Source organism: Mauremys reevesii, linkage group 2 (genome assembly GCF_016161935.1).
Source record: "Mauremys reevesii isolate NIE-2019 linkage group 2, ASM1616193v1, whole genome shotgun sequence".
Taxonomy (NCBI): domain Eukaryota; kingdom Metazoa; phylum Chordata; order Testudines; family Geoemydidae; genus Mauremys; species Mauremys reevesii.
The window spans coordinates 27,004,471-27,065,418 of NC_052624.1; the positions used below are offsets into that span (position 1 = coordinate 27,004,471).

At 42.1% G+C, this 60,948-nt stretch overlaps 2 long non-coding RNA genes across 4 annotated transcripts; one reads left to right on the plus strand and one right to left on the minus strand.

The window, feature by feature from the left end:
* Positions 1-14,155: 14,155 nt before the first annotated feature.
* On the plus strand, positions 14,156-40,240 carry LOC120396892. Its single transcript, XR_005593510.1, has 3 exons — positions 14,156-14,187; positions 39,587-39,705; positions 40,111-40,240. It is a non-coding gene; the product is annotated as an uncharacterized LOC120396892 (long non-coding RNA).
* Positions 38,804-60,729, minus strand: LOC120398296. 3 transcript variants are annotated; one of them, XR_005594302.1, is made up of 5 exons: positions 60,424-60,729; positions 58,723-58,865; positions 40,180-40,331; positions 39,622-39,812; positions 38,804-38,987 (listed from the first exon to the last, which is right to left on the minus strand). It is a non-coding gene; the product is annotated as an uncharacterized LOC120398296 (long non-coding RNA). The 3 variants fall into 3 exon arrangements; XR_005594301.1 differs by lacking the exon at positions 40,180-40,331; XR_005594303.1 differs by lacking the exons at positions 40,180-40,331; positions 60,424-60,729 and adding an exon at positions 59,056-59,153.
* Positions 60,730-60,948: the final 219 nt, after the last annotated feature.

Genomic DNA, 60,948 nt, shown 5'->3' on the forward strand with positions numbered 1-60,948 from the left:
ATCAATCTAAAGTATTAATAAATCACTTCTCATTTGTTATCACCATAATAAAATGAGGGATGCCATAGTAGTATGAGCTGTTTCCTGGATATGTCCCAGATCAGAAGAGCATCTAGAAAGATTATGCAGGAGTTATTTTAGAGATAATGCCACCAAATCCTGATGACTGTTGTTTTGGGGCAATGCCCAGGTCACTGAGTTTAAACAAAGAAATCTGTGTATACCTCTTGACTGCAGCCAGGAAGTTGTATTTCACCCTAAGGCTGCATTCATGCAATTACATCTCTGTGTGGACCCTTATATGGCACACGAGGCCTCACTGACTTCAGGATCAAGACCTAGGGTGGGAAAAACCAATATCCATTACAGAAATGTGGATGACAAGAATAAGAGAAATGGAGTAATTTATTGCCTGTATTAGATTCACAGCTGAAGTCTTCAATGAAAGATTACCCAAGTAGAATGAACTGGTTAAAAATAAATTATGTATATAACCTCTATAAGAAAATCATGTATATTTTCTATAACCAATAATGTATGCTTCATCAGCTCTTCTGTATTCTGTTATCTTGTATCTGTCATCTCTTTACTACTTAGATAAGGGATAACTTCTAGTGTCAATAGTTCTGTTTATCTTTAATAAAAAAATATTAATGATTACATGCCAGTGGTCCATGAAATAACTGATGAGATAACAAAGACAGGGATTCCATTATTAAGCATGTTAGTTTTACTGGATTATTGATTTGTTCTTCATTACTATTGTTTCAGAAAATACTGCCTTTACTTCAGCTGTAAATAGCCCAGGAAAACAGCACATACCTTAAAGGGAAACTTTCAAAGAAGAGATTCTTTTCCTCCTATCTTAGGCCTTTCCCTAGGGAGCAGACCACTTTTGGGAGGTGTTATTGCTTCATGCTTGCAGCACTAAAAACAAGTATATAGAAATAATGGGTTGGCTGAGCATATTATGAAAGGATTCCCCCTATTATGGAATTCAGGGCAAATGAAAGTCAAGATGAAACATATTGATGGTGGGGAGCTTGGGGAATTTGTACTAGTTTGGGTCTATTAGCTTCCTAGTCTTAATCGCTGGCTGTCATATGTCAATCGCCATGTTGTTTAGGTTTATCTGATTACCCTGTACCCTTACTCCTGTTGTTGATAACTAACATCATGGGAATGTATTAGCTCAGTCCCAAAATCTATTCTCCTGTAGTTATGAAGATCATAATAATGAAAAAATAAAGACTTTGCTTTTCTTATTATGTACTATATACACACATACAATGAAACAAAAGAAACACTACGTTTGCTTCCTTACATGTCCAGACAGATTTTGTGCATGCACATTCATTAGAAGTTGCTGGCCACTCTTGTGCAGTTTTTAATGCTAGCTGTATGATGAAGCACACCAAATGAACCACAAGTTATTTAAGAAAATTAAATAAGGAAACTTTTGAGGTTGTAGCAGGAAGACAGACTGAAGAGAGCGCAGTCTGATGTAAATGAATAGACGGCTTCAATGAAAATGAAAGAAAAGAAAACTCCCTCCTGGGGTTCATTATGCCTCTTGAGCTGTTGGTAGTAAAGTTAATTTTTAAATGCTTTGAGGTGATTAAGAACTCAGGCATCACTCTAAATGTAAATAAGTCCTGTTTCATTTCCTCACAGTTAACTCTTGATTGCAGCAGTCACCAGCTACTTAGCCTGCTGATGTATTTAAGATCCATAGTCTAGTTCATAGTTAACCCTTTTCATATGAAGTGAAATTCTACCAAGCCCATTTTAAATTCAGACACTCAGATCTTGACAAGTTCACTCACTAATGAAAAAAAGTATTTATATTTGCAAATAATAAAAGGGCATAATAAGGAGGGCATCATAGAATTAATTGGTGGGTTTTGGTTTACTAGCTAAAAGAGAAGTCTTTTTCCACCTCACATTGAATACAGCTTAAAATCACAAACAGAACAGAAACTTTCAATTTAGTAAGGTAACTACTTTAAGTTACAGTTTGAAGAAGCATTACAATGAGTCAACTCCATCTACCCTCATGTGCATATTCAATAGAAAATTGCAAAATCTTCTGTATATACATTGCAAGAGGTCAGTCCCATTTCTCGTTGAAAAACCTTTTATGAATGTTCATTTTTGAGCTCCATAAATTTGTCCTTGAGGTATAACAGAGAGATATAACATGCTGGTTAAAGATATTGGACTGGGACCTCAGACACCTGGGTCCTAATCCCAGATCTGTTACTGACTTCTGTGGAAAGTCGTAAGTCACTTAGGCAGAAAGTTTCAAAAGTGGCAACTGATTTTGGGTGCTATGGTTTGTGGTTATCCAAGCTGAGCCAACTTAAAGTATAAACAATTAAGGTGCCTCAAGAAGGATACCCCAAAAATCAAGGCAGCCACAAAATCTGGCCAATTTTAAAATGTCAGTCTTAACTCTGTAGCTAAGTTCCCTATCTTTAAAATGAGGACAATGATACTTCCCTTCCTTAGAGTGTTCTGAGGGTAAATCCATTACTATTTGTGAGATACTCTAATGGAATCAAAGCTGCTATGTTCTCATCATGCACCATGTGAGTACCCTTCTGGGGAAACTAAAGCAGCAAACAGCAGACCGAATCTGGATAATCCAGATCCTGGTAATTTTTAGGTTCTTCACTTTATATTCTTCAATGCAGTGTGAAGGGGCTGTCATCTGAAAGCACTTAAGTACCAGAAAATTTTGCCACCTGTCATGGGGTTGACATTATCCGTCTCCAAGAAATGCAAGTAGCTTCTTTCTTTGCCAGTAGACTGACAATAAAAGGCTATGACATATTTAGCTATTATCTTCATGGGAAATATAGCAGAGCCATTTATGTGAAATCTTATATGGATGATGTGGAGGCCGTACCAGCTACTTCACCTCAGTGTGACACTGAGTAAGAGTCAATCAGCCATTCCAAATGTTTACAAACCTCCTGATGAAGCCTGGAACACACCACCTTTACCAGTATTTCAACAACCATCCATATATGTTGGGGACCTCAATAGCCTCCACAACTCATAAGGTGAAAGAGAATCTGACAAAAATGGGCTGGATCTCATTGATTGGGCTTCTATAATCACCAAGATCTCTTGCTTGATTCTACGCAGACAGCCACCTTTTTCTCTGCAAGGTGGAAGCAGGGTTACTATCCTTACCTTATTGGGTCACCTCAGGCAGAAGGAGACCAGCTATTACCAACCTTCTCAAAAGGTCTTGGAAACTTCCCTCACAGCCGGCACAGCCCCATTTTTACTAGGATAGGAGTGATAATCCCCTTAATAACCACTATTCTAGACTGCAGTGGAACTACAGAAGAGCAGACTGGAAACAAATACTCAGAAGTGAGCGATGAGTATATATTGTGTGCATGTCACTCAATATCTCAGTAGAAAATGCCTTCACTTGCTTCTCCAAAACAATTTTTAAAGCAGCCACTAAATCCATCCTATGTGGCTACTACAAGACTTATATCCCTGGCATAGATGTGGACTGAAGCAGTATGAAAAAATCTGGTGACTCAGAGATAGCAAACTACCTAATTCACAGCCTCAATGCCAATCATAGGGAACATTAGGAAGATGTTACATCAAATATGGACATGACAAGGTCTACCAGGAAAGCATGGTCACTCATGAGCAGCACAGAAGCCACCACATCAGTATAAAGTGTCCCAGAACAGCATCACCACATACGTAACAGAGCAAAAGCAAAAACGGATGAGTCCTTTGAGGAGTCTGTAAAGAGGGAATGGCACAGATACAGACAGACTCCACCTTGGAGTGAGGAAGACATTTTTCAACCTTTCTCCACTGAGGAACTGGAGAGAGAACTGAGCTGCAAGAAAACAGGAAAAGCAGGCAGCCTGGACAAGAATTCACCAGAAATGCTATTACACCTTGGTAAGAAGATCACAAAATGGCTGTCAATTTTCAGATGCCATGTCATCCAAGAGAACAAGATACCTAGGAGATGGCAGAAAGCTAGGCTAATAGCTATATCAAAACCAGGAAAGGACAATTCCCTTCCACCTAGCTACCATCCAGTGTACAGCTCAGCACTAGCTCTCTACTATTCAGTTGGAAAATACTGTGATCCTGTGTGGTAAAATTCTTCCCACACAAAACTAGTTGACGTATAACTGAATCAAAAAATGAGAATACCAGAGGCTCTGAGATCTGAGATCAACAAACACCAACTGTCTACCTGTCCTCTTTAATATCCTGCCTCCTAACATCAGGCATTATATTGCAGCAAAGAACCTCCTTGACAAAATTCAGGAGAACCCACAACTGCCACTTTTCAAAGACATATGGGAAGCACTTTTCTACTGACTCCTCAGCAGAAGATCAGTCTGGGCTATGTTACCGATCATCTCTATGATGGATGCTACCACATTGTGGTGAGCAGAATGGGAACAAGCTGCTCCCTCTGTAAGAAAGTCTTTCCTCATGACATAGCCTGATGACAGAATGCCTAGTTCGAGCTGCCATGCTATCTCTGGAGCAAGCTCAACTGTTTCATATAAGGGGCGGTGAGGTGCACACCTGGTGACTCAGGAACAGCCCTCTGCCTAGCTGTGGTGCAGCTGAGGATGTTGACAGACCAGCACAAGATAAGCCGCCATTCAGTAGTTGTACAAGAAGACTTTCCAAACTCTATACTGCTGTCCTTGAAGCTACTGAATGGCTAAAAAGTGGGATGCCTACCTAAGTTCTCTTGACACTTTTGACATTTTTTAACTTATATCTCTCATTTGATCTCCCTACTTCATATTTTGTATTTTGAATTTTTGCCATCTTTATTCTACCACTTGTGTGTTCACTAATAATAGATGCTCCAACACTTTATTTCAGCTTAGAATAAGTTTTTTAAAAACATGTCTCTCTCGGACTCTATGCGCTACTGATATGAGTTAAAGATACCATCACATAAGAGCTAAGCCAGAAGTTTCCATACCCCAAAACCAGAAAATAAACAATCAGAAATAAGACCACAGACCCTACCTTGCCCATAAATACCAGCCAATGTCACAGACCTCCTTCCCCAAAGAGATGGGCATTGCATTGTAGTCTGAAGGTTAGAGTCAGGTTATTTCAGCTCAAGGGTGGAGTTAGTTTCAAAGTTGAGGGGGACCCAGTGGAACAGTCCTGCTGGTAGCACCCTCTTGTAAACTAAGGGCTGTTCAGTTGAGTCCCTCCAATGTTTGTGGTTGTGATAGACATGGGAGAGATATGATCTCTAAGTAGGTTTCATGCCATCCAGGGCTTTATATATCAAAACCAACACTTTCAACCCCACTACAAAAGGAAGCCCATGCAGATCATGGAAAGCAAAGACTCCATATGCACCCAGTGAAATACACTGCTTAAGATGTAAGCCATCATATTCTGCATAAGGTTCAGTTTCCAAGTTGGTGTAACATGTAGGCCTATGTAAAACACACTGCAGTAATATAAATTTGAAATTACAAAGGCATGGATTACATTAGCAATGTCTGTAACCAGCAACCTCTGCTTTTGTGATTAAGATAATGGTCTGGGTTCAGTTCCTATTCTTCCACAGGCTTCTGTGTGATCTTCAAGTCACAATTTCTCTGTTTCACTTCCCCATCTGTAAAACTGGGATAATAATAACAATAAAACTACCTTACCTCAAAGGACTAATGTGAGAATAAATCCATAAATACTTGGGAGGCATTCAAATACTCTTATGATGGGGACATATAAGTAGAAAGAAAGAAATGGTTACAATATCCTGGCCTGATGGAGATGAAAAGAGGCTTTCTGAGACACTGCTAATCTCTGATCATCTAACAGCAGCTGGGGACCCAACAATACCCCAAGACTGTGAACTCTAGTAGCAAACCCTACCACATTTTCAAAGGGGAAGATATAATCCACGTCATATCTTCTGGTTTCCAATCACCACAAAGTTATCTACATAAACCTTCAGACAGCTAACCAGAATTTTGACTAACCACTGCCCAAAGCATCCAGCAACACTGACTGATTCTATAAAAGAGATATGGAGTTACTGGCACACATCAGCCAATACTGACCTCCCAATGGCCTCATATGCTCATTGAACAGAACAAGAGAAAAGATGAAACCTTGTTGAACATCTCATGACAGTGTCTTGGGGTTGGGGGGAAGGAATCACCCAACCACTCTCTGGGAATCCTCTCAAGTGAAGAAAAGAACCACTCAAAAGCAGTCCCATCCATTTTCATTGCATTATGCAAGCAAGTCAATAGCCTTACATGATCTATGGTATGAGAGGCAGCTGATAGATCTAACAATATCACCAGGAACACCTGACTAGCATCCATTACCAGAAGATGATCATCTACCATTGACTTCACCACCATTTTTGTGCCAAATCCAGAACCAGACTGACATGGGGCAAGGAAATCTGAGGTATCTAGGTTCTCAGAAATGTTCTCACCAAAATCTTCCCTATACTTGTAACCAGAAACAGGAAATTATATATTATATATTCATCATTTCTTGAGTAAAGATCACACAACAATTTCTTTAAGAAAAGCTAGCAACCTATTCTCCCTAAGAAAAATGTTGAAAATCTCCATAAGCAGAAGACTTAGAGTCTCCCTTCTGGTCTTCACCATCGAGGAAAGAGAAGGGCCTGAAAGGCAGGTTTGGAAAAAAGGGTTGACCCCCACAAAGTAACCAGAAATTTCCTCGCAATGGGAAGAACTTGAACCAGCTACCAAATGAAGGCAGTTTGGATTAAGAATGCTGTGCACCATTCAAACAAATCCAATTTTGCAGATGCAATGTTAGAAGCAAAGAATTTTTTTTTCCTACCATACAGCCCTGGCATTAAAATCCAAAATTCTTAAAGATGCAATCTGTCAGATTCAATATAAGACTTCCAACATTGGCTCTATAATCATCTCTCCCACTTCATCCATTGCAGGTCATCTGAAAACCCAAGTGATATGTGAGAACAAAGCCAGAATACAGGACACCTAGGGCACGCTATTTCAATGGTTGTGGAGAAAAGTTTGTAAAAAACCCTACCACACCTCAAGAAAGTGGTCCATCAAAGGAATAATCTCTTCCCTCACAGCCTTTTGGACATTCTCTGGTTCCATTAACTTCTGAGGGTGGACCACTGAAACTCTGTGCCATAGAAACACCTTAATGCATAAGAAATGTTAAAAAATACTGGGTTTGGTTACAGATTTTTTCCCCATTCTTGATCCCTGTTATGCAAATGCATGGTTTTCTTAAGTAGTTCGGTTTCCTCACAAACACTACTGAACAGCTTCATTTTCCCTGGTGACAATTTTAGGCACAAGAAAGGCAGATAATTTCTGAAGTCAGAGACTCTTCTAACCATAGAGTGGCTTTCCTCCATGGCATTCAGTCACGAAGCATTACCATCAGACTCCAGTTAGGAAATAAGTGGGAATCCTGGTGCCTGGCTAGTGTGTCAGGCATTATCTACTGATTCCAGAGATTTTACAAAAGACAAGAAGATGAATTATGGGTCTGGGCTGACAGTCTGGGGCCTCTTTGTGGGTTGCTGGCAGGGAAATCAAGTCCAGTTCCAGTAATCCATGGAGGCATAAGTGTTTGTAGCCTAGGCTGAGGGGTAGAGAAAAATGTTAAGGCGCGTAGGAGACCAGAGGGCAGAAAGATTGTGCTACTCCCGAGGAAAGGTCTAGCTGTAATGACTCACCAGTAAAACCTATTGCAGCACTAGTGTTACCAACTTAGAGCCAGCTCCAGATGACATGGGAATCCATGGGCTGGATGTTGGTGGTGAGAAAGGCTGTCCCTTTGAAACAACTCTCCTTGTGCTCGATGGTGGCCAAAGAATCCTTGCCATTCATGACACATGAAGTAATTGGCTGATTCTAAATCTCTGTTCATAGGGCCACAACCAGAATTGTCCAAAGAAGGGGGCCCAGAGCCCTCCCTCTCCTGCCCTGCACCCAGACCCACTCTCTCTCCCCTTCACTCAGCTCTACATAAGTTCTACCTCCTACAGCTCCGTTCCCAGCCCCACAGTCTTCACCCCACATTGCACCACTCCCAACACCAACATCCTGCACCCAGCACCACAATCTCCTTGCCCCATGTCAGGCTGAAGAGCACCCACCTGAACTGTAGCCAGGCAGTTCTGGGAGCCCCAGACTCCATCGTTCTCCTCCATCTCCACTTCACAAGGAAACACCAAAAGCCCAGATCCAATCTTTCCACTCTCCTGGGGAGTTCCTGGTGCTCCATGCTCCACTGGTACCAGAAGAGCTGCAAAGATGAGCAAAGCCAATCAGGTACCCAGGATCACAGCACCACTCAAATTTGGCCCAGCTGCCCCTCCGTCATGACAGAGATTGACAAGGTCACATGTCCAGCTCCAGAAAGAGGCCCCCATTGTATCCCTGTCTGTCCACTGTATTACAACTCCATGTGTCTGATCAGCCTTTCCTGATGGAGTAGAGAGTGACAGATATCTCATGTATTCTATGCATGTGCTCCTTATCTTAGGGCTCATTGCCTGCCCTGTAACCAGGCTGTCTGTCATCTGCTTTCAGAGATGAATACCACAATGGTTTCCTGAGTTGAAAACTGGTAAGTACATGGTAAGAAGGGGTTAGGCATTGCTGGTCACTTGCACCATGCAGTGTCCTGCTCTGCAGTGACAATCCTTGCTGGTTGTTACTACACAGATACAGGAAGCAGCCTCTTTTGTTTACATTTCATTTTCTACTTTCTTTTCAAAAGAGAACTGTAGATCTCAACCAGAAGAAGAAGGGCTAGGGTCCAATGGAGAGGCAATGAACAGACCTCAAGGCAGACAATATTCTTTAAGCATTTGAGACTCCAAAATCCCTAACAGCCGGTGATGGGACACTAGATGGGGAGAGATCTGAGTTACTATAGAGAATTCTTTCCCTGGTATCTGCCTAGTGGGTCTTGCTCACATGCTCAGAGTCTAACTGATGTCATATTTGGGGTCAGGAAGGAATTTTTCCCCAAGTCAGATCAGCAGAGACCTGGGGAGGGAGGGAGGGTTGTTTTCCTCTGCAGCATGGGGTATGAGTCACTTGCAGGTTTAAACTAATGTAAATAGTGAATTCTCTGTAACTTGAAGTTTTTAAACCATTATTTGAGGACTTGGGTAACTCAGGCTGACTTTAAGGGTCTATTAAGGAATAATACACCAACGCATGTGGTCAGACTAGATTATCATGATGGTCCCTTCTGACCTTAAAATCTGTGAGCCTACTTCTTACTTAGTATTTTGTACAGGACAATTTTTTCAGATTTTCATGTATGCCTAAATTGTGACATCAGCCAACTGGACAGCAGGCTGTTCCCTCAGACGCTCTGGAAGGGATTCCCTCCTGTCATAGCCCACCATTGCTTTCTAACTTTAGCTACTGAACATTGGGCAGCTGCTTTTTGATTTAACGTTTGTCGTATCTTGGCCCATCTAGCCCTGCATCTTGGGGGTCAGCTCCTTCCTGCAGGTGGGAAGACAAAATGTTCCTTGGACAGAATAAACACAGCGAGGAGCTCCATTAACAACATCAGCACATTTGGAGAGCCTCCTGCAACCAGCCATTGCCGCTCTCAGAGTTAGAACTCTCACATCACCGGTTGGGGGTGCATTTTTCACACTGCCCGGGGACAATCAGTTATGTCCAGCCCATTGCAATTCCCAGTTCACACCATGACTGCGCCTCTTTTCCTGCACTCATGTTTTGTGAATGTTCAAATGTCTTGTGCACTTATTTCCCCATATGAACATGCATGGGAGTCTGTGCCCATGGTTACACATGCACTGCTGAAATTTTAGCCCCTAAACTCTTGTAATGTGAAACTCACTTAGTTTCAGGTTTCTTTTTAAACTGAAAAGTCTTCCCAGGTCTATCCGTCTCCTGAGCTCTGTAAACCTTTTGAGGCACACTGCATCCAGCTGAACTGACCAGGACTGATTTACAAGTCTGCATGCAAAGCTTGTAGTTCCACATGATTGTGTAGCAAAACTGAGTTAAACTTTGTGATTTTTGACTTTGAGTTTTTGGATTCATTTGAATTCTTAGGGGATAGGAGGAGGCAAACGCACATAGACTGGACATGAAGGAAAGGCGGTCAGAGACTCCTCCAAACCCAAAGTACCAAGTGTCACACAGCTATCAAATATACCTTTCTCTTTCACAGAAGGAGAGCAAAGATATCCAAGTGACCAGACAAACCTGGAAATACCTGCAGGGAACAAAACAAGCTTGCCAGCTGAATTTCATCCACTACTCAAGTGTCAAAGAAATAGTAATTTACAGGCTAGTCACAAAGTGGTAAAATCATTATAAAATAAATCCCCCAAAGTTGTATTTGCTCTTCTGCCAGCATTAGTGTTTAACAATTTTAGCTCCAACTATGTGAAAAGGGTGAAAAGAGAGAAATTTCTTGAACTCAGAAGACAGTAAGGCCTCCAAAAACACCTGGCTATCTTAGGTTGGCTCAGCACATGCTAGAATCCTTTTACTGGTCCCAAAACATCTTAAATTGTTAATACCTTTGCTAGCATAAATTTCCCCCACCCATCTTGAACAAAGGCCTCTGCAGTTCTTCTATACACCCTTACCTCCATGGCCTTTGCCCCCAATTTCCATTCCCTCGCTGAAAAAACAGTTTCTCCTTAAAGTTGTCTCCAGTTTAAATATTTCATTATAGCTTTATCTCCCAAACATCTTACATACAAATGAACAGCTGGATTTCTAATGCTTTCCTTCCAGCAGAGAAAGGGTAGTACAATAATATTTGGTTAATGATAATATCTGGCTAATGAGTCGGTCTTCTGCCACATTTTAACTCTCAGCTTTTATGTAATTCAGCAAAGGAAGAATTTTTTTCCTGTTAGTTTGCAACTTTTCAAACAAATTACAGCAAATATTACTCATGTCTCATTTCCTAAACCTCACACTTGTAACTGGAAAAAGATATGAGGGTGAGAGAGGTTGATCTAGTCATTTATTAATGACAGGGAGGTTCAGGCTACATCTATTCAGTGGGGGAGTACATTGAAGCAGGTTCCCTCAATCCTGCAAACAAAAGTTCTCTGATTGTTCACATTTGCCAAGTAAAGGTTCCCTGGTCGGCTGCCTGCTGACAGCCATTGAAAGCCAGTAGCTGAGGATATTGTACTCTTCACAAGGCACATTGAGAAAAAACATTGTTACTCCACAGGAAAGATCATGACATCTGTAACTAGCAACTAAAAGGGCACAGCAGAATCAGTGGGAAGTGTGTATTCAGTCAGGTCTCTAATTTATACAGTTACATAAATATATGATTTATGAAGGGCTTTTTGAGTGCTTGCATCTCCTGCAAACATTAGTTTGATTCAGCAATAATGGTTCATTCTCAGGTCATTGTGCTTTGCTACATGCTAGATCTATTGTGCTAGAGATTTTGTAAAGGATGTTGTTAATATAACTTTGAATGTTAGGCACAAAATGTTCATGCAATTGCTGTGGTTGCATACATTGATCTGTGAGTGCAACTGGCCATTTGATCTTGCAATTACTGTATTTATATACAAAGCACAGTAACTGCCTGCACAAACAAGGGGTAACATTTAATATGCAAGTTTGCATTCATAAGTGCATATTTCTAGATTTGAAAATCAGGCCATCTGTATATTATTAGGTACATCATTTGGGAATTCTAAACTAACAATTATGGCTAGTATTTATTTGTACTATAGTAGTACCTCAGAGCCCCAGTCATGGACCAGGACCCCATTGTGCTAGGCGCTGTACAAAAAGCTAACAAAAAGGTGATCCCTACCCTGTTTATTTTAACTGCCCCCACAATATGAGGAGTTGGAAGTCATTCTATCAGGTACTACTGCGACAAACCCCATAGATTACCTATCAGTAAATGTGGCTTTAGAAAGGTAACTTCTGTTATATCATTCTGCATGGACCTGCATTCTCAATGTCTGCAGTATTAACAGTGTCCATACGGCTGTAGAGAGGCAAACAAGCATTCATTATTTTGTAGAGTTGCTCCCATGCTCTCCTGACCCCATACCTCACTGGCATGTGCAGGGTTGGCTGAACTTGCTTAGCAGTTCTCTTCCCCCACCCTTATCCCTCTACCCCGGTCCTTCACACATAGGGTATGTCCCCTTCATCTTTTTTTCCTCTCCATTTGGCTGCTCTGCACTCCCTTTCCTGGCATCCTCTTCCACAAGCTTCCCGAGTCTCTCATTGGATAGGAAAGGAGGAGCTAAGGGGAGACGCCTAAACAGTTGACAAAGGGAAGGAGCAGCAGGAACCCAAGCAACCCACATCTCCCACCCTGGCTAGACATCACAGATACAGCAGAGAAAGCCAGAGCCTCTGAGTCTAACAGAGGGATAATAGGAGGGACTTAGGCAGGGTGGTCAGGGGCTGGGAGAATGGGAGAGAAGCAAGAGAATGTCATAGCAGATGAGTAAACAGGGGAAGAATGACATCCCCCAGAGGGTGGAGAGAGCAAGTGGAGTACCAGGGAGGATGTCTGCATTAAATACACAAATAATGTTGAATTTCCAACATGAGATGGTCACATACAAATTGGCAGGAGGTTACTTTCCCTAATGGCTTAAAAACCAGATGGCATCCCTGAAAGCAATCCAGGACATCTATTTTAAATCTCAAGATTTGTAATGCAATCTCATTATTTTTGATGGGATGGGAGGAAGAGACGTCTAAACTGATTTCTAAAGGTGAGACATTAGCAGATAATATAAGCAAATAAAAAGACATCGACTGTTGGCACTTTGGTCTAGTGGACTGAGTTCAAGCCACGTGACAAGAACTTCAGGGTACCGTTCATGGCTCTCTTGTGAAAGCCATGACTTTCTGTGTCATTTCTTCCCCATCTTTAAAACAAGATAATAATAGTTACCTCACAGAAGGATGCATTTTAAAAAATTTGTACAGGATTTTGAAAAATTAAAGGACTGCACACAGTGAGTACAACTTCTTAACAACTGCTTGATACAAATGTCTGCAGTAATGTCCTGGTCTGGCCTCCACTGGGTCATATCCTGAGAGGTGCTGAGAGCTCTCAGTGAACTTAATAGGATTAACAGGTACTCAGCACCTCTCCATTTTTTACTAGAAGGGCCTAGTCCTAAAAGGCACTGGGCACCCCCCATCTTTCACTGGCACTAAGCCCTGGTCTACATTACGAGTTTAGGTAGAATTTAGCAGCATTAGATTGATTTAACCCTGCACCCATCCACATGACGAAGCCATTATTTTCAACTTAAAGGGATGTTAAAATCGATTTCTGTACTCCTCCCCCGACGAGGGGATTAGCACTGAAATCGACCTTGCCGGGTCTAATTTGGGGTAGTGTGGACACAATTCGACGGTATTGGCCTCTGGGAGCTATCCCAAAGTGCTCCATTGTGACCGCTCTGGATAGCGCTCTCAACTCAGATGCACTGGCCAGGTAGACAGGAAAAGGCCCACGAACTTTTGACTCTCATTTCCTGTTTGGCCAGTATGGCAAGGTGCAGGTGAGTGCAGATCTCATAAGCAAAGGTGACCATGATGGAGTCCCAGAATCGCAAAAGAGCCCCATCATGGACCGAACAGGAGGTACGGGATCTGATAGCTGTATGGGGAGATGAATCTGTGCTATCAGAACTCCATTCAAAAAGACAAAATGCCTAAACATTTGAAAAAATCTCCAAGGGCATGAAGGACAGAGGCTATAACAGGGACCTGCAGCAGTGCCGCGTGAAACTTAAGGAGCTGAGGCAAGCCTACCAAAAAAACAGAGAGGCAAACGGCCGCTCTGGGTCAGAGCCCCAGACATGCTGCTTCTATGATGAGCTGCGTGCCATTCTAGGTGGTGCAGCCACGACTACCCCACCCCTGTGCTTTAACTCCGTCAATGGAGTAGCACGCAACAGGGATGCGGGTTTTAGGGATGAGGAAAATGAGGAGGAGGAGGAGGAGGTTGAAGATAGCTCACAGCAAGGAAGCGGAGAAACTATTTTCCCTGACATCCAGGAACTTTTTCTCACCCTGGACCTGGAGTCAGTACCCCCCGAAACCACCCAACACTGCCTCCCAGACCCGCCAGGTGGAGAAGGGATCTCTGGTGAGTGTATCTTTGTAAATATTATACATGGTTTAAAAGCAAGTATGTTTAATGATTAATTTGCCCTGGCATTCAGCTACTGGAAAAGTCTGCTAATGTGTCTGGGGATGGAGCGGAAATCCTCCAGGGACATCTCCATAAAGCTTTCCTGGATGTACTCCCAAAGCCTTTGCAAAACATTTCTGAGGAGGGCAGCCTTATTCCGTCCTCCATGGTAGGACACTTACCACACCAGGCCAGTAGCATGTAGTCTGGAATCATTGCATAACAAAGTATGGCAGCGTATGGTCCCGATGTTTGCTGGCTTTCAAACAATATCCGTTCTTTATCTCTCTGTGTTATCCTCAGGAAAGTAATATCATTCCTGGTCACCTGGTTGAAATAGGGTGATTTTATTAAGGGGACATTCAGAAGTGCCTATCTCCCATTTATGTCCTCCAGGTGCCTCTGACCGACCTCACCGAAGCCGACCAGGAGCACACGTGTCTGCCCAGGCGCCCCTGACCGACCTCACTGAGGTTGGCTAAAAGAGCACCCTGGAGATGAAGATGATGGCTACCAGTTATAATGCACCATCTGCTGCCAAAAGGCAATGAGCTGCTGCTGTGTAGCAATGCAGTACCGCATCTGCCAGCAGCACCCAGGAGATGTATAGTGACAGTGAGCTGAGCGGGCTCCATGCTTGCCATGGTATGTCGCCAGGAAAAAAGGCGAGAAACTATTTATTGCCGTTGCTTTCATGGGGGGGGGGGGGCTGACGACATTTACCCAGAACCACCTGCGAGAATGTTTTTGCCCCATCAGGCATTGGGAGCTCAACCCAGAATTCCAATGGGCAGCAGAGACTGCGGGAACTGTGGGATAGCTACCCACAGTGCAATGCTCCAAAAATCAACGCTAGCCTTGGTACTGTGGATGCACTCCGCTGACTTAATGGTCTTAATGGTCTTAAATGGAGATATGTACAATTGACTATATAAAATCAATTTCTAAAAAATCAACAATTTCTATAAATTCAACCTAATTGCGTAGTGTAGACATACCCTTAGTGGGAGCCCAGGGTGGAAGATCTCGCAGAATCTCTCAGCACTTCGGCAGAATCAGGCCCTAGGTCAGGTCTGAAAAGGTTTTGGAATTTTTAATTTTCACACTTCTCAAGCTCAGTTTACATTGTCTGGTTTTCTGTCTTTCAAATCAAGTCAAAGTCTTACTTTTGGCTCATAGGGATTTAAGGAGAAACACGACCTTCTTTCATTAAAAGCTCCTCCTTATCACAGATCGTCTTGATTTGTGTTATTCTGGTAACAGGGGGATCATGTAACCAGGAGTGTTTATTTTCTATCAGGCAATTAAGGTTCAGAGATATAGCTGTAATTCTATGGGCTTACTTGCAAAACTATGTGCTCACTTACACCTGGACTCAGATGGGCCTGGGCAGTCTGGCACCAGTTACCAAAGCTATTTGTATATGAACTTATCAAGGGCTCTGTGAGGGCAAACAGAGACTATTCAATCAGGACCTGCAAACTTTGGCTGTATAAACAAAAATCTTATCATTTTTAGAAAAACTATTGATTTTTATATCATGGTCCTCTTTCCCCCGACAAATTAGAAAGATGCACTGAAGGCTCTGATTACAGAGAAAAGCAGCCCAAATGCAATTTCTAAAGCAGACTTTTATTTTCTTTTTCTTCTGCGATTTCTCTGTCTGCTTAATTTTTTCCGTATCAAACAACTGCTCACCTGAATTCACTTCTCTCTTGATCTTAGCACCTGTGCAGGATACTCAGATCTAATTGCATAGACATGAGACTGGGTGAATTCTCTTCTCTGAGGGTGTGTATAAACCTTCAGGGTAGGAATATCAGGATAGAACACAAGCCAGGCCACACAATGACCATCACACACTTGTTTGCTAGGCTAAACAAGCCAAACTCTTTCAGTCTCCTCTCATAAGAGAGGTCCTCCATTCCCCTGATCATGCCAGTAGCCCTTCTCTGAACCTGTTCCAGGCTTCTTGAAAATGGATGACCAGAATTGTACACAATATTCCAAATGTGGTTTTACCAGTGCCTTGAACAATGGTATTAATGCATCCATTATCTACTGGAAATACCTTGCCTGATACATGCTAGGATCACATTTGTTTCTTTGGGTTTTTTTGAACAGCCTCATTACATTGGCAGCTCATAGTCATTCTGCGATCGACTAATACACCCAGATCTTTCTTCCCCTCTGTCTTGACAAGCCTCTAGCTTATAGCAGAAATTTTTATTAGCCCCTAAAAGCATGACTGTGCACTTTGTACTATTACATTTCATCCCATTTCTATTACTCTTATCCTCTGGGTCATCCAGTTCTTGTATAATATTCCTGTCCTCTATATTGATGATGCCTCTCAATTTTGTGTCATCAGCAAGTTTCATTAGCACACTCCTACTTTTTGTGCCAAGATCATTAATGAAAATAAACTCCACTAGTAACCTCCCTCCAGCCCGATAGCTATCCTTTCAGCACAACCCATTGTCAACCACAGTTCTTTACCTACTTTGTAAAGCCTGTACTAATCCCTATCTTCTCCGGTTTAACTACTAATTTCCCATGTGGTACCGTGTCAAATGCTTTACTGAAGTCCAGATAGATTAGAACTACTTAATTTCCCTTGTCTAAGAAATCCATTATTTTTTCCAAAAAAATTCCCAGCTAGTGTGGTACAATCTAATTTTGGTAAACCTGCGTTGTGTTTTATGCCCTTTTCCATTTCCCTCCATTTCTTTAATCATTCTTTCAATCAAAATGTGTTCTAAAGTCTTGCATACTATTGAGATCAGCCTAATGAGTCTGTAGTTGCCCAGATCACTTTCCCCGCCTTTCTTATATAGGTGCTACATTTGCTAGTCTGCTCATCTCCACTCACACATACCATCCCCAGCTGATAGACTTAGAAATCCTTGCTACCAGACTTACAATGTCATGTGCCAGTTCATTCAACATTCTGGGATGGAGATTATTCGGTCCCCCTGATTTGAGCACATTAATCTCAGAGTTTTATTTTCCCTTTAGTATGTGTTCATTTCCATTTCTATACACTCATACCTATTAGCCATCCTGCTGTCCCCACCCACCATATTCTACACTAAACTTCCTTACTGAAAACTGAGGCAAAGTATTAATGTAATGTTTCGGTCATACCTAGATCATCTTTAGTGTCTACCCTGTTCTCACTGCATAGCGGACCCGCTTCTTCTCTTCTTGTTCACTTTTTATTTATGTAACTAAAGAACCTTTTATTATTTGTTTTAATTTCCCTTGCAAGCTCTAACTCAGCTTGACTTTTGGCAATTCACACTTTATCCCTAATTTTTTTTAACCTCCAAGATGTAGCTTTCTTTGCTGATCAGTCCCGTCTTCCATTCCTTGTAGGCTCTCTGCTTACTTGCAATATTCTTTTGAGGTGTTGATTCATCCATTTAGGCCTGCAGCCTTTCCCTACATGTTTTTCCCATTGCTTAGGATTTTTCCCATTCCAGGTAGTTTTTGAACCTTTGAATAAAGAAATTCCCAGCCTCCTAAACATTTAACTCCCTCAGCTCTTCAGTCCAGTTGACTGCACTTACTAGTTCCTTCATTTTCCTAACGTCTCTCCTTTTGAAATAAAAAACCTTAGTTACTAACCTGTTTTTTATTATCCTTTCATTTAATTTAAACTGAATCAACTCAATCATTTGATCCAAAGTTATTTTCAATGTCCTCACTACTTACTAAAACCAGATTTAGAATAGCATTACCTCTTGTTGGCGCAGTGACTATTTGGTGAAGACATCTATCAACTATTACATCCAGGACCCTATCATTATCAGCAACATGTGATCTGCAATCTATATGTGGTACGTTAAAGTCTCTCATAAGGACACAATTTCTGTTAGTATTTATCTCTTGAATAATACTAAAATGAGCCATATCCAAATCTAACCCTGGCAGTATTTAGCAGACCTCTAACACTCCCCAATATAATCTCTTATACTGTCCTTCCACATAGAGATGTTGACACAAATTGATTCTGTTTTATCAGTGCTTTCACTTATTTCTTTACAGCCTACCACATGATTGATGTACAATGCTACTCCACCACCTGTGTCTTAATTTCTCTCTTTCCTGAACAGTGCATACCGTTCAATACCTGTATTCCAGTCAGAAGTGCTATTGTTCAATGTTTCTGTTATGCCTATATCCAGTTTCATGTCCTGCATCAGTAATTATAGTTCCTCCAGTTTTGTTTCCCAGGCTCCTTGCTTTAGCATACAAACATCTCAGTTGTTTCTCTCTGAATTCACCCAATTTCCTAGCCAAATTAGGTATTGTCCTTTTGCTATCCATATGCCTAGCTTCTGCTGTTCCTTTATCCTTTAAGTATCAGAGGGGTAGCCGTGTTAGTCTGGATCTGTAAAAGCAGCAAAGAATGCATCCGACGAAGTGGGTATTCACCCACGAAAGCTCATGCTCCAAAACGTCTGTCAGTCTATAAGGTGCCACAAGACTGTTTGCTGCTTTATCCTTTACTATATCCTCATTTACTTCATTTTGATCTTCCTGTGAATTAAAACCAGACCTCTCCCAACTTTCCCCCTGCATTTCTTAGTTTAATGCTCTTCTTAGCAAACCCAGCAGCCTAGTCCCAGAAGGATCAATCCTTCAACAGTCTTTGGCAGTGAGGACTACCAGATACTAGAACGAAAGATTAGCAACCTGTCCCAACTGGAATCCAAAATCTAAACACCCCCTAACCTTGGAACTTTCAAAATCTGAAGTTGGCCCTGAATCCAAATGTTGTGATTAGGCCATTTCCCTGCAATGGGCCAAACAACATCCCTGTTCTGAACACCTGAAAGATTTGGATTTGGAAACTCAGTTTTAAATCAAGTTTTTGTGGCTCAGGCCTGCCTCATCTATCTATTTTTCTCACTGGGTTGCTGAGGTATGCGTCTCCTGAATGCACTAGCCTGTAACAGAAGGCTGAGATAGAGGGAAGCCTGTCTTAGATTCTGCTAGGTAAACAAAGCCTTGTGGGACAGGAGAGAGTTACTTAGAGAATTGGATGACTAACAGACTGTTTACAATGCAGTCTACTGATTGCAAGAATGTAGCATACCAGTGTGACTGCTACTGAGTGGAGCAAGTTCTTCCAGTAAAAACATGATGCCAATTAACATTTATCCTGGGCTGACAAGGCTGTTTCGCATGTAGTCGGCTTTACTCTCTGTGAGGCTGCAAGCGCTGGAGGTTGTCCAAGATGAGCGACTTGTCTGATACATAGTTACTCAGTCAATACAACCAGCCTCCTTGTTCTATATTCATCGAAGCACTCCTAATTACAAAAAGAACGAATTATACTACAAAACGTATTTTTAAAAACCTCTTGAAGAAAGTGATTTTTTTTCCTCTTGTCTTATCGCCCAAGAAAAGACTTAATAGAATAAATATCAATATATCCTCCTACACACTGGTTATTCTCAGCTACATCTAATCTCTCACACCTGTTCAGACTCATTAACCCTTAATGTCTGACAGCATTTTTACAATCTCTCGTGAAGGCAGACATTAATTAATTCAATTAACAGTGCAGAGCATGCAGCTGAAAATACAAAGCAGGGTACAATCTTATAGAAATGTATGGGTGCCAAATTATCCTGAGTTCAAACTACTCACTTTTCAAGGACAGATACAGAGTTGGCCAATGACCCCCTTTTCCCCAGGTTAACAGCCAACTCCTGCTTATCCAAGTTCTTCTACTGACATCAGACAGAGCTCATAGAGGAATAACAGCTGGTTGAAGCTGAACCCAAGCAAGATAGAAGTTATATTGGTGGACAGCAGAAAGCACTTTGAAGAGTTTTCAGCCAGGGGTAGTCTCCTTCGATTGAAGGCGCACACCCACAATTGGCCAGTTCAGTCCATAGCTTAGGAGTGCTGCTGGTTTCATCACTGGTGCTAAGTTCTCACATAGCAGCATCTGCATGTAATGCTTTCTACAATCTCCATTTGGCAAAGAGAATCTATCCCATCCTGGCAAATGACCACCTGGCCTTAGTTATTCACCCCTTTGTCATCTCTCGGCTGGACTACAGTGAAGCAACATACCTGGCCATGAAGCCTTAAGCATTTAGGAACATCTGGTACAGAACACCACAGCACGTCTCCTCAGCAACACTGGCTACCACAAACACATCAAACCTGCTCCCTACACTGTCTTCCCCTAGAATATGGAATCAAGTTCCAGGTCTTGGTCTTTATCTTCAACGTATTCCCTGGCCTGGGCCCAGGATAGCTAAAGATCATCAGGATGAAGACCGTGGTCAACAACCTTGCTTCTCTGGCACAATGCAACTTTCTGTAATAAGGGTAAAGCTCATCTGTGCAGGAGATAGAGCTTCTTTCAGGGGCCAATCTGAGACTGTGAAATTAACTCCCTCAGGAATGATGGACCATTGCAAACCTCACCACATTCTGCAGTAAGCGCAGGCCACATTTCTTTGACGTTGCCTTCTCTAACAAACATATAGCAACATGTGCATATATTTAAACTCCAAACCAATATGCTCCGCTGTACACACTTTTCTCCCTGGAGAGAGGATGAGAGAATGAACCAAATATCACAGTTACCTAATGCACTGCTGAAAGGCACTCTGAAATTACAGAGATGAGTGCAATATGAGGATCTAGATAGAAAAATAGAAGAGAAATGAGATTAGCGGGGTCTAGCCCTAAAGGTAAACTGCTTATCCAAAAAAGAAGCATCTCCTTTGAGGAGATGAGAAATGGAATTAGGTTCATCACAGGAATAATACGGATGTAGTTTGGATTGTGCATATTTTAACAAATAAATGGCCTGGAAGAGAGGCAGAGCCTAAACTACTAGTCACAGGAGCTTAAAGATATCACAGGGTTGGGCATGGTACAAGAAAATAGACAGACAGACACATCTAGAGAACTCAAGAAACTTCAGACACAAATGGAATGATAACTGCCATATCCAGATTGGTGGGGAGCAGTAGTGCATTGTTACTGATTCAATCAGAATCTTTTTGTAACGATCAAAAGACAATTTAACTGGGTTAGGGACGTGCGGGGAAGGAAGGGCTTTAAGATGAAACAGGATTACACAAGATTTAAGAGTTCAGGGGTTCCTATTTGCCAGTTCTCATAGTTCAGATATCGAGAATGGAAGTGTGGGGCATCTTATTAAAATAGATCAGCACACAAGCTTTTTATAAAAACATGACTGTCTCTGACGTTAAAGGCCATATGTCACTTTCAGCTGCCGGGATCAAAAAGCAAGACTCTAAAAGCCCCACTCCCTTAAACATAACGACATCATGCATTTCATTTGGGGGACGACCCTTTGGATCAGATTATCTAAGGAGCTGAGAACTGTTTCAGCAAGAATAGAAGAATTGCATGTTCTGCTGTGTGTGGGCAGGAACCCTTTTTTTTTGTGTTTTGTGTTTTGCCTAGCACAATGGGGGTTCTGGTCCTGACTGAGCCCCCCCAGCCCACACTATAAAAAACAAATAAAAAGTGTTTTCCCAGGTGAAAATCCCCGGAGAGCCCCCCATGTAAAAAAAAGCAGCAGGCGGGATGGAAACTGGGGCCTCTGGAGCTTAGAGCATGAGTCTCTACCGCATGAGCTAAAAGCCAACTGGCTATTAGCTAAGGCTGTAGAACAGACTCATTAATCTCTCTCTCTAAGTGGTCTCAATGCCACTAGATGGGACAGAACACCACACCCGGGAGGTGTGTGGGTTATACGTGTGCAAAATATCTCACTGGAAGGTAAAGCTAACATATAGGCCCAGATCCTCAAAGGTATTTAGGCTCCTAACTACCATAGATTTGCCAGAGCAAAACATTGAGAAATTTCATTAAAAGAAGCCTGAATTGCACAAACTCTCAGCAAAAACTGAGGAATGACTCTTCAAAATGCCACAATGATAGCAGATTTGTGCCACCTGATTACATTCTACAAAAGTAGAACTCAGTAGCTTTGCCTAGCCGGTATCTGCCGTACATTCAAAGATATTTAAATAGTAAATAGGGAAAAAAATCACTGCTACACCAAGAAAAAAAGAGCCTCATTTAATGCTACTTCCGCAGCAGATTTAAACAGGGAAGGGGCTACAGAGGGAATCTAACTAGAATGGAGTGCTCCAGCGGCTAGCCCTTAGTCCAGCACTAGGAAGCAGAATCCAAGCGGTCTTATTAAGGCTGTAACAAAATAAGTCTTGTTTTATTGCTTCGGTTAGTTCAGTCTGCTACATTACTGTTGTTCAGACACTGTAGTACAGTATAGTAAAGTAAGTTTGCAAAAGCCAGCCAGCTGTATTAATATAGACGGGGAAATATGCAAAACTCTTGATTTTGAGTCACAGTACTTTTTTTTATGTGACTCCTTTCCCACAACCCATTCTTATAGATCCTGTTCTCAGACATTATTCCCAACCAAAGCCAAGAGCCAAGCCTCACCCCTCAGCAGTATACCCACGCCCATAAGGGAACCCAGGGCTCCCTTTCCTTTGTGTAGGCACATTGGTGTCAGTGCCCCTCCACTCCCAGCATTTTTGGGTGTCATGTTGCCCCGCTCCTCACTCCTGTACCCAAACAGGGATATGTGCTGTGTTTATGTGACCTAGGAGTCAATGAAATACACAAAATAATTCCGCTAATACAGTCCACTTAGAAATGGAACTGGTACTAGTGGAATTTTTGCCAAAGGCAAAAAATAAACCACTCATTCTGTCCTCCCACTCTCTTCCTCCCTAACTGCATAAAGATAGTAATTCTGTCTCTGAAGACACATATTTATATAGACAGTTAGAGAGTGTTAGAGAGAGTTGGCACTAATATATATATATATATCAGTGGACTAATAAAATTAGGGACAAGTTCAAAGAATTGAGCACAAAGTATTCAGTCTAATTTGTTTGTTAATGACAAACAATCAGTAGCTTTGTCAATAACTAGGTCTTGTTTAAAGAAATGAAAATTATGGCTATTGCACTGAGGTTTGTGTTGGAAGCTGAAAACAGCCAGGTGAGGTTGGCATAACTTTGGCAAAACAGAAGAGGCACTGGCAACCTGACAAGGGGCAAGAGAAGACAAGTAGGGGGAGTGTTGAACGGCCTTACGCACAAGTACTTTAAACTTAAATTCAAACGAGCAGAAGACATTTTGCAGAAGTCACCCACCCATAATATACATTTTCTAAAAGCTCTGAAAATTGACCTTGGAAACCAAAAGAAATGTATATTTACAGGGACTTAAGGGCTCGCTGCTGTTAGATTAATTTTCATGTGCAACTTCAATGTCCTTTTTTCTTGCTGCGTAGACCTTCTATGAGTTTTCCAGATCCCATTTACAGTGATCTTCCTCATTTATAACCTTCACTGTAGGTAGTTAAATATGAACAATGACACACAAGAAAAACTAACTCCATATCACTCAGGGGGAAAACATCTCATGGCCCCCTAGCATGGGAGACACTTATAAGGAATCATTACTCTGTGGAAGGTATTGAATTTCATTTCCCCCTCCAGTGCTTTGGCAAATACAGTTTTCCATATTTTAAAGGAAAAATCTAAGAACTCCAAATTTTGCAGCCAGTAGATCCTGACAGCCTTCTGAAAGCTGAATAATGGATGCTGCTGCACTGTTTACATAGCATGGATGAGGGGAGAAAGGGGCCAGAAAAGCAAAAGGATTTCACATCCTTGTGTGGATGAATAGCAAGAGGGGAATGTCCTTTGTTTCAGCAGTCTGCAGAGTGTATTTGAAAACAGAACTTGGTGCCACATAAGATTTACAGTGGTCTGCTTTATTCCCCTCTAACAACTGCTGTTAATGCAATGACTGCATTCTGTATAAATGAGCCAGAGTAAAAGCATGATCCTGCCAGGCCTTGCTCCAGTACAGTCTTCACTCTCACAAATAGTCCCACTGACATTAGTGTGAGCATTCACATTAGTAAACTGTCCATGTGAATAAAGGTTTGCAGGATCAGGCCCTAAGACTGAGTCAGCTGTGGTTTAAGATGCCAGCAGGGGCGGCTCTAGGTATTTTTCCGCCCCAAGCACGACAGGCAGGCTGCCTTCGGTGGCTTGCCTGCAGGAGGTCCCCGGTCCCGCGAATTTGGTGGCAGCCTGCGGGAGGCCCGCCGAAGCCGCGGGACCAGCGGACCCTCTGCAGACATGCCGCCGAAGGCAACCTGCCTGCTGCCCTCGCGGCGACCGGCAGAGTGCCCCCCCGTGGCTTGCCACCCCAGGCACGCACTTGGCGTGCTGGGGCCTGGAGCCGCCCCTGGATGCCAGACACTGATTGATTACCCAGTCTATTGTTACTAACAAGCTCTGCTCTGTATGCCAACCATTCACTCTTCATTCCATTAGCTGGGCATTTAGTGAAATTTCATTGAAGCCTTGCAGAACTTTTCTACCTGTTCCCCCCCCCCCCCAAATCCTCTGATAAATAGCTGCAGGAACTCATTTCTTTGGCTCATTAAAAATCACCTGAGTACTTTGTTGTTGTCAATTTAAAATTCCATCTGGACTATTTGAAGGGAAACTAATTTCCTTTAGCTTTTCATTTCTGATAAACTCAGGTTTTCCCCAGTTACAGAAACTGAGGGTGTCGTCTGCATAAACAAGGATCCTTTTAGCTCATTTACTTTCAGATGCACAAAAGAGAGACAAACCTTGGCAATGGAAGTATGAAGCATATTTCATGGCAGCTGAAGCCGGGATGCACCCTCCCTATTCTACGCAGCACTTGGGTTATGTCCCCCCTGTTGTGGCCACGAAACATTCATTTAGCACAGGTGAGAAGGAACTATTTTTACATTAGACATTGACCCCTGTGCTCAACTGCTCCCCTTGGCTTGTTGGGAAAACCCTGCTCTGAATTTTAAATGAAGCGGGTTTGGTAGGATTCAGTGCATGAGCTGTTTGTTGCCCTCTCCACCCCATAGACTGCAGCAATGCAACAGGTTCTGTGTGTTTGATTTTTTCGGGGGAAGGGAGATAAAACCAGACCTTGTTTATTTTTAAATGGAAAAAATAAACAAAACATGTGGGAGCAGATTACTGCTGCTCACCCTGATGAAGTCCTAGAGATTTTCATACTAAATTAGAACTATTCCATAGCCTCTTTCGAAACATTTTGTAGAGTAGAATGCAGAATTATGTCCCTGATTGAGAATTCTATTAGGTGGTTTAAAAAATATCTTAGGAAAGTTAGCATTCTTTTTTCAATGCTATCGGTTATTAGAGTAATTAGACCCTATTCATTCGATCCCTATGAAATTCTAAAAGACTTTTCCATAAGCTGTGAAGAGTTTGGGTTAAAAATGCAAATCCCTTCACTTCCATACAAATCCAAGCCCCACCTCTCCCCATTCGGGCTCGCTATAGGACTTTCCCATAAGGAAATGCTTAAGAAGTGTGGTTTGAACCAAACTAACCTTTATAGGAAAGTCCTGTACCCAAAAGGGGAAAGATGCCTAGTCCCCATTCTGTGGGGATACTAGGCGGAAGAGTATACTGCACCCTCCTTAGGGGCACGGCAGCATTGCACCTTTCCACACAGGTGAAGTTTGGTTCACTGACTTTTGTGGCCAAGCTCTGAATTAGACCCTCTTCATATCTGCCCACCTATAGAGTGTTTGTATGGCACCCAGCACAATGGGATCCAAGTCCTTCGGGCACTCCTATAATATTAATAGGTACCACGAAGTATTATTATAATAGTATTATTGTTCCTGAGAATTGCTTCCTTTCTGTCTCCTCTCTACAGCTGAAGTCACGCTTTTGCACTGAACGCTCTCTCCCCTTTTCATCCTTCCTGCCTAACTTGTCTTAGTCTATGAGGGACTCTAAAACTATGCTCACTTTTCCCCTTCCTCGTTGCTCCATCCACTCTCCCTCACTGGAGTCCGTCTAGGAAAATACTTACTTGCAGCTTTATTGATTTCACTTTTCAGCTCTCATTACTTTTAACTCTGCTACAGCTTCATCTGTCATTCTCCCATTCTGCCTGTTTGAGTTTTGTATCAACCCAGATACCTACAACGATGAGTTTAGTTAAAAAATTAGACACAAGACAATAGAAACTTTGTAAGAGCATTCTTTGAATAAAACATTTTGTGATGAGCTTGCAAACTCAACAGGAATTTGGGGGCCCTACGCTGCCAAAAGCAGTGGAAGAATAAAAGCAGCAAAAGGCCTTTTCTGTTTCAATGCCTGTCACCCAAGTGCAGATCCCCTTCTCCAAACCCAGCCCCCAGGCGCCCCACCCCCCTGCTTTGCCCTACATCACCACCAAATAAGCAGCAGCACAGCTAAATAAAGGAAGAAAGCACTCTCTCCTGCAAAGTGCCTCACTTCCTGTGGGACAAGCATGAGACACTCCAAGAGATTTTTTTTGTCAGCCCCCATGCTGTATGCTCCAGAAACACAGAACATGAAGGACGATTTTGTTGCCTTTTATCGTGGTTTTAAAAGAAGAAAGTTACAAAAAATAAGGAGGGAATATCCAATTCCTCAGCACCAGCTGAGAGGGGGGTGGGTGTTTGTAGACCTGGCTTTCTTTTTTTTAAACAGGAAAAAAAAGCAGAAAATGATTATACCAACCCCAGCAGAGTTTACAGCAACGCATATACAGCAATCCAGCAGCCACTGACATTTGGAAAGAGCAAATTGGATTGGGGCCCTTAATTTTGTTTGCTCCTTTGCAGTGGCTACATTACTGCTGCATGGGTCAGTCAGTACCAAAGATCATGCATTTGGCATGTTTCTTTGGCCTGGCCTACAGTAGGGGATGGGGTCTATATAAGATACGCAACTTCAGCTACGGGAATAGCATAGCTGAAGTCGAAGTATCTTATTTCGACTTACCTCCCGTCCTCACGGCGCGGGATCGACGGACGGGACTCCCCCTGTCAACTCCGGTACCGCCACTCGCCCTGGTGGAGTTTCGGACTCGACAGGAGCACGTTCGGGGATCGATATAGCGCATCTAGATGAGACGCGATATATTGATCCCAGATAAACCGATCGATACCCTCCAATCCGGCAGATAGTGTAGACATACCCTTTATGCCTCCAGTAACAAGATGATCTGCTTATACTACTAGTGAATTGCAATAGTGTGGAAATAGTTATATTCACTAGATACTAGTATCTCCAGTACCTGATTTACTAAGGCAATCACATTAACAACTTTTATACCACCCATGAATATGGCCCATTGCTTTTTAAGTACAAATATTTATTGCTATAATTACACTCTTTACAACAATATCTGAAAACACAAATCTCAGGTATTAGTTGCATAATACAATAGGATAGAAATAAACTCATGGGGAAAATAATCAGAATTGACTCTTATACACGTGCAGAGTAATATTTTTAGGCCACATATAATAGACAGTAACCTTTGTCTGGAAGCCTACACACACCTCCCTAGTGAACTGCAGGATACATATAAATAATCTGGTCTGGAGAAAGGTCACCAGAGGAGCTAGGACTGGGGTTAGCAGCAGTAGTATGCAAGCCAATTGTTCAGAAAGCTTCAGGCAAAGCAAGTCTATCTAAGTATTACACAAATGCTTGTGCTGAACGCTGATAAGACTTAATCTTAGGGATGAGCCAACCTTGAACCCTATTGTTCAACAAATGTTATTAGGAATCGGCATGCTGTGAGAGCAGCTACACGGTTGAAGCTATAGCTCAAGGGAATAGAAGTATGAGCGCAGACTGCAGAGCATTTAATAAGGCCCATGGACCACCAGCTGAGCCAGCAGGAATCAATAATAGAGAACTTGGTCCCTCAGTCTCCTTGTTGCCGGTGCACAGATTTTATTAGTAGTGGATGTGGAGTAGTAATTAGGACTGGCCAAAACCTATTTTTCAACAACAAAAAAAGGGGGGGGGGGAGAGAGGAGGGTCAACAAGACAAAATATTTTCTGCAAAAAGTATCTGCTTTAAATGGAAAATTTCAAGTTTTTGTCAAAAAAACAGAATTCCCAGAAGCTGAAATATTTAATTTGAAATCTATTTTTAAAAAATTTGGATATACTGCTGCAGTGCCTCATGGGAGTTGTAGTTTAGTTGGCTCATGTCCCCATTCTCCTCTGTGGGCTAGGCTCTTCAACCAAACTACACTTCCCATGAAGCACTATAGCTAGGGACTGCCGTGGCTCACAGAACAATAGAGGGTTCCTGATGATGAGAACAGGCTAAGTTAACCAGGACAAAAATAGTTCATGAGAAATATCTGCATTCATGCAGTCTATGTAGTCATAATGACACCTGGGCCCACATTGAACAAGTCAAATGGAATCTTATGTTAAATTTTTGACTGTTCACTTATCCCCAGGACCCAAAAATGTTAACATCAATTGTTCTATGTTTAGGCCTGCATGAACAGTTGAAATCCACATGTGTATAGGAAGCAGCCTTGCTCATGTCTGGCAAATAGATCTGAAATTTTGCCAGTTCCAGTTTCGAGAACTTTGTCCCTACAAGTTCACATTTGTAGCAAGACATCTTTATATTATGGTGCTAGAAAAGACAGTTTATCCAGAACCAATTCCCTTGCTTATCATATCATTTAAAAAAATCTTTCATAAGAAAAATTTACAATCAACAGAAAACATATTAACTGATTAAATTTCCCACTTAATGGAACCATCTAAATGAAAATATTTAGATATCAGCATTAAGGTGACAAAAAATATACTAAAATAAACCCAAATTCCATGAGGCAGAATCCGGGTGGTTGTGTTGCGACAAAATGTAAATTTCTTTGTATTTGATAAGTATTAAGCCAGATCAGACCCTGCGGTGGTGTGTAAGTGAACATACGACCTCCACAGAAGTCAATAGAGCTACACCAGTTTACACCAGCAGAGGAGCTGACCCAGTCTGTTCATGTTTATTAGTGAGCAGTATAAGATTTAAAATATCAAGGATTTATTTCCTTCCTTGTTTATAAAACAAAGATTTTGAATTTTGGGGCAAAGTTTTAAAATTTGATAGCAAACTGGTCGCGGGATTCTCAGTCCAGGAGCAAATTTGGAACTGACATAAATAGCTAGCACCACCCATTTTGCCATGCACAGCATCCTGAAAGTTCACACTATATATAAGGCGTGTAAAGCTTTTGTAAATCAGGATTTATTTACAACTATCACTACATTCCAGGTCCTGGTGGTCGTGGGAGCCCAAAAAAGATCAGTCCTTATGTCAGAATCTGTCCAATCACTTTCCAACCCATTTTTTTAAAGCAGGCTAATGTCTGGAGGAAGCAGGGGGACCTTTGGGGTGTGGGAGATTGCAAGGCTACAGATGGGAGCATGGGGAAGAAAAGTCTGGAGGAGCTAATATGGGGATGGGCTGTGGCTCAGGCTCCTGCTGCTGCATAGCAGCATTGGCTGTGACTCAGCCCTGCAGGAGCAGCACAGCCCAGAGTCAGCTGCAGGGGAAGGAAGGAAAGGGGCTTCTTCAGATGAAAAATACCAGTGTTTTAATATTTAAACAAAAAATGTTACTATTTATATAGTAACATTGTCCTGGAGTTCAACTAGTATTACTGGCCTGATGACTCACACACTAGGTACAAGACAAAAACCATATGCCCAGTATGTTGTCTTATACAAAATGCCGATGCATAGGATAGCAATGGCATTTTCAGCCAGCTGTGCCAGCTGTGTAATACCCATTTTTGCCAAAAAAGGAATGTCATTTTCTACCCTGTACTACAGCCCTCAACCACCGTATTCACAAATGATCTCGCCTTTCAACAGGACTTCACAGCAAGCAGCAGCACCAAAAAATAACCTAATTTTAATTCCAATCAGTTTGTTTTTATCAATGTACCTTCCTATTGTTCTTTAGACCAAACTCAAAAGGTGCCTGGTATTTTGTGGAGACAATTACCAACCAGAAAAGGGGACAGAGCTTGGAAGGCAGGTGCGCTTGAAGTGCCAGGCCTAACTCTGCCACTGACTTGTTGTAAGACCCTGGGAAAGCACTTAGGGTTTTTCTAAGTGACTTAGGAACCCAAGGTCCATTTTTAAAAGTGGCTTAGTCTCAGACTATTAAAGCTGTTTAGGCAGCTAATATCCATTGATTTCAATACATTTAAATACACCTATACATTACATACACCAATACACCTAAAGACATTTAAAAATCTAGGCCCAAATCTTGTTGAAAGTCAGTGGGATTTAGGCTCCTTAAGGGCCAGATTTTCAAGGGTATTTAGGCATCTAATGATACACATAGATACATAATGGGGTTTTCAAAATCACCTAACTCCTATTGAAATCAATGGGAAATAAAGTCTGATCTCAGTTACACAGTCATAAATCTGGTGTTAACTGCATTGAAGTAAATACTCACTCCAGAATTACATTGGGGTAAATGATAGTCGACTCTACCCAGAGGATTTTAATATCCCTATTGGTATGCCATTTTAACCATACAGATTTTGGGGTGTCTGAGTGATATTGGTTGTTCAACAATCAATATATTTTATACTTTGAGACAAAGAAAAAGATAGAACTGTCCATGTTAAAACCAGCACTGGAAAACAGAACTTCCTTAGTAACGGTCAGTGTCGGGAATCAAAGCTCAAAGAAACTCCATAGGTTGTAACTAATCTTCCATTATAAGTTTGCATCCTGCTCTAATGTCCTCTTAAAAATCTGCTTCCCATCTGAAATTGCTCATGCATGTTCCATAACCAAAGAAATGTTTGTTTGGTTTGTTTTTTCTGCAAACTCTGATGTAAGTTGGACAAGATATCTTACTATAAATCCTGAAAATGTTTAAAATTAATTGGTATGTATTAATAACCTTAATCCTTTTTTAAGGGATTTATTTTGGTTTTGGTCTGAAAAGCTATAGTTTGTGGAAAGCCACTGTAAAAAAATACCTATTAATTGTAGTTAAAGTTTATAGAAATATTTCTTCGTATCCTTGAATGAAAGCTGTTACAGGAGTGCAAACAATTGTTATTTAATATTAAATATTATTGGGAGAATAAAATAGCAATAAAAGACCATCTGGTGGAAAGATCTGGTTAGTTATAGGGAAGGGTATAAAAAAAAACAGATCTGTAGAAATCTCAGCTGGAAAAATATACATTTGTAGCTTCTCTAAAAGAGCCATCGTGCTTCAATATTGTATGTTGGAGTCTGATCTTCCTTACACTAAAGTAACACTATTGACTTCAGTGGAGTTACTCCTGAGTTACACCAAGATAAGCAAGATCAAAATTAGATCCATACTTTCTACACCATGTAGGTTAGAGTAACTCCTCTGGGTATATTAAGGTTAGGAAGAGAAGGGAAGAGCTCCACGGCCAGTGCACAAAGTGGGTTTAACACGTGACAAACTCACTAGCCCAAGAGAGTACTTAGCTTGAACTAGATAGTGTATGACAGCTACCACTCCTCTGACAAAGCTGCTGCTTGATATTTAGGAATCCTTGCAGTTCAGGAATTAGCACATTTCTCTTCCACAAAGGAAATATAAAACCAGTGTTTAGGTCTGCATTAAAGTGTAGTTGTGGTCAGAAATGTATCCATGTAAAAATGGCACCTTCTTACTCATCATATTTGCTTCCTGCGTGTCTGAGTCATATCTGCTTACTCTACTGACAAAATCAAGTTTTCAGTAGTTGGTTGCAAGTTGTCAGGACCAAAAGTTGGATTTTATTCTGCCTCATACATCATCAACAATGTGCTCCATTAAGTTTAATGTGCAGGCTCTTTGTTACATGTGATGCCGCATGGAGCAGAAAGAACCTAACTTGATTTTCTGGTGCATCTGCAAAACCTTCCCATTAGAAAAATCATATGAGCATATATGGTATGGAAGTTATTGAAAAACAAATATGGAACTCTGCAATATCATTGTTAGAGTAACTTCAAAGTACAGTCAATGTCAGACAGCGCAGCAGCTACTCTTTAGCTGTGCAGGACAGCAAGTCAGTGTGAGGAGTAAGAGTAGGAAAGTTTAGAAGGACATTTACAGCACACCCAGATTCAGGGGTTTGCTGAAGCTACTATTGTCTGACACCTCTTGCATGTTAGCATTTAAGCTGCATTTTAAAAATATTAATTTACTTCTCATTATTAGCGATCATCTGTTTGAATTAAAGCAGCGTGTAAAGGCCCCAACAGAGATTGGCGCCCCGTGTGGTAGGCCTGAACACACAGTAAGAGGTAGCTCCTGCTCTGATATGTTCATAACTTGAAACAGACAAGACAAAGGGTGGGGAGAAGAAGGATTATTGCTCCAGTTTCACAGGTGGGAAATTGAGGCACAGATGTTAAGTGACTTGCCCAAAAATCACACATGAATCTGTGGCACTGACTCTAGATCACTTGAGTCCCAGTTCAGTGCTCTAATTTCATTCCTCACCAAAGACTGGCACTGGATTAACACACGTACTATTAAAGGCATCAATTTCTTTCCATGTTTCCTTATTTGTCAAAAAACCAGGAGATATTCTTTTGGCATCTTTACTTGATGCAGAAAAGCAGAATTTGGCAGACGATACTTTTACTCACTCGTCAGCTCTGCTCCCAAATTCTGCAACACTGACCCTAAGTCCTGTGCCAGTAAGACATGTCCACAAGGAATTCATTAGAACCAGTGAAATACCATCAATGGAGTCAGAGGGAGTGGAATAAACCCCAGACTAGGATTCTATTTTCATCACATAGTTTCCATTTACTCTAACTGGAATTAATCACCCACCCTGAGAAGGAAGCACACCCCTTTGTCTCCACATTTTTCTTTTGGTTGCAAATGTAATAAATTAAGTTGATTTGGGTCATGTGAAAAATACTCAGATGATTACCCCAGAAGATGGTAGTGCTCTCAATCCACTAGACAGAAACAGCACAGGCAGCAGCAGTGCAAGCTTCCCCACATGCCATCCAACCCCTGTCTCATGGCCATGGTCTGCAGGGACACATTTCAGGGCTTGTCTACACCGGCACTTTATAGCGCTGCAACTTTCTCGCTCAGGGGTATGAAAAAAAAAACCCTGAGCGCTGCAAGTTTTAGCGCTGTAAAGTGCCAGTATAGACAGTGCATCAGCTGGTAACTACGCCCCTCGTGGAGGTTAGTTTTTTTATAGCGACTACACAGCCACGTTAAAGCGCTGCCATGGCAGCGTATTAACACGGCTAGTGAAGACATGCCATCCGATTGAGGATAGTTTAGTTTCCATGCCTTTAGTCTGTCTACCAATGTTACTATTTAGTATGGACTCTGGTAGTGGTTTGTAATGTGGACATAGGCCATTAACAGGTCATCAGATGATTCATCAGTTCATAGATTATGGAACCCAAAGGTGACAATTGTGATCAAATAGTCGGACCTCTTGTATAACACAGGCCATCTGACTTCCCCGAATTAATTCCTGTTTGCACTAGAGCAGATCTTTTAGAAAACCCATCCTATCTTGATCCAATCCAATGCTCCAATACAACTGGTGTACAGGCAATTAAAGAACTTCTTCTCTTCCTGTTCCTTGGTGCCTTGATTAGATTTGTTCTCAACATATTGATTTTATTCTAAATGAGTGTCGTTTGTTCTCTCTTTTCACACTCCCTTTTGGCTGTTAAATGCACTTCTAACTACTCTAGCCAGCCTGACCCTAGAAGATTGTCTGCCCTTCTACTGAGATGGACATCATCCAAACTGGCCCCTCTCCATAGGCAGCAGGTGTCATAGGCTGGAGAAGGCTGTGCCTCCCCAAACAGCCACACATGGCCCTTCCCATGCTCTGCCCCCAGGCCTCCTCCTGCTTCCTCCTCTGGCTCTTCCCAGCTGCCCTGTGCTGTGGCCCCAACTCGGGCTGGGAGGGCTCGGGCCGCAACACCCGCCCTCCCGACACTTCGGGGGCTAGGGCCATGCCACCCGCCCTCCTGACACTCTGGGGCTGGGAGGGGATGGGGCGCGCAACCCACCCATCCACCCAGGGCAGGGGGCACTCTGGGGCTGGAGGCACTAGACTGGGACAGCCTGGAATAGGGTCCGGCAACCACGGTGGGGGGGGTCTAGGCTCCATCAGGGAAGTGGAAGGGGTAGGGCCTCCGGTGGAAGGGGCAGGGCTGGGGCTATTCTCCCCGAGCCAGGGGACCACACGCTGCCCATGCTCCTCTCCCCATAGACAGTGAACCAATGTTCCACAAAACCAAAACCTTACACTTCTTACCTAGCCATCTCTACGCTGCCTTCTGTCTTCCTTTGCTCACAGTATAGGATGGATCTCTGAGAAGATCACTTGGATGTTCTTCTTCAGCACCCTTCAGAGTTCCCTGCAGTTGTCTATAATCTGTGAGGTACCCCACAAAGCAGTCTCATTAGTACCAATATACACCATCACCAGTAGATCTTTGCCTTTAAACTTCAGAAGCCTGTCCGATCTTAGGGTCACATCTTGTATCTTGACTCTAGGGAGACAGCACACTATCCTATTGTCCACCTCTACATGGAAGGATGTTCTGTTCATTCTTTTCAGTATGGAGTTCCCAGCAAGGATCACCTGTCTTCCTTGGGTGGATGGATATCTCTTTGAGGGCACATTTGTGGAATCATTTTACAGGATGAGCTAAGCAGTCATCCACCGGCATGTCCCATACAGCTCTGCATTTCATTCAACCAGCTGAATCTTCAGAGATTTTTTTCCTGCCATTTCCACAATGAGATTATGATAATGATTGGATAACTCTAGCTGCACAGAATTTCTCCTGGTCCCCTTCTCTCTGGTAGTCAACAGCCTGCCCAACCTTGTATACTTGCAGCCATATAGAAGGCCACCTGTTCCTCTTGCTTCTTGTGGTTATGAACCACCAAGCCTTCTCTCTCTGGTTCCTTGGTGGCCAATTCTCTTCTTTCTTGAAGCTGGGGTGATGATTTCCTGAATCTGGTTGTCCAAGAACTCCTCAGCCTCTGATATTCTGTACTGTCTATACTTGTCCATTCATTTACTACTCCTCATTTCATGTGCCTGACTTTCATTCACTGCTCTCATACTCTACTGAGCCAGAACCATTATGGTGACCTTGAGAGGAAAACACTGTATCCCAGTCTCCTAATTCACCCAAATCTGTTGTAATTTCCATTTTGGGGGAATTTTTTCCTGTTGAAGCAAATTCTTATCCGCACCGAAATTCAAGTCAAACCAGACATCTTACTCACTATTAATAACTATGTTTCTCTTACTCCTAAAACTGTGATAGTGGGCCTGATTCTGACTACACTTACTTCATTGTAACTCCATTGATTTAAATGAGGTTACTCCTGATTTATGCTGATGTCAGAGCACAATCAGACCCACAGTTTCTTAGCACAGCTGCTCACCTTAGCTAAAAGTTTCTTTTATGTTGAAAGAGACAGACACTTTGGTTCTGACCTAGATAAGACTCTTTCTTCCCTCCCCCCACCCAGACAACTATGAAAGTGAGATTGTAAATCTCCTATAGTGAAGAGACTTGGACAAATCAATAATTTATGTAATGATTTTGAGAGACTTTCACCTTGAGGAAGTGCCAGCCCGATCATAATTCTGTAGATCTTGTTTGAAAATGTTTTCCATTACTAATCGAGAGAATTTTTTTCCTTATTATTTATACAAGACTCCTTTGATTTCCTGTGTGTGACACTTCAGAATAAAAATGGTGACTGCATTAATTAAAAGCAAAGATGAGAACTCTTACTTTCTCCCCCCCACCCTTCACTTAAAATCCAAGTAAAGTGCTGGCAGGCAGAGCTCAGCGTGTAGTGCTCCACTTCCAACTATGAACCCGTTTTATAGGTTTCTGTCATTCTCGCTGCTCCTGGCTAAAATCAGTGCTTAGAACAGTAAGTTGGAAAGAAAAATGAGCCGTTTCAGGCAGTTAAGAACAAAAGTGGGGGGGACAGGTACAAGTGGCATTTGAATAAGCCCTCCACAAATCTCAGACCAATACTATGCCTGTCAGTACTTTCTGAACGAGACCCTTGCAGTGCAAGATTCATGCCGAGGTCTTTGGGGAAAAGAAGCAAGTAGGTCTGGGATTAGTCATGCCCCCATCTACCTTCAGAATTTGTTTTACAACCCCCCCACATGCCTGCTGCCCACTTTTCCCAGTCTCCCATTTTGTCATGCAATCCTGATAATGACTAGTAGCAAGTGACTTGTAGCAGCATGTTAGAACTGCTTGTTTTCTCCTGCAGGACCTTTTGGAGATCAGAGCAGACTATTTACGAGCGGAGATTCCTGCCAGCTGCAGCAAAAAATACAAGAGACGCCATTGTTATACAACCATCAACTTACTACTCTCTGTCCATGTTTTTCCTCGCTCCAGAGATGGCCAATGATCTCTTGACCTCAGAGAATGGAGACAGAGGTGCTTGCTGCCCCCTCTCACTTCCCCAGGGAAAAAGATCACTAAGTCCTTGCATTGGTACTCCCATACACTTTCAGGGGGAACCTAGCTTGACATGTTCCAAAGGTCTGAGGGTCTGTCGGGGGGAAAAGTTACATCACTAATAAAGCCTGGGAAAGCATCCATCTGCAAACAATTCATCGAGGCTGGGTTTTTCAAAGGAGCCTAAGAGAATTAGGAAACCCAGAGTCCATTGACTTTCAATTACAGTCTTGATGAATTCAGCTCTGCTCTTGGTTTGGAATTATCCACCCACGCACTTTGGTGCTTACAGATTTGTTTTGTTATTTGAAATTATTCAGTGAATGGTTTATGCAAATATATGTCCCTGGCTTGCTCACAATGTGTTCACCACTACCACTTCAAGTATCCCCCATTCCTAATTCACTATTCCTGCTACGTGACTAGTCATCCACATTGCATCGTATTATTTCTGCTCCCTGAATGGCTGACTTTCAAGGAATAGCTTTCAAGGTGGCTGAGCAGACATCAACAATGCAAATTGACCCTCGTATTTGCCACACTTTATCATCTTCTGACCATTCTTGAAAACAGAAGTTTGCTTGTTCAAATGCTTGCCAAGCACAACTAAAAGCAGTAGTAAATACCATAGAAGGAATCATCCGGATTAAATCAAACAAATGTTTGCTAATCCTTTTTTGCCATCTTCACCCCTCGCTGGCCACTACCCAATGCAGCAAGCAAACTCCCCCACTTACATTCTAAAGACATAACCCCTTGTATCTTCCTCAAACTTCCCCAGGCTTAAATGTCATTGTGATAATGTTTTACATTCCTGACATATCAGGGCATGACAACAGGCATGACAGCTGAGCTAAGAAAATCCAGAAACGTTATGTTTGACCCTAAAAGCATGAGTTCACTTCAAAAAAATGTTCCATAACTATTGTAATATAAATAATGGGTGTAAGCAAAGGATCCCAAAGCACAATACAAACTGTATACTCTTTATCAGCCCCCAGTGAAATATGGTCACATCAGGGGCAGAACACAACAGGTGCTTAACATAGTACTGCAATGCTACCCAACAGTTTGGAATAGGAAGTCCAACCCTTTGTCCATGTGTTCTTAATAACAGTTAGCACAATTATCTTTGCCCTTACCTCAGACTCTCCTATTCACTGCTTTTCCTACCACAGCCTCATAAACCATCCGACTCTTTCAGCACATAGGATACACACCGACTGCGCATACGTCCCAGATGTCAAAACAGTGTAGATTACACTATTTGACCACTTTCACTCATCCTTTGATCAGGTCAAGAGTCTCTGAACCCTAACTTCAGGTTGAGGAAGTGTTTTGCCTAAGAATTCCCGTAAATTTTAAAATATGATCAAGAATTGACCAGGAGTCTCAGACTTTGCAAGCCCCACAGGGATGCTGACAGACACTGTTAGCCATGTTGAGATAGAACATGCACACTTTACAAGACATTCACGCACACTGTGTGACTCAAAATAGTGCCTGTGGATAACGTGCTCTGAAAGAATGCCTGTGTATTGCACACATGCATCAGTGTGAAAAACAAGGTCATCTGTGTTTCAGTATTTACGAAACACCTATAAGTAGCTAAATATTTGCAACATCAGCCATTTAAAAACCAGAGAAAGATGCTTCTGCCAGTAAAGGGCAGCAGAATAAATCATTTGAATTTTGAAAAATAAGCTGTTCTGGAGTTGTGACTAGACAAGAAAATTTAGGATTTTTTTCCCCAAAATTAATCAAAACAGTTAATCCAATCTGAAATCTCTATAACTGCAAATGCCTCCAAACCATTACTCTGGGATGGGATGTGGCATTTGAAATTTCAGGAGCACTGGTATGATTTTGGTGAAGCATGGCGAGTTGTTGAAAATCTGATATAAGACTGACGGTAGCTTTAATCTTAACAGGATAGAGACTAGACCCCCTTCTTAATATTCTATTAACTGTATGTGATTATTATTACAGTATTTCATTGATGGTTTCTGGAGCTGAATGAATATTGCAAATACTTAGAAGACGCTAAATTGCATGTTAGTTCACCTGTACTTGCATCACTTTCTAATTCACTTATCCACAAACTTTCATGCAAATGACTTTTGTTCACATGATTGCAGAAGAGCTTTTATTTGTGCCAATGAGGTGACAAATGAGTAATATCTGAATTGCTCACTCAGGGCTTGTCTTCACTACTGTGCTAAATTGACATCGATGCAGCAGTGCTGATTCAGCATATCTGGTGAAGACGTTCTATGTCGACAGGAGAGCGCTCTCCTGTTGATATAATTACTCCACCTAAACAAGAAGAGAAAACTGTTTTTCTTTCCCTCTGGGCCACATAGGGCTGTTAAAGTCAGCACACACAGTGTTGCTCTTTTTTAAAAAAAAAGCCTATTTAATATTTACCAGGTGTTGGATTCTACCTCAACAGCTGGGTTTGAGATTAAAAATATCCCACGTGGTGCCATATACAGATCCATAGATAGAAATCCAAACTATTGTACAGCACCACATTTCCTACAAAGTGAGGTAGAGACAAGGAGCTGTGATTCCCTATATATACACACAGACATGCTCTGAGCTGACGCCTGTCAAACCAACCCTTGGTTAAGTGGCAAACGTAATGCAGCTTCCTCTCCCTAGAGGTAACTGTCCTCATTATTGAGGAGAATGAACCCCTAGGTGTATAATAGAATCTTCTTTAAAATATTCCTCATATGACAGCTGATAGTTCAGCCATATTTGGCCTGAACACTTCCTTTGGGGGAATGCTGGGACTCTGTAGTTAATTAACTTGGTATTTTGCTCACCATATTTTTTTTTAAACACAGCTCATTAAACATTTATGATAGTACGTAATTTTTTACTATATCATATTTTTTATTCTCCTCTAGTAACAAGCAGGATGTGCAGACAAGGTTTCCTCTACCGTTGTAATGTCCAGTAGCACATCTGTGCTAGCAGGCTGAAACTTCCTGCTTTCACTCAGCAGGAAAATGCCGACTTCTCCAAGGTGAGTCACATCCCCCATCATGGTTCAGCTCCCTTCACAGGCTTCAGAATTAACATTACAATCTCCTACAGCCTCTCTGCCAAGAGGTCTTGGGCAGGTCACGTAGCCTGGGAAGAAACAGAGGCCAGAATATTTCATCGCTTCTTAGGAAAGAAAAGCTATGAAAAAAAAAAAAAGAGGGGAGGGAGGGACAGGCTCACACAGTGAGATGGATTTTTCTATCATAGGACAGTGTCTTTTTAGGCAGATTACATTTTATTTTAAAATGTTGCTGTCCACTTGAATTGATTTTTTTCTTCATTTCAAGTTTCCAGTGCAACACCCTTTAACTAATATGTCTTAAAAACAGATTCCTTTTAAAACAGATTTTACTAAGGGTTTTCCTGCCCTTTGTTTTCCTAACAGGGGTCTTCTAGAGAGCCACAACTCTAAACAGACTTGGCCTTCCCCTGCCCCAGCCTCCAATGCAAGTACCTGCTGCTGCTTCAGTTTCACTGCTGCTGTTACTGGCACACACCTTGACACAGAGCACATGGCGTTGTTCATGAGTGGTGTTGACATGCACAGCTCTCCAGGAAGCTTGCACAGTGCTTGCCCACACCCTGCAAACTTTCATGAGATCAAATCTGTCAACACCAAATTCAAATTCACCATCATTGAAGTTATTCCTCAGCTGAGTAAAATTTACTCTCATTTGCCATATTTCATTCAAACAGCAGTAGCACAAGTTTCACCATAATATCTGTCATCGCAGTCATTGTTTAGTTTTAGTCTTTCACTTGGGCTTAATCACCTGAAATACTCTGAATCTGCTGATCTCATTATCCAGCTTTAATTAAAATAGATTTTTAATCTACATCTGGCTAAATTAACACTGGCTTAGTCTTAGCCTTGTTATCAGCTTAACCATGCAATACTGATTGATGAGCTTTTAAAGATAGGAATTTCTTTCTTTAGGTCAGGAGCATAACGGGAAGAGCTGGGAATTTAGAATCTGATACATCAACAAGTATTACTGGAAGAAAGTCTGATACAATCTTACATATAGCAGGTCAAATTCAGCTCTGGAATAAAACTCCACTGAAAGCAAGGGAGTTTCACCGAAGATGAATTTGGCCCAGTCTGTTTAAGCAGCAGGAGCTAAACTTAGGTTCTTGATCTAAAATTCCTGATATAAGCAACATGTCTAGTTGTTTGACTTATTTGTTTACTTTTCTGGCATAAATTCAGTGTTTCTAGACTGCCAGTACTCCTAACGACAAAAATTAATTGCAAGATTCATCACCATATATGTCTAAATGATAGGGATGCTGGAGTGTTTTACAATGAAAACACATCCAATTTTAATGAAGTTCAAAAGAAGAAATGTTTATTTATGGATTAAAGTATACAAAGATCTGCTGCTCATAGTTGCTGAAATACTGACAGCTTTTAAAAAGAGAGCGAGAGAAAGCAAGAGAAGGAAAGACTTCACATCTTGTAGTCAGATATGGTGAGTGGTGCAATGTTTACCAGGCAGACAGGTAGAAAACTCCTGGGTCTTTTGACACCAGTTGTGAACAGATGATATATAGCTGAAGTCTGAAGAAGCTAGAGGTTGCCTCTGGTGAAAGGGTGGAGATTTTGTGTGTCAGCCCATCACAGCTGCAGGGGGAATGCTTCAACATGTCTTGGGAAAGATAGCATATTTCTCCCTTTGGGGCTCTGCTTTATTAGCTGTTCAAGTTCAATGACATCATTTTAAAACTCCTGAAGTTCCTGAGGAGCAGACTGTTGGGATCCAAGTTCTAAAAGCAGCCAGGAGAGAGTTTTCCCCTTTTTTCAGCATATTTAGGAGTTTCTTGGGATAAAAAGAGCACAAAGATTAAGGTCAACCTTTTCAAAACTAGATGCCTAAAATTAAGCCTGGAATCCCTATTTAAGCACCTAAATAGAACTGGCTTGATTTGTAGAGGTGTTGATCACCCACAGTGGCAAAAATAAAAGAAATATGAAACTAAACACTAAGGGAGAAAAGAATCTCTAGGATGCTCCCATAGTGCTGTCTCAGCACCATCCTCACTGCTAGCTTCAGGAATCCTCAAATGATGCTTTGAATTTAAACTAGCAACACATATTCAGGATGCTCCTACATCTGAGGGTGCTCAAGGTTACAATCAGTCCTTAATTTTAAAGCAAATCATTACCTAACAAAGGAGGAAAGCCACTCTCACAACCCCAACAACTTGAAGTAGGAAAGTAGAGGGGTGAGTTGACCCAGCTCAAGTCCCCATGAGAGGTCCAATTTGAGTTATCACTGTCCATACAGCTTGATGGATCTATGAATGTGACTACAGGACAGGGTTGCCTGTGATATCAGGGGTCTGGGTTTGATGACCCAGGAGGTCTGTCCCATCCTTCAAGGCCAGAAAGGACTGTTGTGATCGTCTAGTCCAGTAGTTCTCAAACTTTTTTTTCCAGGGACCATTTGAAAATTGCTGAGGGTCTCGGCACACCACTTAATGATCTTTCCAAATGTTGTTTGTACCGTTAGCTAACTATTGTAAAGAGCTTTGGATAAAAGCGCTATATTAAAAATAATTAATAATAATAAACAGCTTTTATAAAAGGATATCATGCCTCATCATCTATTCAAATTCCATGAGGGTATCAATATGCATGTGAACAAGAGTAATCCAGTTGATATAGTGTACTTGGATTTTCAGAAGGTCTTTGACAAGGTCCCACACCAAAGGCTCTTAAAAAAAGTAAGCTGTCATCAGATAAGAGGGAAGGTCCTCTCAGGAATAAGTAACTGGTTAAAAGATAGGAAACGAAGGGTAAGAATTGTGATGGGGCAAGGCCAGATGGCTACAGTAAAGTAGTGAAGAATAGGTATTTTAGCTCCAGGCTAAACAAATCCCTGGTACCATGGTAACCAAATGGCAGTTGCTCCAGGTTAATCAAGACACCTGAAGCCAATCAAGGGCTGGCTGGAACTAGTTAAAAGCCTCCCAGTTAGTCAGTGAGGTGTGGGTGTCAGGAGCAAGCTGTGCTGTTGGAGGAATGAAGCAGTACAAATCCACATCAGGTGTAAGGAAGGAGGCCCTGAGGTAACAGTGAAGGAGATATTGAGTGGGGGGCTGCTGTGGGGAAGTGGCCCAGGGAATTGTACACGTCCTAGTTCCAAATAGTCAGCTACCATAGCTGCTAATTTTAGGGTCCCTGGGCTGGAGCCCAGAGTAGAGGGTGGGCCTGGGCTTCCCCCTCCCCTCCCTGATTAATCACTGAGACTGGGAGACAACAGAGACTGTGCGAGGGAGGATTGCTTCTCCTCACCTCCATTGTTGGCTTATGATGAAAATGGCTCAGTAAGCTGTGACCCTTGCCTCTAGAGAGAGAAGGGCTACGTGGAGGGTCACAGGGAGCTTCTGAGGCTAGCAAAAATCTGCCAGGAAATGCAGGACCCAAGGAATCAAGGCCAGAATTTTGTCACAGAATAAATAATCAGTTTTCACAGTGGAGAGAGATAAATAGGGTGTCTCTCAAGGATCTGTACTGGGACCAGTACTGTTCAACATATTCATAAAATGATTTGGAAAATGGGGGGTGAGCTGATGCATCAATACAACAGTACCCCCTTTGGCCAGGCAGGGTGTTGTACCAGAGTTTGCTTGGTCCAGCAGGGCAGTCAGTCAATTCCCCTTGCTTGAGTCCCACTGAGGTGTGTGGGTTTCCCCCTTATTCTTAGAGAGGTCAGCTGGTACTAGTGCCCAAGGGGTCTGGAAACCCCCTCAATTCCTAACTCTCTGAGGAGAGTTCTTAAGTCTCTCAGTGAGTTCAGGGTCCTTAAGCCAGACAGTCAGGACTCAACTACTCCTGCTGTGCCCTAAGCTCCTTCCTACTTCCCTTGGTTTCTGTAGGTTTTTCAGCTTCTTGGTCCAGTCATCCCTTCTCAGGATGCTGTCTCTGCATGGCTTCTCAGCAGCTTGCTTTCAGGAGTTCCCTTCTCCAGCCTGCTTGCTCCTCTGGCAACTTCCCTGCCCCTCTACTTCCCAGCTCTTTTATTCTCCTAGCTGTTATGAGGCTGCCAATCAGCATTGGCTGGCAGTACCTGCATTAACCCTTGGTTGCTGGGCCATCATGAGGTATATACGTCCCATGACAGGGGGTAAACAGTGAGGTGGCAAAGTTTGAAGATAGAAAAATTCTCAAAATAGTTAAGTCCATCTTGGATAATTCACTTTTAAGGAGCTGTATGATCACAACACCACACTTCATTCTCCATCCACAGAGTTAAGGACAATATCAGCCCTTAGTTGTAGTGTTGAAAACATTGCTCTGGTCTTGGAGTACAAGTAGCTTTTCTTGGTTGAGAAAGTGCCCATTGTATCTATAAAAGCAGCAAAGAGTCCTGTGGCACCTTATAGACTAACAGACGCATTGGAGTTATATCTATGGTGTAGATGTAATTAGCTCCATGTTTACGAGTTAACTCAAAGGGTTAATGCAAGGTGCCCTTATGTGGATTGCTTTCTAAAATATTTACCTGATTTCAAAGTATATTTGACATCTATCACGTCAAACCTGCTTGTGCTAATGTACAGTGGATGGATTAATGACCTTTGCCTGCAAGGGTTTTATTACCACCTGCTTTCTGCTGCCACAGCTATTTCCTTTGACATCCCTGACGTAATCCCATCATCGCTCCTGGGAGAAATCATGGAGTGACACCCAAGAAAACTGAAAGGGGGAGTTCAAAAATGATAGCCATGGAAGTCAAAATTGTCACAGCAGCCAGAGAAGAACATAACTGTGGTGGCAATGGACAGAGCACTCATCAGAACTCTGCCTTCTTTGTTGTAATGGTGCAGGCACCTGTTGTTGCTCCATTCTCAGAACGAAAGTCATTGATTTTTCTTTTTTCTTGTCAGCCCACGGAAAGGTTCAAAGCTGCATGCTGTCGGTGACCTGCATCTCATCAACAGCAGAATGCGGTGGGTGGACACCCTCATACAGATGTCTGACCAAGGTGTCAAAAGTTAAAAAGCAGCTGAGAAATTATCTCCAACGATGGAATGGCTCAGAGCACTGGTTATAGGATACAGAGCTTTTCAGCTATACATTGCCAGTTCAAATTCACTGGTAATCAGCAGTCATTACTAGCAGATGGCTGCTTGACAGCCCATGGGAAATGATCTTGCAATTGCAGTCTACCTCTAGTGAGTATCCATCCCCTGCATAATTACCATCATGTTTGGCATCAATTGGCATTCATATTGGCTGTCTCATAAGACAGGCCAATGATCCAAAAGGAAAGAAGATTTAGTTGCCATTTCATCTCATCAGAAAAGGAGTAGGACTAAGGTATGTTGGCCAAGCAGTGTGGAAAGGCTTCCATGAACTGCCTCTGTGATGAGCAGAAACACAGGGGTTATGCAGAATCAAAGAATCATAGACTTTAAGGTCAGAAGGGACCTTTATGATCATCTAGTCTGACCTCCTGCACAATGCAGGCCACTGAATCCCACCCACTCCAGTATCAAACCTGTGTCTGAGCCATTGAAGTCCTCAAATCATGGTTTAAAGACTTCAAGGTGCAGAGAACCTTCCAGCAAGTGACCCGTGCCCCACGCTGCAGAGGAAGGTGAAAACCCCCCAGTCTGCCCTGGAGGAAAATTCCTTCCCGACCCCAAATATGTCAATCAGCTAAACCCTGAGCATGTGGGCAAGACTCACCAGCGAGACACCCAGGAAAGAATTCTCTGCAGTAACTCAGATCCCACCCCATCTAACATCCCATCACAAGCCACTGGGCATATTTACCACTAGTAGTCAAAGACGAATTAATTGCCAAAATTAGGCTATCCCATTATACCATCCCCTCCATAAACTTATCAAGCTTAGTCTTGAGGCCAGATATGTCTTTTGCCCTCACTACCTCCCTTGGAAGGCTCTTCCAGAACTTCATTCCTCTGGTGATTAGAAACCTTCATCTAATTTCAAGTCTAAACTTCCTGATGGCCAGTTTATATCCAGTTGTTCTGTGTCCACATTGGTACTGAGCTTAAATAATTCCCCTCTCTCCCTGGTATTTATTCCTCTGATATAGTTATAGAGAGCAATCATATCTCCCCTCAGCCTTCTTTTGGTTAGGCTAAACAAGCCAAGCTTTTTGAGTCTCCTTTCATATGACAGGTTTTCCATTCCTCGGATCATCCTAGTAGCCCTTCTCTGAACCTGTTCCAGTTTGAATTCATCCTTCTTAAACATGGGAGACCAGAACTGCACACAGTATTCCAGATGAGGTCTCACCAGTGCCTTGTATAACGGTACTAACACCTCCTTATCTCTACTGGAAATTCCTCACCTGATGCATCCCAAGACCGCATTAGCTTTTTTCACGACCATATCACATTGGCGGCTCATAGTCATCCTGTGATCAACCAATACTTCGAGGTCCTTCTCCTTCTCCTCTGTTACTTCCAACTGATGCCTCCCCAGTTTATAACAATAGTTCTTGTTATTAATCCCTAAATCCATGACCTTGCACTTTTCACTATTAAATTTCATCCTATTACTATGACTCCAGTTTACAAGATCATCCAGATCTTCCTGTATGATATCCAAGTCCTTCTCTGTATTGGCAATACCTCCCACTTTGTGTCATCCGCAAACTTTATTAGCACATTCTCACTTTTTGTGCCAAGGTCAGTAATAAAAAGATTAAATAAGATTGGTCCCAAAACAGATCCCTGAGGAACTCCACTAGTAACCTCCCTCCAGCCTAACAATTCACCTTTCATTACGACCCGTTGTAGTCTCTCCTTTAACCAGTTCCTTATCCACCTTTCAATTTTCATAATGATCCCCATCTTTTCAAATTTAGCTAATAATTCCCCATGTGGAACAGTATCAAATGCCTTACTGAAATCAAGGTAAATTAGACCCACTGCATTTCCTTTGTCTAAGAAATCTGTTACCTTCTCAAAGGAGATCAGGTTGGTTTGGCATGATCTACCTTTTGTAAAACCATGTTGTATTTTGTCCCAATTACCATTGACCTCAATGTCCTTGACTACTTTTTCCTTCAAAATTTTTTCCAAGACCTTGCATACTACAGATGTCAAACTGACAGGCCTGTAGTTGCCTGGATCACTTATTTTCCCTTTCTTAAAGATAGGAACTATGTTAGCAATTCTCCAGTCATATGGTACAACCCCTGAGTTTACAGATTCATTAACAATTCTTGCTAATGGGCTTGCAATTTCATGTGCCAGTTCCTTTAATATACTTGGCTGAAGATTATCTGGGCCCCCTGATTTCATCCCATTAAGCTGTTCAAGTTTGGCTTCTACCTCAAATGTGGTAATATCTGCCTCCATATCCTCATTCCTATTTGTCATCCTACCATTATCCCTAAGCTCCTCATTAGCCTTATTAAAGACTGAGGCAAAGTGTTTGTTTAGATATTGGGCCATACCTAGATTATCCTTAACCTCCACTCCATCCTCAGTGTTTAGCGGTCCCACTTCTTCTTTCTTTGTTTTCTTCTTATTTATATGGCTATAGAACCTTTTACTATTAGTTTTAATTCCCTTTGCAAGGGAAAACTCTACATGCTTTTGGCCTTTCTAACTTTATCCCTACATGTTCTGACCTCAATAAGGTGGCTTTCCTTGCTGATCACTCCCATCTTCCATTCCTTGTAGGCTTTCTGCTTTTTCTTAATCACCTCTCTGAGATGCTTGCTCATCCAGTTTGGTCTACAATTCCTGCCTATTAATTTTTTCCCCTTTCTGCAAGTCTGTCCCCTTCCACAAGCATAATATTCATGGAGGTGGTGGGGAGGGGAGTAGGGTTGCCAACAGTTCCTTATTACAAGGGATGCCCTTATTTTTCCATCTCTTACAACAAGATCAGGAGTTGCTGAATGCTGCAAAAAGCAGCAAGAAATCCCCCTGGTAAATGTAGGTGAGTACCGCTTATTATTATTTATATTTCTAATTAATGAATAATTATTAATTATAATGATGATAATAACATCAGGAGGAAGGGTGGGTGCTAAGAAAACAGTCCCTTGTTTTGGAAATACAATGTTGGCAGCCCTAGTGGGGAGAGGGACTAAAAGAAAGCTATCTCCACATTTCTCAGCATGCTGTGGGCCCCTTCACTTCTGTGATGTCCCGTCCCTTTAAATGTGGGAGCACTCCTCCTTCCCCGGTGAAAAGCCTCACTTCCCTGTTAGTTTCCGTTTTGCTGGGAAACAAAAAAGTCTGCAAGTCTGTGTTTCAATCAGCTCCCTCTGTGTCTGTCTATCTCATTCTCTTCTGGGTCCACATATATCATATTGGCAATGAGGGATTTAGATCAGACATGCCAAACCCGTGAAAAAAATACAGAAATTGGACTTGTTTTTGGCTTAATTGGCTTGTGAGTTACTTGTTGGCTAGTTTTTGGCTTGTTGCTTGTTGTAGCTTGTTGCTTATTTTCTTTGATCAGCTCCTGGCAAGCCGGGGCAAAGGGTGGGGGGGCAAAAGGGAGCAAGCGGGGGCAAGGCAGGGAGAGTCAGGGGTGCACAGCGGGTCCACCATAGTCCAGGACTGTATGCCAGGGGGGATCTAGTCTAGGGATCGGCAACCTGTGGCACACGGTATGTATACCAAAGTTTGCCGATCTAGTCACATGAAGTGTTGTGGTTCTTAGGGATTGGCTTGTTTTGAAATGGGATCAGCTTGATTTTTGCCTTATTGTGAAAATTGCTTATTTGCCATGTGAAAGTTGGCAACTGTGATTTTGATCCCACAAGCATCCAAGGCTCCCATTGCCTGAACAAGGAGAAGAAAAGGTAAGAAAATAGTTTTTTTAAAAGGGGGAGGGTTGCTGCATTTTGCTTCAAGTCAGCTAGCTAGCAAGAGAGGGGACGTGTGCAATAAAGATGGAACAAAGGGAAAGAGTTCTGCAATTACTATTGGAGCTGTTCATACAAAGCAGTGCAGGGGAAGCAAGCAGCCATCTTGGCTGATCACATGCCAGCAGGCAGGCAAACAGCCTGTAGCCTGCACTGAGGGTCTACACCCAGTAGGGGGAGTCCAAGTGCAGCCAAAAGAAGAATTCTGTAGAGTGCACTGTGAAGGGGAAAAAAATTCCCCTGTGGCAGAGATGATGTCCAGGAAGCATGAAGTCTGACAGGAGAGCAGTAAAATAGCAACTTTTTGGGGCAATGTTGGTGAATTCAACGACAACCACGAATCATGGGTGGTGTACCTCAACCATTTAGAGCAATTTCAATGTTGCCAACATTGATGAGTCTGAAGGCATATGTGGAACTGCCGCATACGCCACACTTACTACTACAGCAATGCAAGAACATTTTTCTCCTACCCCATCAATGATAGCAAAATGATATTGGCTCCATTAGTGACATCAGGAAAGTTGAGTGTCAGTAGCACAGTTTGTTGCTGTTCTAAGGAACTTGTCAAAGCATTAGCAGTTTGGACAAACATTATGTAATGCCTTGCTTGATCAATTTGTCTACACAATGACGAAATCTGGAAAAAGTTACTGACTGTGTCAGCACTCACATTCAAGAAGGCTGTTGAAATAGCTATCGTCATGGAGACCACAAAAAGGATTCCTTGGACTTTAATGTGAACCAAGAAGTTGACCTCCTGAATCAGCGAGACAGAGGACACTGGGAATGTAAGGAATTTCCATGTGGCTGTTGTGCACAAATCATGCAGAGAAGGACTGCTGGGCTTGCCATGTTATTTGTAGGAAGTGCCAGAAGAAAGGACACATCACCGTGATCTGTTACATAGTTCAATAACTAGCAACACAGAATAACTATGCGTCCAAGAAGACCCATAGATCCAAGACACCTATGAAGACTGAAGTCGGGAATTCATAATGTGGAAGAAAGCAAGAACTCCAGTGACACTGATCAAAACTTACCACTACACGTTATTGGAAGCTGGAGTAAGAAATTGCATCTGGGTAACATACTTGATCGGAGTACCTATAAGAATGGCGCTTGATACTGGAGGTGCAGTTTCACTGATTTCTGCATCTATATCACCAGACATTGTCTCAATTTCCTCTGGAAGAAATGTCCATGGTTTTGAAGACTTCTACCTGAGAAAAGTGAGTCCCAAAAGAGACTCCAGGTTCAACTAGATAGACAATTAGTTGCTTTATCCTTGTATGTGATTGAAAGAAAATATCCACCATTATTTGGCAGATCTTGGCTTGAGAAGCTCAAGGTGAATTTGACTGAGATCAAGGTGATCATGAAATCATCAAGAAATATTGCGCACACACATTTCAAAGTTTTTGAAAACAGACAAGCAATGTGTGAGTGAAGCTTACAGTCAAGTCTCATAGCCAGCCAAAATGTTGCAAGCCTAGGGCTCTGCCTTATGCTCTGAAGCCTCCGGTAGAAGCCGATTTGGACCTTTACTGAACACTGGAATCTTGTCACCAGTTTCACACAGTAAGTGGGCTACACCCATCATACCAGTTATCAAGAAGGATGCCTTCATCCAAATTTGTGCAGATTTCTAAGTGACACTTAATCCAGTTTTATGTATAAACCAGTATTCACTCCCTTGTATTGAAGATTTGTTTGCTTCTTTTAATAGAGGATAGTAAATTGGATTTGCTCAGTGCATACCTACAGATGGAGACTGATCTGGCATCTCACAAATATCTCAAAATCAACATGCACAAAGGCTTATTTTGTTACAACAGGTTGCATTTCAATAGCATATCAGCACCTGTCTTGTTCCAGAAAGCCATGAATGAAATTCTGAAGGGGTTGAATGGAGTTCCATTCTATTTGGATGACATTCTTGTTACAGGAAAGGATCAAAATGATCATCTTCAAAATTAGGACACCGTCTTGCAATGTTTAGAAGACCATGGACTGAAAGTATGTCGAGACAAATATGAGTTTTTCAAACCTTCAGTTGAATACCTTGGACATGTAATTGATGCCACAGGCTTAAGGAAATCACCAAAGAAAGAAAAGTGGTTGTTTAAGCATCCCTGCCAGAGAACATGTCACATTTACATTCATTCTTAGGACCGTTCAGCTACTCTGGTAAATTTCTGCCTAATTTGGTGGCAGTATTAGTACCTTTACATGGCCTGTTAAGAAAAAATGGAAATGGACTGTGACTGTCCATTTAAGGAAGCAAAGAAACTGTTGACATCAGCCAAAGTTCTTATGCACTTTGCTTGTGATGCTTCACCATATGTGGGTGCATTTTTCCTAATGACATGGAGAAACCAACTGCCATTGCATCACAAACACTCAACACTCCTGAGAAGAACTATGCACAAAATAGAACAAGAAACTCTCAGCATTATCTTCAGAATTTGCAAGCTCCATATCTATCTGTATGATGGATATTTTATCCTTGCTGATAGATCATCACATTTTACTTAATTTTTGGAACAAAAGATGGAATTCCATCATTAGCTGCTGCAACAATGGGCATTCCTACTTTCACTCCTTCCTATACTATTCAATTCCGTAAAGGGACTCAGTATGACAATGCTGATAGGCTGTCACACCTGCCATGCCCAAACTTCCTTCCACCAAAAGAAATTTCAGATGGAGTGTTTTATCTCAATTTGATGAATAGGTTACCCATTACTAGCACATACATCAACAAAGAAACGGCTAAGAATGATGTGCTTTCTCTTGCGAAGGGATTGGTACTACAAGGTCAGTGTTGGGTCAAAATAATCCTTAGTTCACATAATTCATGTCACATCAACATCAATTATCTGCGAATCACAGTTGTATCTTATGGGTGTGGAAGCAGGGAAAGAATTAATAAGGATTTGAAGGGAATCTTAATGCATGTCGGTCAGTTAGCAAGGGTTAGCCCAGCTGTAACCCTAATGACGTGAGACTTCTAGAAGCAAGGATAGTGTGAGGCAGAGGGAAAGAACTGTGTAAAAAGTTATTACGACCTTGTAACTGATAACCAAATATGCAGCCTGGTGTCTTTTAGGAGTGAGAAAACAAGATAGCAGAATGGCTTATGTATAAACAAAATGTAGTTGTTGCTCTTTATTGTCTGTATTATTATTTTATTGTCTGTAACAAAAGTATAAAGGCTTGCTGTAATTGTTTACCAGTTGAGAGACCTGTCCGGGACTGGGGCGACCCTGTGTCCTATGGCACTCTCTCCCTCCATTGTAATTACTGGAGAAATAATAAAGTATTTGATTTTGCTGCACCCAAACGAAAAAGCGAGAACTGAGTTTTTCTCCGACATGGGGAATATGAGTAATTATTCCAAAATAACTTCAGTCTCAGGTTTTGCAAGCTCTTCACAAAGGTCATTTTGGTATTGTATTGATGAAGGCCATACCCCAGAGTTATGTCTGGTGGCTGGAGACTGACAAAGACATTCAGAGGAAGGTGAAGTTCTGTGTCAGCAAATTCAGCATGATCCTGGCCCCTACACCCTTGGTCATGGCCTCAAAGCCCCTGGACACATATTCATGTGGACTTTGCCAGACCTTTAGAAAGTTACATGTTTGGTCATAGTCAATGCCCTTTTGATATGACTAGAAGTTTTCAGAATGACTTTTACTATAATTGCCAAAACCACTGGACATCTTTATACCTTCGTTAGCCAGTTTGGTTTACCATTACAGTCTGTGAGTGATAATGGACCTCAATTCTGTTCTGAAGAATTTCAGAGGTTCCTAGCTTTAAATGGAATTCAGCACGTACCTTCTGCTCCTTAGCATCCTGCTACAGACACTTAAGCATGTCCTAAGAGCTAACAAGTCTATTTTCACTCATCAGCAGAAACTGGACAATTTTTCTTGTTTGTCTGTAGGAATACACCATATGCCACTACCCAGGAATCACCTGCAACTCTTATCTTGAAGTGATTTTTGCATACCTGTTGGGACCTGCTATGTCCTGATATTGCCTCACATTGTGGCCAAATCCCAAGTTATGAAAATTGATCAATAACATGAGATTTGGCATTGTTCTTCTCAAGTGGAAGACTTAGTGTGGATTCACAGCTATAGTTATGGAGTTAAATGGGTACCTAGAGAACTTGTAAAATGCATGGGACCAGCTTCATTCACTGTAAAACTGTTTAATCATATTTTATGGAAACATATGGACCAGAGTTGTTCATATGACAAGTACCAGAGTCGGGGGATGTTTAACTAGAACTTTCTATTCCTCTGATCAAACCTCCTTCCGTTAAAATTTGTAATTTTGATGACTTTGTGGAAGAAACTTTGCTACCAAATCCAGTTGGTTCCTTAAGACTGGCTACTGCTGTTTAGGACACTGTCACACTGCCATCACCATGTTATCCCAAAAGAGTGCATAAATCAGTTGTGCGCCTGAACTTATAAATTGTTTAGTTAGTGAGTTGCTATTCCAGACCAGAATAATCCCTTGCAACCTGAGAATCTGGGGTAGTCCACCCACAATTTTTAGTTAGGTTATATACTGTTGTATGTTAGCCATGTAAACAATAATGCATATGTGTTTGGAAGCTATTTTAAAGCAGGGTGGAGGAATGTAATGTCCTGCCCCTTTAAATGAGCACACACTCCCCTCCCCAGTGAAAAGCCTCACTTTTTCTGAAGAACAATAAAGGCTGCACAACAGACAGCTGTGTTTCTATCAGCACCCTCTGGTCTATCTCCTTCTCTGCTGGGTACAGACATAACAATCTCCATGAGAGGAAGGCAGCCAAAAATGTGAATCTGGCTGGGGAAGTGAGCCAGGGCAATGCCAGCACTAAGTCATGTTCCGTCCTTTCCTGTCAGCCTCTAGGACAGGGGTCGGCAACCTTTCAGAAGCGGTGTGCCGAGTCTTCATTTATTCACTCTAATTTAAGGTTTTGCGTGCCAGTAATACATTTTAATGTTTTTAGAAGGTCTCTTTCTATAAGTCTATAATATATAACTAAACTATCGTTGTATGTAAAGTAAATAAGGTTTTTAAAATGTTTAAGACGCTTCATTTAAAATAAAATTAAAATGCAGAGGCCCCCCCAGACCGGTGGCCAGCACCTGGTCAGTGTGAGTGCCACTGAAAATCAGCTCGGGTGCCGCCTTCGGCACGCGTGCCACAGGTTGCCTACCCCTGCTCTAGGAAATCACTGTGTAGGATCTATATTTGGAGGTGTGGAGACAGTGGGGGGGTGACAACCACCCTCCACAATATGCTTGCTGTCCGCACTATTGCCAAAGGGTGAATCCAATCAAATCACTGCGAACGATGTCTGCAGTATTTTTGCAGAGGTCTCCCTTCCATGCACAGGAATAACACCACCCCACCCCCACCTGCTGTGTCTTTCATGGACAAATCTCTCTTCCTGACACAATCCCAGTTGAGGCAAGATCATGTCAGCATGGATCCTAAGTAAGAGCTACAGTCTCCAGAGCTTCAAGGAGACAAGAAGGTGGAAACAGGTAGCGGTGCAGAAGCAAGTGCCTTTAAACAGATGCCCCTTCCCTCCTGTGGATTTCCCCATGATCTGTGACTTTAAAGCTTGAACTTTCTGTCTCTTCCACATGCGCATGCACACACACACGCAGCATAACAACAGAATTCCAAGAAAATACCACTGATTTAAAATTCCATTTCCCTACCCAAGAATAACCTGTATAGTCAAAGAATGGCAATCCGTATTATTTTATCATTTTCCTCTCTTCTGCAGATTACGAAGGCACTGTGCATCATGTAGCAGTGTTCATACCAAAGAGAATACAACTAAAAACTACCTCAAAAAGCTATTCTCAATATAAGGTTACTAGAAATCTGAGTTCTTTAGAACTGGTCTGCCTAAGCATCCAACATGCTGAATGCCACACCTAAATGTATTTAATATTTAATTTACTAGGCTAAGCAAAGGGGGCCCATCTCCTCTGGCCTCAGTCACTGAAGCTACCCCTGCTTTTTATTTAGTTAGTTAACCTGCTACAGTCTTTACAAAATGTGAACCCCAGGCAGTTAGCCTCCCAGGGGTGAACGTTATCTCAGTAAAGTCTGAGGTTATTATTCTGGAGCCTTCTTCTGACTTTAGAATTTCAGATTAGTTTCAGAGAAGTCTATTCTCCTATCGATTTTGTGCACCCAAGAGTTATACATGCATGCTGAGGCTGAGACCAGAACAGCTTCTGACCAGTACATAGCCATTGCAACTGCAGCAGAGAGTGTAACAAAAGATAGACAGGTAGGGTTACCACCTGGCCAGTAATTGACCCACCTCAAAAAAATTTTTGTGGATTTGCCGGTTGTCAGGAAAATAATTTAATCTGCCAAGTTTTTTTTTACATGGGTCTAGAGATTTGCATTATTACCACAATACACTGGGAGATCTAATGTTAAAAGTTTCTGTGTCCAGCTAAAGATGCTGCAGTGTTCCCACTTCTGCAGTTTAAAAAACTGTTGAAAATACAGCAGCTGTCTGCCCATCAACACGCAAGTGCACTGCATGTGTGCACAAGAGAGGGCTTGAGTCACACAAGAGTAAGGAGACGTGCAATGTTCTCAGTCTTATCTCTATGTGTTCTCTCTCTAGATACTACAAATGGCTGTTCAAGGGGGGCGTTACAGAGTTGCCTTGGGGTTGCGGCAGGCATGCCGTGGGGGGGGAGGGTTGCCGATTTTTTTGCATTTCAAAGGTGGTAACCCTATATACAGGTTAAGTACAAAGCAAAGGGCAAAAATCGATTTCATCCACTAATGTTAGCTGCGTGCTGCTATTGAGGGCCTGGTTCTGCTGCCCTAACATACATCATTTGCCAATTTGTGTTAACAAATGCTATTCACTCTGAGTAAAGGTGGCTGGATCAGGCCTATAATAAGCATTTAAATTTAGGTTCTAAGCCTGCAACTTCTTGATGAGGGCAGAGTGCTGTACTGAAGTCATTGGGGCTACATGGTTGCAACAGTTAGTTCACATGCAAGAAGTTGCAAGATTGGGGGTGTCAGACTCTTCTGAGAGTACCCTGTGTCTCTGTGGAGCCACTCAGGGATGAAGCCAAATGCTACTTCTGCCTGGGGCAAACTATGCTCCTTTCCCCACACCCCAGTAGGATAATTTATAGCAAATGCTTGTCACCGTTGTAGGAGTAACCCATGCAGAAGATAAAAGAGTCCAGAGCCTAACGTCAATAACATCCTCTTATGCCTGTAAACTAAAATATGGCCCACAATGTGCCTCCAATATATATTGCAAATGGATTGTATGCTATTTGACGTTCATCTGATAGTATTAGGAATGTGATATTTGATTTGTTTGTTTTATAAAAAAATTAATCAAATTAAAGTTCTAAGAAGAAAATCCAAAGAGAAGAAAGAAACAAATCAATCAATGAGAAGGCAGGAAGGAAGGAACCATGGTACAAAGTACACTTCTTCCACCAGCACTAGAAATAAAGGGCTAATAATCAATGGTAAACTACTCATTTGAACTAGATATTTCAGGAGAGTTGTCAGTTTAGCCCTGAAATTAAACAGCACTGATAACGTGACTTTCAATTTTAGCACATGCACAGGCTTGACCTTTCCTGTTCTTTTTACCTTTGAAGTATATTAACGTTTATCATAAAATGAATCCTTCCATCACTGAGGAGAAATAAAAAATTTGATTCCTGCTAGCCAGTTTCAAACTATGGTTAACCTGGCTTACTAATGGAAGCCTGCCTTTTAGCCATCCACCATTTAAAATAAATTTTGTCATCTGAGGTTAGGCCAAAAATTAAAGGTTGGGTTTAGTTTTGTTTTCTTTTGTTTTTTGTAAAGGTTAGGAGTTTTAAGAAACTCAACAGGACAAAAGCTTGTGTGAATTATTTTCCAAAGGAAAGAATGTTTTTTGTTTTTGTTTTTGTATTAGTCTGATGGCAAGAAGCAGGAATTTGAAATCTCCTCCACTGTTGGAGCCCAAACACAGCTGCACAGTGTATGAGTACAGGCAATCGAAATAGATTGTTGCCACAAGGTTAGTCAAAGGCCAAGAAGAACACAAAAAATAAACCTGAGCAGCTCTAACAAAAAATTTGGAGAACAGGTGAATGGAAAAAAGCATGTGGAAGTTATGGTAAGAAGTGATACATGGTGAGAGAATCAGAGAGAGAAGATGAATACAGTATAAATGGTTATAGAACTGCCAGTGTCTGTGAACTGGATAAACCATAGCAGATAGTAGAAAACCACCAGAGAGCATGCAGATTACATTTTGTTGGTGAAATAGCCACAGCAGACCCAGTTACAAAGCTCCTAGCAGTGCTGGGAAGGAAGTTCTACCCCCATTGCTACCACATCCTAGGAAGGAGCAGCTCACTGAAAATTATCATAGCAGAGCTGGGAGACTTTTATGGATGAATAGTTTATTTGCTGAAAACTACCATTTCAGTCAACCCAAAACTATTCACGAATTTGACACAAATAGTTTCAGTCATCCATAAAATAGCCAAGATGGAGGTTGCGGTGGTGCTGCCTTCCCCCCATAACCTAACTCCAGTGATTAGTAAACTCATCTGGGATGTGAAAGATACAAGTTCAAATTCCCTCTCTGAAACAGACTTCAGTTGACTGAAAATTCAAAAGAAAGAGAGATTTTTGTTCAACCCAAACTAAATTTTCTTCAATTTTTCAGAACTGCCACCAGACCAAAACCTCAATTATTTGCCCAGCTCTAAATCATAGCTCAGTAGTGGTTTGGGGAGTGAATTTCAGACCTTCCATGACCACAAGGAGCATAAGAATGGTGGCAGACAGAAGCCAAGTTAGCTTGTTTAGGTGCAGATTGGCACTTCTCGTCAAATGATATTAGACATACGCTGCATTTCAAAAAGTCCAGCCCCATAGAATTGATGAAGTGAAAATGAAAAATGAACTTCCTTTCCATGCACCCAGCCCTCTCATAATTCATGGCCATGACTATATTGAAACCTTTAGAACTGCCACTGAGAAATTTTATGATGGAGCTGATGATACAGAAGAGGACAGGTCTGCCTAGTCACTTTAGTCAACAAACTGAATTGTGACTCTGCCACAGGGGACTTCTGAGTTAAAGGAAGTGAAAAACAACCCAAACAAAAAGAGAGAGAGAAGAAAGAGAGAAAAGGAAAAAAAGACCAGTCTATAATCACGGAGAAGAGAGGCAAGATTAGTATAAAGCTAAAGGGCTACTCTGGAAACGAAGGGAAGACAAAGGAAAAGCCTAAAGTCAAAGGAAAGGAATCTGCACAATAGAAAGCCAGTAGAATGTGAAACAGAATCATCTTTTCATCTTGTACTAGTGTTCAGGTGGTCTGTCCCTGTTCTAAGGCCTCAATGAAGTTCTCAGTATTAATAAATGTTTCTGAAGCTAAAAAGGGATATGCACCAGCCAGCACTTCAGGGGTTAGTACGGTAGGTCAAACTGCACTCAGAAGACTACTACCTGTGTCATTGCTGTGTTATCTGCTAACAAAACACTTCTGTAAGCAAAGTTGGTTCTCTGTGCTCCTTCCTCTTGCCTACACTAAGTGAGTCCTTTGCAAACTCACTCCCCACCTCCAGGAACCAAGAGACTGACACTTCTCAGGGCACCCAGGGCTGTAGAATCCCCTTTTTATCACCTACCTCCAGTGTCAGGGAATCTTGCTTGTACGAAGTCCCTAACACAACCAGCCTGTCAGCCATTCTGGTGCTCTCCCCTGGGCTACACCAGCCTTGCCTTTGCCCTGCAGGCTGACAACAGATCATCCTAGACAAGTCATTCCAAAGCATCCCCCAGAGGTATCCAGTCTGTAATGACTGGATGCCCACAAAAATCCCAGTTCTGTTCCCAAAGAAACTGTGTACCCCAGTTTGACCATAGACCCCTCCGCTCCTGTACTATGCACAGTGCTTGAGTTCAGTGATAGAACGAAAGGAAATTTATTTAAGAAAGATTAAAATAAAAGATACAGTGCGAGAAATGAGAACAAATAGTTACAAATAAAACAAATACATAGCATGCTTTTTAAAGCCTACATTTAACAAGTTACCTTCCTGGCCAAAGAAGCTTGTCTCACCCAAAGTTCTCTCCAGCTTCTTCAGCCAACCCTGCTTGAGAGCCTTTTTTCCATGAAGCAAACTTGCTGGCTGTGTACTTCCTAGGTGAAGGATGCCAGGGTGTTTCTTTGCATCCCTAAATATATCAGAACAGGCCTTTGAGGTGTACCTCAAGTCAGAGTCCCATTGTCGTCCCCCACCCCCATCCCAGCTGCTTGCCTCTTCTTGTTAGTTCCCTGCTCAAGACTCCACCAGCTCTGTATTAGCGTTTGTCTTAAAATGCTAATAGTGTGGACAGTGTGACAATACAATACACACTTTCTCACCCCCTATCTGGAGGAGTTTGTCTCAGGACATGTTACCTTTGAGTGACCTGCTTTTTAACAACAGACCATAATTTTTAGGATATATACACACACATAACTCATCACATATTCTCATCACCATGGTTATGAAGACCAGTGTGACAGGCTTTCATTAGCGACCTCACATAACATTCTTTTGGTGAACCCAAGGGATCGCTGCACTCACTATACCCCAGGGCTCTCTATCAGTTGGCATCCAGAGGTTCTTGAGTCACAGAGACAAAGCTCCCCTACCACCCTCCATGGAATTTTTCTAAGCTTTGTGTAGATGCTTCCCTCAGCTTCGGTTTCCTATTGCTGGCTTCAGAGCTGCCACAGTGAGTGGTGGGGTTCTGAGAGAAATCACTGTGGAAGGAAATACTGGTTCGTCACAAGGTCACAGAGAACTCACTACAGGCAGGAGTCCCTACCTAGCCCTGACTCCTGGTGCCCAGAAACATTCCTTCACCTGAGCATAACCCCCTCTGGCTCTCCAGAAATCTGTGTCTGATAGGAAACCAGCTTATCCCACCTGGTGACTAAGAATTTATGGTGCCATTTTATTGATCTTTAGCTGATGTAATGTTTGGGTGGGTTTTTGTTTTGGGGGGCTTTGTTTTTTCTACTATGAAGGACCTAATCCAGAAAAAAAAATTATCTAGGCAGAGGCACTGACTTTCTGATTTCTCAGGGGGTGCTCGACCCCTGCTCTGACCCAGGCTCCACCCCCACTCTACCCAAGGCCCCACCCTTACCCCGCCTCTTCCTGCCCCTTCCCTCTGCCTCTTCCTGACCCAGCTCCTCCCCCTGGCTCCCAGCACCTCCTGCACGCCGCTAAAGAGCTGATCGTGGTGGGCAGGAGACACTGGGAGGGAGGGAGAGGAGCTGATTGGCAGGACCTGTCAGTGGATGGAAGGTGCTGGGGAAAAGGGGGAGGAGCTGATCAGCGGGGCTGCCAGTGGGTGCTCAGCACCCACTATTTTTTTCCCATGGGTGCTCCAGCCCCAGAGCATCCACGGAGTCGGCACCTATGCATCTAGATTCCCGAGCACTGAAAATTATGTAAACTGATTTTTTTAATGGTTTCCACTGCCTTCCAATGGCACAAAACCCAGGAGGAAACTGGGCATAAAGTGAGGCCAAATTCTCTCTACCTGTGTGGTTAGAGTAAATGCACTACAGAGTTAACTCTTATTTTTTATAAACAAACATTCTTACATTCATTCTCATGTAAAAATTCTTCCTAGGTTCTAAGAGAAGAAGAGCCATGCATTATCTGTAGCAGCAGTTTTTATCCTAACTTCACTGAGATAACAAGGAAACAGCACACACTGAAGTGTAAGGACTTACTTGGAGATGGGTTCTGAAAGAAATTTGTTCCCATTTTCAAGTGGATTTATCTAGCAGTGAAGAGCAGTTTCATTTTGAACTTCAAAAGAGAAGAGGTATGTCTTCTGATTCAAGTAGAAGACACTCAGCTGAGAGATGTTATAATTGGAGTTGAATTCAATTTAGTGCTAAAGATTTTTTTCCCCAATACTGTAATACTTTCTACTACACCATTATATTAGATTTATTTCCTTTTGGTTGCTGTCTAGTAGAGGCCCATTCCTGAAAACCCTTACTCTGAAGCACCTGGCATGGCCACTGTCAGAAGACAGGCTACTGGGCTAGATGGAACTTTGGTCTGACCCACTATGACCATTCTTATGTAACCTTTACTTGCCTGAGTAGTCAGTCACTTCACAAAGGGAGGTCAATCTCATTATCTCCATTTTATGGATGGAGAAACTGAGGCACAGCACGGTGAAATGACTTTCCTGAGATCACCTAGCAAGTCAATGACACAGGCAGGAATGGATCCCACTTCCTTTC